The sequence below is a fragment of the Triticum urartu genome, chromosome 6 (assembly GCF_003073215.2).
Source record: "Triticum urartu cultivar G1812 chromosome 6, Tu2.1, whole genome shotgun sequence".
Classification (NCBI taxonomy): domain Eukaryota; kingdom Viridiplantae; phylum Streptophyta; class Magnoliopsida; order Poales; family Poaceae; genus Triticum; species Triticum urartu.
Genome location: NC_053027.1, coordinates 434,735,829 through 434,807,917, shown reverse-complemented (window position 1 = coordinate 434,807,917; position 72,089 = coordinate 434,735,829). Strand labels below are relative to the sequence as shown.

General features: G+C 48.5%; 1 protein-coding gene across 1 annotated transcript; it reads right to left on the bottom strand.

The window, feature by feature from the left end:
• Nucleotides 1-53,014: 53,014 nt before the first annotated feature.
• Nucleotides 53,015-54,290, bottom strand: LOC125512275. The gene has a single exon (XM_048677373.1). The coding sequence runs from the start codon at nt 54,063-54,065 to the stop codon at nt 53,232-53,234; it is 834 nt and encodes a 277-aa protein (XP_048533330.1). The 5' UTR covers nt 54,066-54,290; the 3' UTR covers nt 53,015-53,231.
• Between the last annotated feature and the right edge of the window lie 17,799 nt (nt 54,291-72,089).

Genomic DNA, 72,089 nt, shown 5'->3' with positions numbered 1-72,089 from the left:
GGTAAATTGTGTGTAACGGTTAGATTTTGTGTGGAGGCTATATATACCCCTCCACCCACTCTTCATTCATTGAGAGAGCCATCAGAATGTGCCTACACTTCCAACATACATTTTCTTAGAGAGAACCACCTACACTTGTGTTGAGGTCAAGATATTCCATTCCAACCACATAAATCTTGATCTCTGGCTTCCCCAAGTTGCTTTCCACTCAAATATTCTTTCCACCAAATCCAATCCTATGAGAGGGAGTTGAGTGTTGGGGAGACTATCATTTGAAGCACAGGAGCAAGTTCATCATAAACACACCATTTGTTACCTCTTGGAGAGTGGTGTCTCCTAGATTGGTTATGTGTCACTTGGGAGCCTCCGTCAAGATTGTGGAGTTGAACCAAGGAGTTTGTAAGGGCAAGGAGATCGCATACTTCATGAAGATCTACCCGAGTGAGGCAAGTCCTTCGTGGGAGACGGCCATGGTGGGATAGACAAGGTTGCTTCTTCATGGACCCTTCATGGGTGGAGCCCTCCGTGGACTCGCGCAACTATTACCCTTTGTGGGTTGAAGTCTCCATCAACATGGACGTACGATAGCACCACCTATCAGAACCACGGATAAAAAATCTTCGTGTCAACATTGTGTTTGCTCTCTCAAACTCCTCCCTTTACCTTCATATGCAATTGTTTTACTTTCCGCAGCTATACTCTTAGAATTGCATGTATAGGTTGATTGCTTGACTTGTGCAAAGTTGCTAAAATCTGCCAAGAACTCAAATTGGGAAAAGGCTAGATTTTTATTTGGTCAAGTAGTCTAATCACCCCCTCCCCTCCAGACATACTTTCGATCCTACAATATGCAGAGGCATTTAGTATGCAATATCAAATAATAATTTTAGTGATTTTCTACATTAGATAATGATAAGGTTTGCATGGATTTATACTAACCTATCTCACGAGTTCTTTTTGAGTTTTGTGTGGATGAAGTTTTTGAGATTTAGGGAAACCGCGATATGAAAGGAATTAAGGAGACACAAAAGCTCAAGCTTGGGATGCCCAAGGCATCCCTAATTAATATTTCAAGAAGTACCAAGCATCTAAGCTTGGGGATGCCCCAGTTGGCATCCCACCTTTTTTCATCAACGATTATCGGTTAGTATAGGTTGAGCCTAAGTTTTTGTTTCTTCACATGATATGTGCTATCCTTGCAATGTCATTTTATGTTGTTTTTCCTATTGTTTGAATAATATTCCAAGATCTAAATTTCTTAAATGTTAGAGAGTTTTCACATAGTTACATAATTATTCAACCGTCTACCATCCATATTGCACTTGTATCACCATCTCTTCGCCGAACTAGTGCACCTATACAATTTACCATTGTATTGGGTGTATTGGGGACACAAGAGACTCTTTGTTATTTGGTTGCAGAGTTGTTTGAGAGAGACCATCTTCATCCTACGCCTCCCATGGATTGATAAACCTTAGGTCATCTACTTGAGGGAAATTTGCTACTGTCCTACAAAACTTTGCACTTGGAGGCCCAACAACGCCTACAAGGATAAAGTTGCGTAGTAGACATCAGTGGCTATTACAACGGCTTAACAGTTCATGGAAAAGTGTGTCAAGTAACTTGATAGCTCAAGATTGGGACTCGCTCCTCCGACGATGGAGAGATATTCTCGGGCCCTCTCGGTGTTACGGTATCCATCATCATCTGGCCAGACACAGTGTGATTTGATCATAGGGATGTCGGAACACGGAAACAAGAAAAGAGAACAAAACCGGTAACGAGGTAACTAGCATGGTGGACAAGTTGTTGATCCACGGGGATGCAAGTAAATCTCACCTCGGGTATTTGTAACATATCGCGAAGCAACAGGAATAGAACACGACAACTGGAGGTTCACTTGAATATTCATTCGTGTGGGTATAGAGGTCAATATGGGTGTCCATGGCTCCGATGTTGATCATTGATCGGAAAGGGTTCCTGTCATGTCTATACTTCACCGAACCTATAGGGTCACACGCTTAAGGGTAATCTATCTGCTAAATAGTAGACAGGGAGTCTGAGAGAAATTCGTAGTAAAAGTTTTGGAGACAACGAAAGAGTTCCAGAGAGAGAATAGCGAAATAGTTTCATAAAACTGAAAACTTGTTTCAGGGTATACCATTAAGTCAAATTGGTTGGGACACGTCTGATAATTCTTGGAGGGTGCCAGAATTATTCTGGAAACTTCTGGGAATTTTTTGGGATAAAAAACGGAAACATTCCGGAGCTGCCGATGCTGGTTTGGTTGCTTTTCGCAGATGAAATCCACTAATCTGAAATTGTTTCGGAACGAATCCAAAGTCATTTTAGTGGGTAATTGAATTATTCTAAGACCCACAGAAATATTTTCAGATTTAATGGACACGAAAAATTGTCTTCCTGAATAGTGAAAATGCATTCTTGTTTGTTATTCGCAGATGAAAATCACTAATTCGGAATTGTTTCGGAACGCATAGAAAATTATTTGGTACTAGAAATGTTCTAGGCCCACATAAATATTTTCGGTTCGAACGGATGCTGAAAAATGTCGTCATGAATAGTGAAAGTGCTTTTTGCTTGGCTTCTTGGAGAAGCCACCTTGAGGGCCTTTTGGTATTTTTCCCCTTGGCTTCTTGGAGAAGCCACCCTTGGGCTTGGCCTATAAATAGGGGTGGAGGGGGCTGCCTAAAGACACACTCTTTCTCACATACAAGTGCCATTGCAATGATCTGGCTTCTCTCTCCCTCCCCGTGAAATAGTTTCGTAGAGCCGAAAGGCTGTCTGGGTTTCGGCAGGAACTAGTTCTGGACGGCGAAGCCTTGTCGGATAGATGACATCGTATGTGTGCAACACTGTAGAGAGGTCGTAGTTCCGATCTTTGTGCCCGAGGGGCTGTTTTGAGAGTGCCTCCCAAAGGGCTGTCCAAGTGACGGTCCGAGTTCTATGAGTCCTCCCAAAGGGCTGTCCGGGTGACCGTCCGAGTTTTGAGAGTGCCTCCCGAAGGGCTGTCTGCAACACCGTCCGAGGGACTGTCCAACCGCCTCCCATAGGGATGTTCGTGGGTTAGATGAGGGAGTACATCCTTGCAGTTGGGAGGCTGTAAATCCTAGCTGCGAGGATCTGCACCGCCGATCATCATCGACTCTACTTCTGCTGCGCTACGAGTCGGTAACAAAAAAGATCAAACCTTGTATGCAGTCTCCATAGTGGTCCTGGGCTGGTGCGTAGGTTGGATATTTTTGTTTTCTGCTGTGTTACCCTACTGTGGCATGATGAGCTATGCTACGTGTAGATGCAGGTTGCGATCTACAATACGTAGAGATGTATGGGTGTTGCACAATAAAATTAGGTAATAGATGAGTTCTATTACTGAAAATTATGTGTGCGGGTAGCAGATGAAATCTGTTACCCGATGTTCCTGTTGCTTCCTTTAAATTTGCATAATCCTGATCTTCACGGCATGGTGGAATCTCACTAAGTTCTGGAAATCCGCGATCCTTTCATGCTGCTCCTGAGTATGCTGATTGACAGATCAACGAAGTGCTAACAATTCTTTGGGTTCCACCATAGTTAAAGAAAGATGGATGTTTCGCAGACAAAAGGGCAATGCAGATATGATCTGCACGGGGGTCATGCGTATGACGAAGTTCAGTATGGGGCTCGAGATTTTATTATCTCGTGTTTCATACACCCTAAAAAGTTAATCTAGCGACTTGAATAAATCATACTTGATGATGGACGTAGGTAGCTTCGGTTTGTTTTGAAACCTTAGAAGACATGTAAAACCTTTTATGTATGAACCGATTAGAGGCGTCTAACTTGGTTTTGCAGGATGGTTTGCATGTGATGTGGTATAGAAGTGCTCATTAATTTGATTATGTATGAGATGACTATATGATGTAATTTGATTAACATGACCTGCGTGTCATGATTCGGCATGATGGCTGGAGCCATATGATTGCCACTTTAATGACTTGTGTGTCAACCTTAAGTAATGCACTTATTTTATTAGCTATAGATATAGCAATATTATCTGGTGCATCGACAATGTGGTGACAATCTTTGCGAAGGTGAACAACGACGCAAATACCGAAGACGAAGAAATACAAGACTTCTCCGTCGGAAAGGGCTATACCATATCATGCTATTATGAATTGCCTGAGATATTTATCCCTTATGATGCACCCTTTTTTATTGCATGGTAGTCGCTTTTATTAGGGTGATCTCTCACTTAGAATATCAAGTAGTTAGTGTTCTCCCAAGTGTAGCACCATCACAACACCTATCTCTTCGGGGTATCACATGATCTACATGCGTGCGAACGATTAGAGAAGTGTGAGGCAGGTGAGTTGAGACCTCGCAGCGAGATCACTTGGTAGTCTTGATGTTCAGGCAGGACAGTCCTGAGCTCGGAACACATGCATCAAAAGATGAACAAGAATCACATAGAGATGTGATCGGCAAGTTTGCCTATCGATTGAAGTTCGCGCCATTTGAGTTCATCTTGAACCGTGGCGTTGAATGGAAATGTGGGTGTTGAATCACTCACAGACAATTATGAGATATATTGATTTGAGTGGGAGCGCACTGTAGAATTAACATTTTTAATTCTCGCTGCAATTAATTATGAACACTTTATAAGTGTGATTTGCATAATAGTTATAGAATAATGGCTCGCGTTTTCACCCTCCCTATTAAAATTGAATAGCTGTTAAATATCTGGTTAAATCTTTACGGTTGGTAAGGTAATGTGAGGATTGTCCTCAAGAGTGCCGAGAAGGACTTTGTCCTATCGCATGCTTTCGGTATCCTCCCGCTAATGCTATGGATTATGTGACTCTCGTCCTTTCTTCCAAAAGCTAGAATACCGTTTCAGTCAAGTACAATAAGTTTGCTTCCATGAGACCCGAACTTCAAAAGTTTGTATAGCTATGTGATAGTCATGGAAACTGAAAATCATTTTCAGAGACCAACAAAGGCTAAAAGATATGAGATATCCAAAGCAATGTTTGTTTGCAAATTATTAGTAACGTGTTTACTATGCATTAGACTGATAAGAGAGGGATCCAAAAGAACGTCTGTCAGATGATGAAAGGTGAATAAAACAACAACTTAAAGAGAAAGAAAGTGGCCGAAGGGTGTTAGTGTGACTTACACACCTAGGAAGTCTGGGGCTAACGCCACTCTTAAGTTGGGTGCTTCTTCTGAGAGTAGGAGAAATACTAAAAGATAAACTGTTAGAAGTATAAAGGCAAAAAGAGTGAAGACTGGAATGTCCAGCTCATGTATGAAAGTCTGGATCTTTTGAAATCATCCAAAAGGTTATCAAAAATGAAGTAGAAGTTATTGTAACAAGAAAATTATGTTACAATGGAAATGTTCTAGGCCCACATAAATATTTTCGGTTCGAACGGACGCTGAAAAATGTCGTCATGAATAGTGAAAGTGCTTTTCTGCTTAGCTTCTTAGAGAGGCCACCTTGAGGGCCTTTTGGTATTTTCCCCTTGGCTTCTTCGAGAAGCCACCCTTGGGCTTGGCCTATAAATAGCGATGGTGGGGGCTGCCTAAAGACACACTCTTTCTCACATACAAGTGCCATTGCAATGCTCTGGCTTCTCTCTCCCTCCCCGCGAAATAGTTTCGTAGAGCCGAAAGGTTGTCTGGGTTTCGGCAGGAACTAGTTCTGGACGGCGAAGCCCTGCCGGATAGATGACACCGTATGTATGCAACCCTGTAGAGAGGTCGTAGTTTCGATCTTTGTGCCCGAGGGGCTATTTTGAGAGTGCCTCCCGAAGGGTTGTCCAAGTGACGGTCCGAGTTATATGAGTCCTCCCAAAGGGCTATCCGAGTGACCGTCCGACTTTTGAGAGTGCCTCCCAAAGCGCTGTCCGTGACACCATCCGAGGGACTGTCCAACCACCTCCCGCAGGGCTGTCCGTGGGGCAGACGAGGGAGTACATCCTCGCGGTTGGGAGGTTGTAAATCCTAGCTGCAGGGATCTGCATCGCCGATCGTCATCGACTCTACTTCCGCTGCGCTATGAGTCGGTAACGAAAAAGATCAAACCTTGTATGTAGTCTCCATAGTGGTCCTGGGCTAGTGCGTAGGTCGGATATTTTTGTTTTCTGTTGCGTTACCCTACAGGGTAAACATCACATGCAATCAAAATATGTGACATGATATGGCCATCATCATCTTGTGCTTTTGATCTCCATCTCCAAAGCATCATCATGATCTCCATCGTCACCGGCTCGACACCTTGATCTCCATCGTTGTGTCGGGGTCATCTCGCCAACTATTGCTTCTACAACTATTGCTAACGCATAGTGAAAGTGCAACTATCCCTGGGTGGTTTTGGTAATTCCTAACAACATATAGCTCATTGAGCTAACATTATTCCAAGATTAATATTTCAGGAAAAGCTCAATGAATGGCATGGCATGGATGAGGAAAGTGGATCCCTCAAAATTCTAAGGACAAAAAGTTTGGCTCAAGGTTGAAGCTCAAGACTCTACATTTTATATTTTAGTGATCCAAGATCACATTGAGTCTATAGGAAAAGCCAATACTATCAAGCAGGGATGAGGTGTTGCTTAATGGCTTGCTAGCTCAAAATGCTTAGTGATATGCTCCAAAATCCTCAACTACCTTCCCACATCCACATATGACCTAAACCAAAAGTCAAACTCGGCCCACCGATTCTTTCTATCCGGCGCCACCGAGTTTCAAATGTCATAGCCACTGCCACAAACCCTAGGCAAATCGGTCTCACCGATAGGGATCTCGGTCTCACCGAGATGGGATTGTAATCTCTCTGTTTCCCTTCGTAACGTTTCGGTCTTACCGAGATGAGCGATCAGTCCCACCGAGATTGCAATGTAAACTCTCTGTTTCCCTTTTGTAACATTTCGGTCTCACCGAGATGAGCGAATCGGTCCCACCGAGTTTACCTGACCAACTCTCTGGTTAGCTTATTACCAAAATCGGTCCCACCGAGTTTGTGTAATCGGTCACATCGAGATTATGTTATTCCCTAACCCTAACCATATCGGTCCTACCGAGTTGCATCTCAGTCCCACCGAAAATCCTAACGGTCACTAGGTTTGCTAAATCGGTCCGACCAAGTTTGACCATTCGGTCCCACCGAGTTTGGCAAATTATGTGTAACGGTTAGATTTTGTGTGGAGGCTATATATACCCCTCCGCCCACTCTTCACTCGTGGAGAGAGCCATTAGAACATACCTACACTTCCAATACACATTTTCTGAGAGAGAACCACCTACACTTGTGTTGAGGTCAAGATATTCCATTCCAACCATATGAATCTTGATCTCTAGCCTTCCTAAAGTTGCTTTCCACTCAAATCTTCTTTCCACCAAATCCAAATCCTGTGAGAGAGAGTTGAGTGTTGGGGAGACTATCATTTGAAGCACAAGAGCAAGGAGTTCATCATCAACACACCATTTGTTACTTCTTGGAGAGTGGTGTCTCCTAGATTGGCTAGGTGTCACTTGGGAGCCTTTGACAAGATTGTGGAGTTGAACCAAGGAGTTTGTAAGGGAAAGGAGATCGCCTACTTCGTGAAGATCTACCGCTAGTGAGGCAAGTCCTTCGTGGGTGACGGCCGTGATGGAATAGACAAGGTTGCTTCTTCGTGGACCCTTCGTGGGTGGAGCCCTCCGTGGACTCGCGCAACCGTTACCCTCCATGGGTTGAAGTCTCGATCAATGTGGATGTATGATAGCACCACCTATCGGAACCACGACAAAAACATATGTGTCTCCAATTGCGTTTGAATCCTCCAAACCCTTCCTACATTCTTGCAAGTTGCATGCTTTACTTTCCGCTGCTCATATACTCTTTTGCATGCTTGCTTGAATTGTGTGGAGATTGCTTGACTTGTGCTAAGATAGCTAAAATCTGCCAAGAACTAAAATTGGGAAAAGGCTAGATTTTTATTTGGTCAAGTAGTCTAATCACCCCCCTCTAGACATACTTTCGATCCTACAAGTGGTATCAGAGCTTTGGTCTCCATTTGCTTTGATTTCCATAGCTTTTGGTGGTCATAGCCTTGGTTTCACAACCTAGGAGAGTATGGCGTCTAGCGAGGGAAATTATCACCGTAGAGGTCCTTACTTTGATGGCACTAATTTTGCTAGTTGGAAGCATAAGATGAAAATGCATATTCTTGGACATAACCCCCATTTGGGCTATTGTGTGTATTGTCTTGCAAGGTGAATTCTTTGACGGGAAGGAACCGAACCGTGAAGCCACCGCGGAAGAGTTGAAAATGCTGCAATACAACGCTCAAGCTTGTGATATCCTCTTCAATGGATTGTGCCCCGAAGAATTCAACAAAATCAGCCGTCTTGAGAATGCAAAGGAAATTTGGGATACTTTGATTGATATGCACGAAGGTACCGACTCCGTCAAGGAATCCAAATTGGATGTGCTTCAAAGTCAACTTGACAAGTTCAAAATGAAGGATGGTGAAGGTGTCGCTGAAATGTACTCTAGGCTTGCTCTTATCACAAATGAGATTGTCGGCTTAGGGAGTGAAGAGATGACTGATAGATTCATTATCAAGAAGATCCTAAGAGCCTTGGATGGAAAATATGATACCGTGTGCACATTGATCCAAATGATGCCAAATTACAAAGATCTCAAGCCAACGGAAGTCATCGGAAGAATTGTTGCTCATGAGATGTCACTCAAGGATAAAGAGGAACTTCACAACAAATCAAGTGGTGCTTACAAAGCCTCATGTGAAGCCCCCACATCATCGAGTGAGAAACAAACCTTCAATGAAGAATTGAGCTTAATGGTGAAGAACTTCAAAAAGTTCTACAAGAGTAGAAGCAAAGAGAGAAGCTCCAAGTCAAGGTCCTACAATGACAAAAGATCTTCTAGTCGAGAGCGAAATTGCTACAATTGTGGAAGGCCCGGACACTATTCCAATGAGTGTACGGCCCCCTACAAGTGAAGAGAAGATTCTCCCAAGAGAAGAAGTATAAGAGAAGAATCACCATCTAGAGAAAGAAGGTGTAGAGATGATCGTTATGAACGAAGATCCTCACGGAGAAGCAAGGATTCGGAAAGAAAGGACAAGTCATCAAGGAGCTACACAAAACAAAGACATCAAGCTCATGTTGGTGAATGGGTATCCGGCTCCGACTCCGACAACCACTCCGAGAGAAGCTATCACTCCGACTCCGAATATACTCAAGATGAAGGTGTTGCCGGTCTAGCACTTGTGACAACCAACTCCTACGACATATTTGACTCACCAAATGAAGGAGTTGGAACATGCTTCATGGCTAAAGGCCCAAAGGTATCACACCCCGAGTATGTTGATTTCAATAGTGATGAAGATGACTTGTTAGGTGATGATGATTTACATGTTGACAACTCTAGTGATGAATACTATGATGAAACGTCAATTAATCATGATAATCAAGATAAAACGAATGACAATGATAAGGAGAAGATTGAGTCTCTAACTAAAGAAATAAACACTCTTAATTTAGCTCATGAAACTATCTTAGGAGATCATCGAGAACTTTTAAGGACACATGAGAAATTACGCTTTAAAAAGCTCAACCTTGAGCAAGAGCATGAGTTATTAAAAGAACTCAATGATGATCTTCGTAAGAAAAGTTCTTCTTACATTGCCAAGCGTTTACTCTTATCCACTTACATGCCTCAAGTCAAGTCTAGTAACAAGAACAAGAAAGATTCTTCCTCTAGTAGTAACAACAATCATGCTAAATCCAATATTGTTGCTTCTAGTAGTTCTCTTGATTCCACTAATGATTCTCTTAGCCAAGTTACACTTGAGAAAGAAAATAGCTTATTGAAGGGAATTATAGAGAAAGTGTTTACAAGAGCCTTGCCGGAAGTAAGCAATTCGAGGAAATTGTACGCAAGCAAGGAAGGCACCGGAAGAATCAAGGTGTTGGTTCTGAACGAAAGTTCAATGCCAATGGAGTTGAGTGGGAAGAAGATCAATACCCCAAGACGAAGTTTGTTCCTCAACAAGAGAAGTATGATCCTACTTCTCTCAAAGGGACACAAGCTCAAGATGATCTTCCACCACAAGACCACAAGCAAAAAGGCAAGGACAAGCTTCAAGAGGAAATTGATGCATTTGAAGAAGCTCCTAAGGCCTTGGTCAAGTGGGTTCCCAAGACTACTTCAAGTTCCACTTCATCAAGTACAACTACAACACCGAGGATTCCCATCAAGATGGTGTGGATCCCGAAGAAGAAGAACTAGAGAGTTCTTGAGGGTGACTCCGCCAACATACTTCACTCTTATCATCTTGGCAAGAACAAGTGCAATCAACTTCCACATCTTGCACTAGTTCAAGGAGTCACAAACCCTCTTGTTGGTAAGACAAGGGACAAGGTAACCTAAAAGCTTTCATAGACATCATCTTGTGTGTGCATCACTTTATGTCTATGGATATCCTTGTTTGTTCCTTGTGGGACTAAACCGTGTAGGTATTGAAAGTGCAACTCACTTCAATGGATAGCTTCAAATGATCTACATCAACATTGAGCATCCACATCTTCAACATCTACATGAAGTCATCATCGATAAAACCCAAGGTTAGTTCATCCCTCTTAGGGGGGGATCTCACATCTAGGGGGAGCTTTACTCTAAGAATTGAGCTAAAGCAACTCTAATGGTGTGAACACAACAAATGCTTTATGTAAAAGTGGTAACCCCACTTATGCTTAAACGATGAGTATGACATGTGATCAAATGTTCTCATTTGACTCCTAAGTCAATATACTCATATATAGATGACCTAGTCATCGCCAATTGTTTGATAGATGCTAGAATTGGTTGTGCATGCTCTGCCACATATTTCAATTGCCATTTTATTGTGTGAGCATGTTGGTTGCATATTTTACTCATTCGAGGACATCCACTTGTTGTTTTGATTGATTGGTTTTCTTTTCTTTTGCCAAGTGGATGGACAAGAATGCCTAAGAACCCTCTCTAGCTATCTATGCTTTTCTCGTCTCAAACTCTATTCATGCTACATCACAAAATTTGATCAAGTCAGATTTGAACCACTCAGTGTGAGGAGGACTCGGAGTCCCCGATTCGTCATAGACTTAAACTTCCAGAACTTCTTTGTGCTTTTCGGTCTGACCGATTCCTCCATTTCGGTCATACCGAGATCACTAAGTCGATCTAGGTTTTCAATCTCGGTGCAACCGATTTGAACCTTTCGGTCACATCGAGTTTCAGTAACTGCTTGTAGTTATGAATCTCGGTGCCACCGAGTTGTTCCACTCGGTCACACCGACAAGGTCGGGCTATATATACTCACGGGCAAAATTTTGGAAATTCTCCGAAACCCCTTCGCCCGCGCATAGCTCGCTTTGCCTCCTGGGTCTCCGGATCGTCCTCCTCGTCGCCAGCCGCCTCCTGTCGCTGGTCTCCGTCGCCGTCAACTGAATTCTTCCCTGTCGTTGCCGCCGTAGCGAGTTCATCGCCGAACTAGGGTATGGACTCAATCACAGTGCTATCCCTGTCCGATTCCTAGCACATTGTGTTCATTATGATTCTTACCACGATTGAAATGCTTCTATCCAGTCAAAACACTCCATAGATTAGAGTTGAATTGAAAATTTAGGGTTAGGTTTCCGCCAAAACCATCTCGGACCATCCGAGTTGTGGAACTCGGTACCACCGATTCGGCTCAGGCCATTGCACATGTAATTTTCGGTCTGACCGAGAATTGCAAATCGGTGTGACCGAGTTCAGGACTTTGTGAAACCCTAGCAGTCTCGGTACCACCGAACTGTGACTCGGTCTGACCGAATTCACTGGTTTAGGTTCCAACAGCTGCTTTGGTATCACCGAGTTTGCAAATCGGTTGATCCGAAATGCTTTCTGTCGAAAACTAAAACTAAGTTTTTGACTCATTCCATTGCAAAAACCTCTGCATTTTGTGATGCTCATCCACTCTATCTCATCTATATCTATTCACAGGGTCTGCTGTCAGTGTTTGCAATATGTCTGATCAGAGTGACAGCCAGAACAGGTCAGAGGAGCAGGTTCACCTGAGTGAGGGCACTAGTCCCTCTAGCAGTTCAGATGATGGTAGCAGAAGCACTCCCAGCAACTTGCCCAAAGCTGCCACCAGAACAAGGAAGAAGAAAACATCAGAGTCTAAGGATGAAGACTATGTGGCAGTTGAGGATGAGGCCACTTCCAAGAAGAAAGTGGTTAAGAAGGAATATAGCACTGCTGCTGCCACCAAGCCAGGCATGAAGCAAAAGGTTACTGCAAAGGGAATTCCAATTTCTAAGGCCAGAGCATCTACTCAAGTCCCTTTGGGATCTGAACCCAAAGAGGCTGCTGCAGAAGGGAAGAAGAGGAAGGAGAGAATCAAAAAGACCACTGCTAGAGTGCTTGGGAGATCCTCAATCATGAGAGATTCTGAAGAGGAAGAGGAAGAAGAGGTTGCTGCACCAGCACCTAAGGCCCAGAAGCTTATGGGTGATGCTATCAGGACAGGGGCCGCTTTATCAAAGCCCAAAGAAGCACCCAAAGCAGCCTCCAAACCCAAGAGTGCACCTAAGAGGAATACTAGGAGTATACCAGCTGCTGAGAAGAACAAGGCCCCAGTGCCTGAAGTTGCTACTGATGAAGATGATGAAGGACAAGTCCTAAGAAAGCTCAAACCCAAGATTCCAGACCACAGTGATGCTCATTGTCGGGTGGTAGGTGCGACATATGCCAACGGGTGGCTTATCATTGTGGGAGCCAGTAAAACATCGCCGGTGCCTGGAAACGGGATGAGGCGAAGACATGCACGCCGGCGAATCTTACCCAGCTTCGGGGCTCTCCGTGGAGATAACACCCCTACTGCTGCTCTGTGGGGTCTCCGCATGATCACTAGATGAACGAGTAGCTACACGATGCTCCTTGAGCTGTTTGGCGAGAGGAGGAAAAAGGGCTCTGCTTGCTCTCTTCTCCTCCCTACGTGGTGTCTAAAACTAGCAGGGATCCATCATCTTTGCATGGGTGTCCCGGGGGGTTTATATAGGCCTACCCCTCGGGGGTACAATGGTAATCCAGCTGGGCGTGGGGCCCAGCCATCTGTGTCTTTGCTCTCTGGCTTCTGCGCCGGCTGCTGGGGCCCGCCGGCTGGTGGGTCCCGCCGGCTACCGGCTCCTTGGTCGACAGGTAGGCCCCACTGTCCAGGTCCTTGTCGGTGGCTGGTTACTGTTGCTCAATCTTGGTGATGAGGGCTTCGCCGAGGTAAGCATGGCTACAGTGCTGCCGTCCGGCGGGTGACCACTGTAGCCTCACCGCGTCTTGTCTCCTTAATGGGGCGTCTCCTTCGAGGGGGTGGCAAGACGGCTGGAGAGAGCCGGCTCCGTCTTGGGCCGACTAGGGGAGGCCAGGCCGCCTTCGGGTGCCTCTCTGCCCGAAGGGGCCCACCGCCCGTGGGCCGTACTGGTAGCCCATCGTGGATGACATCAGGGTCAACGTGGCAATAGTGCTGCGCCGGACGGGTCATGGCCACCCGTACGGCGCACTGTGCCAGGCGCGCTCCAGGATTCGGGGGTGGCAGGCTTCACTGTAGCCACGCCCCGTCACATCGCCGTTATGTGGATGCAGACTTCGAGGGTACGGTCTTGACCGCTTTATGGGAGCCGGCTCCTTGGAGTCGGCCTTCTCGCAGCCGGCTCATCGGAGCCGGCCCTCCCGCGGCTTTCTTCATGAGGGCTGAAGTCGGGCCGCCTTCCAATAGCCGGCCTGGGAGACAGCCAGCCAGGGGAAGGCGGCCCCATGTCTTGGATTCTTGAGAGCCGGATTGGCTCGTAATTTTTTCAGAAAGGCCAGGGGGAGCCGGCTAGGCTACCCGTGGTCACTTACTCCGACAGTAGTCCCCGAAGCTGAGTGAGCTTCGAGGCTGATAAAGGGACGAGAAGCTTGGTCAGCTTCCTATCCTGAGGGGCCGGCTTTGCTTGTGCGCGCCGACTTCGGAGAGCTCCGTTTCTCGTAGGCGGGAACGCGGTCGACCTGCGAGCTGTCCGCGGGCCATCCCGCGGGCCACGTGGCAAGGAAACCCTGCCAGTGCACGCGCGCGACGGGACGCCGCCGCAGGCCCGGGCCCGCCACTACTAGGCCTTGGCCCGAGCGTGGATCTTCTGCGGCCCACATGGACCGCTCGCCTTCTCGCGGCGGTTTTATTCTGCCATCAAGGCGTAATAATCACGGGACGTGGGGGAGTGGGCGCAGTTGATCCCCATGTTCCCCCACGCCGCGCCTCCTCGGCTCCGCCGCGCGGTCTATAAGTAGGAGGAGGAGGGGGAGCGGCAGAGGCTCGCGCGCTCTCCCTCACTCCGCCCTTTCTCGTCTTCCTTCTTCTCCTTCCCGCCGCCACAGTAACTCTTTGCCGCGCCGCTCCGCCGCCGCATCGTCTTGCTTCTCACCGCGCTGCCCCATGGCGCTGTCAAGCTCGTGGGATGGCTCCAACGTCCATGAGGACCACGTCGAGTTCCTCCGCCAGACGCGACGCCTGCCCGGCGAGGACTTCGTTCGGGTTCGTCTAGCGCCGGAGAAGGAGATTTCGCCGGCACCGGAGGAGGGCGAGCGGGTGATCTTCCGCTCGCACTGCCTGCGCGGCTTCGGCCTTCCAGCGAGCGGGTTCCTCCGAGCCTTCCTCGAATTCTACAACCTCCAGCCGCATCACCTCACACCCAACGCGGTGATGCTGCTGCCGGCCTTCGTCACGCTGTGCGAAGGCTTCCTTGGGGTCCTCCCCACACTCGAGCTCTGGGCGGAATTCTTCCAAAGCAAGCTCGGCACCGTCGTTGCAGGCATGCCCGCCCCTTGCGGAGCCTTCATTGCCATGAGGCGGGCGAGCGAGAACAACCCGTTCCCGCCCATCCCGCTGATCCAGTCGGTGAAGCTCTGGCAGAAGTCATACTTTTACGTGAAGAATGTCGTGCAGCAAGGCGACTACGTCAACCTGCCGGCTTATGAAGTCGGCCCACCGGCTGGGAGGCGACCTTCGTGGAGCTACCGGGCCAGGTCGTTGTCTCAGGCCGGGAACACTGCCGTCTCCCGGCATCGAGTGATGATCCAGTCGGAGGGCCTGACCGGAGCCGACTTGGTGGCCGCCTTCGTGGAGCACCGGGTTCTTCCCCTCCAAAGCCGGCCTCACATGGTTTGTCAGATGAGCGGCCGCTTCGACCCAAGCCGGCTGAGCACCAGGGAGATGCCTCATGCGGAGGTCTCCTACATGGTGAACTATATTTCCAACTGTAAGCTCGCCGAGGACTGGCGGTACGGCAAGGGGCCGTACTCTCGCGCCAACCCTCCGCCCGTCGTAAGTTCTTTCTTCTTTTCTTCCTTTGGTAGCCGGCCTCATGATAGCCGACTCTTTGATCAGTCGGTTTGCCCCTAGCAGAACCCTCTCCTTCCGCCGACGACCGGGGCCGCAGGGGTAGAGCGCCAGCTCGTCCCTGACCGCACGGTGGACGATGCCGACGACCCGGACTTGGGAGCGGCCACCATGGAAGACGCCATTGTGGGGAAAGCGACGAGGCCGGAGGTGCGGGGCTCACGGCCGGCTTCGAGGACTGGCCGGGTGATGCCGAGGTCAAAGTCGCCCCGCGCCGCCAGCCGGCGCCTGATCATCAAGGTGTGAACTCGTCCGCCGCGCCGGCTGCTGGCGGCGGTGCTCAGAAGCGCCGAGCCGTGTCGATCCTCTTCGGCAGCCGGCCGAAGAAGTCCAAGGCTTCCACGGCGGCGACCAAGCGAGATGAGGCGGCCGCGAAGGCGGCCCGCTTCCGCAAGGCGGTGAAGCAACCGCAGGCGATCTCAGCGTAAGTCGTCGAATGCTTGGATACATATTTTTTGTTGTTCTTTTCGATTGAAAACTCTTCTAAACCTTTCTTTGCTCGTCGGACAGGGGGCCGCTTTCCCTTGAGCGGGGTCCGGGCGGCTCCGTAGTCGGGCCGACTGGAGGGTCTTCAGGCTCTCGCCGCGTGGATCCCCGCGCCGACCTCAGGGAGGCCACGGAGCGGAACGCACGAGAGGTGCGGGAGGAGCGGGAGGTGGCGGAGCGAAGGGCCGCCCAGGCGATGAAGGAGCAGGCCGATGCAGCAGCCAAGGCCCGGGCGGAGGCGGAGACGGAGGCGGAGGCTTCGCACAACCAACCTCCGCTGCTAGCCATTCCCCTCCGCGCCGTGGCCCCCAACATTCTTGTGCCTCCGCTGGAGGAGGTCGACCAAGAACCGCCGGTGATGGAGCGGAGGGAGGACTCCGTGATCTTCGTGGAGGGGGCGCCGCCGGTAGCGCCAATCGGAGCGGGCCAAGGCGGCCAGTCGGCTGCGGCGCCAGAGCAGCCGGCCGGGGGTGAGCCGGAAGCAGGAGCCGGCCTCAAGGTGCAGCCGGCAATGCGCCGGCGCGCAGGGGGAGGCACCGCTGCGCCGGAGCCGCACCGAGCTACGGGTGCCAGCCAGACGGCGGAGGCCTTGGAGGCGGCCAGCACCGGCACGTCCGAGTGGACTCCCAGCGGCAGGACGGGCGAGTTGAATGTGGCGGCCCAAGAGGTTCAGAACCGGCTTCAGGCCCAAGCCGCCTCGCTGCAGCAATACACCCAGGAGTTCCTTGCGACACGGGCCGTCATCCGGGTGAGTCTTCTATCTTTGGTTGTTTTGTTCTCTTGATTTCTTCCGTGGGGGCGCGTCAGTGCACCCACTGGGTGTAGTCCCCGAGATTCGGGCCGACTGCTGAGCAGTCGGGTCGGATCTTCCTTGACGACTACCTTATTCTCGCCTCCTGTCTAATCTTCCAGGAGTATCATAACCTCCGCGCTACCGCCTTCAACTCCCAGGCTCAAGAGCTGGGTCGGAGGACCGAAGACCTGATCAGCAGCCGGAGTACGTACTTGGTTTCGTTCATCTCCTGTGGGGGCGCGTCAGCGCACCCACTGGGTGTAGTCCCCAAGATTCGGGCCGACTGCTGAGCAGTCGGGTCGGATCTTTCCTGACGACTTCACCTTACTGGTTTTTCTTTTGTCTTTCGTGCTCGCAGAAGCCAATGCCAACTTAAGGAGGCAGCTCAGCGAGGCGCAGGCCGCCCTTCGCACCAAGGAAACCGAGTACGACGCCTTGGTCCTGGAGCGTGACCGCCTGGCCAAGAAGCTGTCTGACCAGGAGGAGAGCCACAAGGCGGCTCTGAAGAAGGCGCAGGATAACGAAGACGCCCTGAAGGCCGAGTTCGAGACTGAAGCGGCGGGCTGGGCTGAGACCAGGCAAGCGCTGAATGAAGGCTTCGGCCGTATTGAGGATTTGATCGACGGTAAGCCGCTTTCCTCGCTCCTTGCCTGCCCCTTGCCGCCTGACTTGTGTTCTGACTTGAGCTGCTTTTTATTCTTTGTGCAGACTACTTTCCTGGCTACTCCGTCTTCGCCGCCCAAACCATCGAGGCACATCGCGAAGCGCGCCGGCAGGCGAGGGCTGAAGTCGCGCCGGACGCGAGTCGGTCGCTCGAAGAGCAACTCTTGGCGGTCCAAGCGCGGCTGCAGCCGGCTCATCGTATGCTCCGCCGCCTCCAGCGCGCCTGAGCGCAGGTGTTGGCCGCCCTCTGGCCAAGCGAGACGATTCCCCGCACCTCGAGTCGGACTGCCGACTGGCTAGAGGTTACGGTTGGCCGCTTCGAGGCCTGGAAGGCGTCGGCGGCCCGGCTTGGAGCTGGGCGAGCCCTGGAGTTCATCCGAGCTTGGTATCCAGGGCTGAACCTGGACCAGCTGCGCACTTGGCGGCTGGAGGCCGACGAAGAGCTACCGGAGGTGCGGCCGGCTATCGCTCAGCGCGCATCGACAATCGCCGAGTGTACTGACATCAGCGTCTTCGCTCCCGAGATTAATGATGACGGTGTTGCCCAGCCGGAGGAGTGGTTCGGGCTGGACCCGGCGGCGGGTGAAGACTCGGCAGAAGAGATCGCCTCCAGCGATGAAGGCGAAGACGACGAAGGAGAGGAAAGCGAAGACGTTGAACCGGCCGGTGGAATAGCCAGCCAGCCTCAGCCTGACCGTGCCTCCAGCAACGAGGCGCGCGCAAGCGCGCCTTCTGCGGGAGGCGGTGATCATGCCAAGGTTCGCCAGCCGGCCACTCCTCGAGCTGGCACTGCCGTCTCCACCGACCTGCCCGGCTCGTCAGTCGCTCCGCCGGCTTAATCTGCCGTCCTTGTTTTTTCCTGCTTGCTGCCTTCTGAACAATTTTATTAAGCTTCCGCAGTTCCACCCACTGGGGGTGTATCCAAACTATGTTGAATGCTGGCCCTTTGAAGGTCTTTTATGTAAATATTATCGTGTGCATGTTTGGTTTCCATTCACGTATGCTTTTTATCCTTAGGCTGTTTCCTTTGCCGCCTTCCCCTTCTGGGAAGGCAAGTACTCGAGCCTTCTTAGATTGGAGCGAGGTGAATGGAAGCCGGTCGGCGGTGGGAGAAAAACCGGCTTTTGTTATATTAGTCCATTAGTCCCTAGCCGTTTTTCGTGTGGGCACCCGTTCCTGTCCTTAACTCTTGCCAGTCGGACAGCGGGTTCTTCGAACTGCGACTTTTGGCAAGAGAAGGCTTGGGAGCCGGCACACTACTTGTCTGACTGCGGGTAGGACTTCTAATATAACTCCAGGCGGCCAGTCCCCGGGCCGACTAGTCGAACCCGGTGCCGGACGGAAAAAAGTGAATGCAATGACAAGGCGATAAGCATGATACTTTTCATTTATAGACAAAAGATGGTAGTCCCCGAGCTCTCCACGGGGGCCCTATTGTCTCGTACTTAGTACAAAAGTTAGCGTGATACATACTGCATTTCAGCTGTAAAACCTTCGGAGGAGGTTGGCGTTCCATGGTCGTTCCGACTCCTTGCCGGAGTCGTCTCTCTTTCGTGCCTTCGGCTTCTGCGCGTCGATCAGGTAGTAGGAGTCGTTGCCTAAGGCTCTGTTGATGACGAAGGGGCCCTCCCAAGGGGCCGAGAGCTTGTGCTGGCCGGTTGTTCGCTGGATCAGCCGGAGCACAAGATCACCCTCTTGGAAGGATCTTGGCTTGACCTTCCGGCTGTGGTAGCGGCGCAGGCCCTGCTCATAGATGGCGGACCGGCTGAGGGCTAACAGCCGGCTTTCTTCCAGCAGGTCGACGTTGTCTTCTCGTGCTTCCTTGGCCTCCGCTTCCGTGTACATGGTTACTCGAGGCGAGTCGAACTCGATGTCAGTTGGGATGACCGCCTCGGCACCATACACGAGGAAGAAAGGGGTGAAGCCGGTTGACTTGTTTGGTGTGGTGCACAGACTCCAGAGGACAGCCGGCAGCTCATCGAGCCAACAGCCAGCTGAACGCTCCAGTGGTACGATCAGTCGGGGCTTGATGCCGGAAAGGATGAGGCCGTTGGCTCGCTCGACCTGGCCGTTTGACTGCGGGTGGGCGACGGATGCTAGATCCAACCGGATGCCTTGCGTCGCGCAGAAACGTGCCAAGGCTCCCTTGGCGAAATTTGTGCCATCGTTGGTGATGATGTTGTGTGGCACGCCGTACCGAGTTGTTATATCTGCGATAAATGTGACGGCAGTCGGCCCATTCAGCTTCTTGATCGGCTTTGCTTCAATCCATTTGGTGAATTTGTCCACGGCGACAAGCAGATGTGTCATGCCGCTGCGCGCCGTCTTGAATGAGCCCACCATGTCCAGTCCCCAAACGGTGAAGGGCCAAGTGAGGGGAATGGTCTTGAGTGCTGAAGCCGGCATGTGTTGCTTGGAGCTGAAGAGTTGGCACCCTTTGCAATGTTTAACTAACTCCTTGGCGTCATCCAAAGCAGTCGGCCAAAAGAAACCATGGCGAAAGGCTTTGGCGATGAGTGATCTTGAGGCCGCATGGTGGCCGCATTCTCCTTGGTGGATGTCTCTGAGGATTGCAATGCCCTTCTCTTGCTCGACGCATCGCTGGAGGACTCTAGTGACACTGCGCTTGACGAGCTCTCTGTTGACGATTGTGTATGCTCCGGCTTGGCGTTGGACTTGTCTTGCCTCTACTTCGTCAGCCGGCAGATCTTGGTTTATTAGGAAGTTGAGGATGGATTGAGCCCATGACGGAGCTGCGACTTCTTCTATTGCCAAAACGGCTACTGCGACCAGGGCGGGCGGGCTGGGCGGTGAAATGCTGGAGTCGGCTGCCGCCTGTTGTGTTGGTGTAGTCTCCGGGCTGACTACCGCAGTCCCCGAGCCGGGTGAGGTAGTCCCCGGGTCGGGCGTAACTACGGAGGTCCCCGAGCCGCCTGCTGATACCCCCTGGCCGACTATCGAAGTCCCCGGGCCACCTGCTTGGTTCTTCGAGCCGGACCCAGCCACGTCGGGGTCAGGCGGCACGAAGATGGAATTGGACTCTGGAGACGGCTTGATAGACGGCTTGAGGAGGCGTTGTAGAGAGACGCCGGTTGGTATTGCTTGCCGAGTGGAGCCTATTCGAGCCAGAGCATCAGCTGGCTCGTTGTCGGCTCGCGGTACGTGGAGGAACTCGCATCCTTCAAAATACCCACTGATCTGCTGAACGAGGAAGCAGTAGCTTGCCATATTTGCGTCCTTGGCGTCCCAGTCGTCGGATGATTGCTGGACCACCAAGTCTGAGTCGCCATAACATAGGATCCGGCGAATGCCGAGCTCTTTGGCAAGCCGGAGCCCGTGTATGAGCGCCTCATACTCGGCTACATTGTTGGAGGTGGCAAAGTGGATTTGCAGCGTGTATCTGAGCTTGTCGCCTTTGGGAGAGGTGAGGACGATGCCGGCTCCCAAGCCGGTGCGCATCTTGGACCCATCGAAGTGCATGCGCCAATGAGTGGAGTCGGGAGCCGGCGGCAAGTACTGGGTCTCGACCCAGTCGACGAGGAAGTCGGCCAATGCTTGGGATTTGATGGCGGTGCGAGGCTGGTAGAAGATCGCGTAAGGGGCCAGCTCGATGGCCCATTTCGCCACCCGGCCGGATGCATCCCGGCTGCCTATGATCTCGGCCAGCGGGGCGGTGCATACAACCGTGATGGGATGCTCTTGGAAGTAGGGCTTCAGCTTCTTGGCGGCGAAGTACACGCCGTAGCACATCTTCTGGTAGTGCGGGTAGTTCTGCTTCGAGGTAGACAGCACCTCGCTCAAATAGTACACCGGCCTCTGGACCGGCTGGGCTCGGCCTTCTTCTGGGTGTTGGACTACGATGACAGTGCTGACCACCCGGCTGGTTGCGGCAATGTAGAGGAGTATGGGCTCTTTCTCAGTCGGCGCTGCCAGGACTGGCGGTGTGCCCAGCATCTTCTTCAGCTCGTGGAAAGCTTGGTCAGCTTGGTCATTCCACTCGAAGTGAGTGGTCTTCTTCATGAGGCGGTAGAGGGGGAGAGCTTTCTCTCCGAGCCGGCTGATGAAGCGGTTTAGGAAGGCCAAGCACCCGGTGAACTTCTGGATGTCTCAAAGCTTGGTGGGAATCGCCATTCTCTCAATGGCCTTGATCTTCACCGGGTTGCATTCGATGCCGCGTTCGGAGACCAGGAAGCCTAGGAGCTGGCCGGCTGGCACTCCGAACACGCATTTCTTGGGGTTAAGCTTGATTTGGAACCGGCATAGGTTCTCAAATGTTTCCTTGAGGTCTTCCAGCAAGGTGCCGCGCTTCTCTGTCTTCACCACAATGTCGTCTACGTAGACGTGAGCATTTCTGCTGAGCTGCTTGAGGAGGCACTTCTGCATGCAACGCTGAAAAGTGGCACCGGCATTTCTCAAGCCGAATGTCATAGTCAGGTAGCAGAAGGCTCCGAATGGCGTGATGAAGGCGGTCTGCCGGATTTAACTTTATCTGGTGATACCCTGAGTAAGCATCCAAGAAACTCAACAGCTCGCATCCGGCCGTGGAGTCTATCACTTGGTCAATCCTTGGCAGGGCAAAGGGATCTTTGGGGCAGGCCTTATTGAGGCTCGTGTAGTCTATACATAGCGCCACTTGTTGTTCTTCTTTAACACGAGGACCGGGTTGGCGAGCCACTCTGGAAAGAAAACTTCCATAATGAAGCCGGCTGCCAGAAGCCGGGCTATCTCCTCTCCCACAATCCTGCATTTCTCCTCCGATAGTCGGCGGAGGGGTTGTTTGACTGGCTTTGCGTCTTCTCGGACGTGTAGTTTGTGCTCGGCGAATTCCTTCGGAACACCCAGCATGTCCTTGCGGGACCATGCAAAGATGTCCCGATTCTCACGGAGGAAATCGGCGAGCTCGCCTTCCTATTTGCTGTTTAGGTTTGCCCCGATGATGGCAAACCTCTCTGGGTGCTCGGGGTCAAGAGGTATCTTCTTCGTCTCCTTGGCCGGCTGGAAAGATCCTTGAGCATCATGCTCCTTGGGATCGAGGGACAAGGCCGACTGCTTGCCGGCTATGGCCACGACTCGGTCCAACATCTTCTTTTCTTCGGCAATCACAAGGGACTCGGCCAGCCGGCTGCTGGCTGCTGCGCACTCAGAGGACTTCTTGTAGTCGCTGGCTACGGTGATGACGCCTTTGGTGCTTGGTATCTTCATCTTGAGGTATGCATAGTGGGGAACTGCCATGAATTTGGCCAAGGCATGTCGGCCAAGCAATGCATGGTAAGGGCTCTCCAGGTCCACCACTTCAAACCAGATCGCTTCCCGGCGGAAATGCTCCTTGTCCCCAAAAAGTACGTCAATCTTGATCTTGCCAATGGGGGCGCAGGACAGGCCGGGTACGATGCCATGGAACACTGTCCGAGTAGGCATGAGTTGCTTTGTCTTGACATTCAGCTTCTCCAGGGTGTCGCGGTACAAGATGTTGATGCTACTCCTGCCGTCTATCAACACACGGGAGAAGCGGGCGGCGCGTCTGTCCATTGCAAGGGTGGCATCCAGAACCAACGCATAAGAGCCGGGAGATGGCATCACCTCTGGGTGGTCGGCCCGGCTCCAGCTGATAGGTTTTTCTGACCAGTGCATGCGCTCGGCGGGGTTGGCAGCAACCATGTTGACTTCCTGGTTCTCTCGGCGTTTGCTGCGCCGGTCTTCGGGCCGGCTTGTAAAGACGATATAGGCGGCATGCTCGTCGGGGAACTCATCATGCACGGCTCCGACTGCGGGCCGAGAGGCCGGCGGCGGCGGAACCGGAGGCGGCGAGCCGGCAGGAGGAGGCGGCGCGAGCCCTTCGCCTTTGGAGATTCGGGTGAGCCAATGGCACTTCCCGGTTGTGTGGTTGGACGGCTTCGCGCCGCTGTGGAACTTGCACAGGGCGTCGAGAGTTTGCTCGTAGGAGAAGGCCGGCTACCAAGCCGGCCTGCCGCCCTTGGGTTTCTTGGGCGCGGGCCGCCCTTCGGGCGGCACGTCTTCGACTGTGGCCACCTGCCGACTGGCGGGAGGCGGCGCGGGGCCCTTGCGCTTGTGGTCGTTCGAGTGTGGGCGTCGGCCGGAATCCCCAGCCGGCGTCTTGGGCGCCGGGTTGAGTACTTTTCCGGACGCGTCTACCCGGAGCTCGGTCTTCATTGAGGAGTCGGCGGTGGCGTACTTGTCCGCTATGTCCAGAAGCTCGTCGAGGGTACTCGGCTCGTCGCAGAGAAGCTTGTGCTTGAGGAGGGTGCCTTCTCGGCACCCGGAAGTGAAGTATTCTATGGCTTGCACCTCGTGCACCCCTTCGCAAGAGTTGCGGAGCTCGGCCCAACGCGTGAGGTAGTCGCGAGTTGACTCGGCGGGGCCTTGTATGCACAAGGAGAGCTGTCTGGGCTTGGGAGCCCGCTTGTAGGTGCTGGTGAAGTTGCGGACGAAAGCTTCTGTGAAATCTAGCCAGCTATTGATGCTGTGTGGCTTGAGGCTGTTGAGCCGGGTCCGCGCCGTGCCCTGCAGCATGAGGGGCACGTACTTCACAGCAACGCGCCTGTTGCCGTTGGCTATGCTAACCGCCGTGGAGTAGTCGATCAACCAATCTTCCAGCTTCACGGAGCCATTGTACTTGGGCGTGTCTCTTGGGAGCGAGAACCCTTTGGGGAAGGGCTCGTCGCGGATGCGGGGGCCGAAGCAAGGCGGACCGACATCGTCTTCTTCTTCCAGCGCCAGGGATCGCGCCAGGCGGTCGATCCGATGGCGGGCGTCGTTTTCACCGACTCCTTCGCGGCGACCTAGTCAGCCGCTGAGAGTCGGATGCGCCACAGGCGCAGGGGTGGGATATCTCTCTCCACGGGGCCGAGGCGGAGGCGGGTTGCCCCGCCACTCCACGGCCCGAGGGTGGCCTTCTGCGTCTCGCTCGATGGAGATCCGGGTTTGGCTTCGGCTGGCAGCCGGCTCTTTCTCGCGCCGCGCGCGGTCTCTACCCGCAGTCGGCGTCCGAGACGTCGCGCCGTGATCTCGGCGCGGGGGAGGCCTTTCTGCGCGGGCGTCGGCTTCGTGCAGCTGCGCGGCTGCATCGATCAGCTGCTGGATGCGTCGGGTCATGTGGGGGAGTTCTTCGGCCCCAGTCCGTCTAGCTCGTCTACAGCCGCCTGGGCGGCGCGCAGATTCTCGAGTGGAGTAGCGTAGACTGGGCGGTCGACTCCTAGCATATCGGCGACGACAGCGCCGTGCTGTCTGACAACGCCGGCCCGGCTAGGCCCGCCTGGGGGCGGCGTGCCAAAGGCGGCGCGGTCGGCCTCGCGTCGGTGGGCCTCAGCAAGGCGTCTCATGGAAACCGGCTTCTGGCCCTCCGCGAGGAGGGCGAGGTGGCGGGCTTCCAATGCTTCAGCATCGGCATTGGCCGGGAGGGGGATGGACAAGTCGTGGACCGCCGCGTGCGGGGCGTCGTGGGCGCTCTCGTCAGAAGCGCCGCCGTGGCCGATGACCATCACCTCGGTGGTGACAGCGTCGCAGCCTTCGGCCCGGGGAAGCAGGTCGTTGCAGATCGTGACGTTGGTGGGGAAGGTGTCGAATGAGGCCGTGTGGAGTCGACAGGCATCGGATCGGTGGAGCCAACCGACTCCAAGTCCACAGCAAGCTCGCCGGAGACATGGAGCTGGCCGAGGAGGTTGACGAGGTGGTCGGTGCCCGTGTCGGAGGCGAGCTCGTCGGAGATGAGGGTCTTGTCGAGGAGATCAGCGAGGCTGCTCGCTGCGCAGGCGTTGGTGATGCCTTGCAGCGCGTCGTGGCAAGCGCCATCGGGCGTGCCGGGCTGGCTACGCTCGCGGGGGAGGAAGAGGGTTCCCGTCCAGAACAGGTCTCCGGACGACGGTGCACCTGGCCCCATGGTGGGCGCCAAATGTCGGGTGGTAGGTGCGACATATGCCAACGGGTGGCTTATCATTGTGGGAGCCAGTAAAACATCGCCGGTGCCTGGAAACGGGATGAGGCGAAGACATGCACGCCGGCGAATCTTACCCAGCTTTGGGGCTCTCCGTGGAGATAACACCCCTACTGCTGCTCTGCGGGGTCTCCGCATGATCACTAGATGAACAAGTAGCTACACGATGCTCCTTGAGCTGTTTGGCGAGAGGAGGAAGAAGGGCTCTGCTTGCTCTCTTCTCCTCCCTACGTGGTGTCTAAAACTAGCAGGGATCCATCATCTTTGCATGGGTGTCCCGGGGGGTTTATATAGGCCTACCCCCCGGGGTACAATGGTAATCCGGCTGGGCATGGGGCCCAGCCGTTTGTGTCTTCGCTCTCCGGCTTCTGCGCCGGCTGCTGGGGCCCGCCGGCTGGTGGGTCCCGCCGGCTACCGGCTCCTTGGTCGACAGGCAGGCCCCACTGTCCAGGGCCTTGTCGGTGGCTGGTTACTATTGCTCAATCTTGGTGACGAGGGCATCGCCGAGGTAAGCATGGCTACAGTGCTACCGTCCGGCGGGTGACCACTGTAGCCTCACCGCGTCTTGTCTCCTTAATGGGGCGTCTCCTTCGAGGGGGTGGCAAGCCGGCTGGAGAGAGCCGGCTCCGTCTTGGGCCGACTGGGGGAGGCCAGGCCGCCTTCGGGTGCCTCTCTGCCCGAATGGGCCCACCGCCCGTGGGCCGTACTGGTAGCCCGTCGTGGATGACATCAGGGTCAACGTGGCAACAGTGCTGCGCCGGACGGGTCGTGGCCACCCGTACGGCGCACTGTGCCAGGCGCGCTCCGGGATTCGGGGGTGGCAGGCTTCACTGTAGCCACGCCCCGTCACATCGCCGTTATGTGGATGCAGACTTCGAGGGTACGGTCTTGACCGCTTTATGGGAGCCGGCTCCTTGGAGTCGGCCTTCTCGCAGCCGGCTCATCGGAGCCGGCCCTCCCGCGGCTTTCTTCATGAGGGCTAAAGTCAGGCCGCCTTCCAATAGCCGGCCTGGGAGACAGCCGGCCAGGGGAAGGCGGCCCCATGTCTTGGATTCTTGAGAGCCGGATCGGCTCGTAATTTTTTCAGAAAGGCCAGGGGGAGCCGGCTAGGCTACCCGTGGTCACTTACTCCGACACTCATCCTGTGGCTGAGAACATGAAGATCAGGAGAGACTCAGGGTTGAGGCTATGGAGAGAGACAGATCCATATGCTACCAGGAGAAGGACTGCTGTTGATTACAGGTTCCACACAAAGGAACAACAGGACTTCTATGAGACAGTGTTGTTGGACAAGAAGCCTATAGTATGTGAAATGAGGTGGGTCGACTGGAAGTATATCAAGGAAAATGAAGAACATTATCCTGGTGTGTTTGACAGCTTCAGTGCTTGTGGAGTTGCAGACTTTGTTGGGCAGAAGCTCACAAAGTGGAATGAGGAGCTCATAATGCAATTCTACTCCACAGCACACTTCTATCCAGATGGCAGGATAGTATGGATGTCTGAAGGTACAAGGTACCACTCAACTATTGAGGAATGGGAAAATCTGATTGATGCTCCTAAGGAAGAAGAAGATGACTTGGATGTCTATGCCAAGAAAAAGATGGATCACAACTCTATGGCAAACATGTACAAGGAGATTCCTGAAGATGATCTTAAGACTCACCAGTTTGGGTCAGTAAAACACTTGCTGTCAGGGCTGCCTACAATCAATTGGATCCTTAAGCACACTCTCTTGCCCAAGTCTGGTGATCACAGAATGATCAGAGGCCATGCAATTAACTTGCTACATATATTTGATGTGCCACAGAAGTTCAAGGTCATGAGCCTTATAGTTGAGACTATCAAGAGGACTGCAACTGACCAGAAAAGAAGTTGTGGATATGCCCCATAGATCCAGGAGTTGATAAACTCAAAGATGGGCACAGGCACATACTTGTTGGATAAGGAACACATGTCTATCTATCCTGACTTTGAGGACAATCAAGTTGTGATGAATGAGAATGAACCATCATCAGTACAAGCTCAAGAGAAGAAGGAGAAAGCAAAGAAAGAGAAGGCTGCCAAGATGCCAACTCAAGAGGAGGCATCTGAGTACTTTTTGAAAAGCAAGCAAGATTAGCTTGGCTACCTGATTGCATCCACTCTGAGGATTGAGAAGGGACTGGCCACCCTAACTCAAAACTAGGAGAGCTTGGAAAGAATCGTGGAGCAAAAATTCTATGACTTGGATGTGAAGGTAACTGAGATTCAGTCTTTTGTGGAGCAACTTCAAGATGATATGCAGGAGAGGAAGGGCAAGACAACCACCGATGCATTTGCCAGAGTGCCTAGAGCTCAAAGGTCTGCTGCAGTCCCTGTTCCAGACACTAGAGTCACTTTATCTGCACCAGCTACACCTCCAGCGCAACCAGCTCCAGCACCAACTCCTTCAGCTCCATCCACATCAACTGAAGCCTTCGTCCTTGGCGTTCTCCGGACACCACCACCTGAAGACCAAGCTTGAGAGACGTTCTAGTGCTATGCATTTTCTATGAACTTTTTGGTAACTTGTTGCCAAAGGGGGAGAAAAATGTATAGATCATAGGCTTCGAGAGAGAACGTTGCTTTTTATTCTCTCTTGCTTTGGTGGTTGAACTTTGTCTGTCTTTTGATTGCCTGAGATACTATGCTATTATCTGTGAGACATCGATGATCATGTGGTTGATCATAAGCTACACTTATGCTTGTTAGATGATATTATCTTACTTATCCTTATATGATCATTCACTTTGCTTGGTGATGAGTGCATTTATTTAATTCTTATCATTTTGAGCGCTCCACCAAGATGTATGTGACATGGAAGAGTAACCCATGATCCTAACTCATTGTGCATTTGCAGTCCAAAGCAAATCTTAAGATATGCACAAATTTAGGGGGAGCTCTTGCTTTTCACATACTTCTCAAAGCGACAATATCTTTCACTCTTATTATCATTTGTCAAAGCTTTGATCTATATGTTGTCATCAATTACCAAAAAGGGGGAGATTGAAAGTGCAACTATCCCTGGGTGGTTTTGGTAATTCCTAACAACATATAGCTCATTGAGCTAACATTATTCCAAGATTAATATTTCAGAAAAAGCTCAATGAATGGCATGGCATGGATGAGGAAAGTGGATCCCTCAAAATTCTAAGGACAAAAAGTTTGGCTCAAGCTTGAAGCTCAAAACTCTACATTTTATATTTTAGTGATCCAAGATCACATTGAGTCTATAGGAAAAGCCAATACTATCAAGGAGGGATGAGGTGTTGCTTAATGGCTTGCTTGCTCAAAATGCTTAGTGATATGCTCCAAAATCCTCAACTACCTTCCCACATCCACATATGACCTAAACCAAAAGTCAAACTCGGCCCCACCGATTCTTTCTATCCGGCGCCACCGAGTTTCAAATGTCATAGCCACTGCCACAAACCCTAGGCAAATCGGTCTCACGATAGGGATCTCGGTCTCACCGAGATGGGATTGTAATCTCTCTATTTCCCTTCGTAACGTTTCGGTCTTACCGAGATGAGCGATTGGTCCCACCGAGATTGCAATGTAAACTCTCTGTTTCCCTTTTGTAACATTTCGGTCTCACCGAGATGAGCGAATCGGTCCCACCGAGTTTACCTGACCAACTCTCTGGTTAGCTTATTACCAAAATCGGTCCCACCGAGTTTGTGTAATTGGTCACATCGAGATTATGTTATGCCCTAACCCTAACCATATCGGTCCTACCAAGTTGCATCTCAGTCCCACCGAAAATCCTAACGGTCACTAGGTTTGCTAAATCGGTCCGACCGAGTTTAACCATTCGGTCCCACCAAGTTTGGCAAATTATGTGTAACGGTTAGATTTTGTGTGGAGGCTATATATACCCCTCCACCCACTCTTCACTCGTGGAGAGAGCCATTAGAACATACCTACACTTCCAATACACATTTTCTGAGAGAGAACCACCTACACTTGTGTTGAGGTCAAGATATTCCATTCCAACCATATGAATCTTGATCTCTAGCCTTCCTCAAGTTGCTTTCCACTCAAATCTTCTTTCCACCAAATCCAAATCCTGTGAGAGAGAGTTGAGTGTTGGGGAGACTATCATTTGAAGCACAAGAGCAAGGAGTTCATCATCAACACACCATTTGTTACTTCTTGGAGAGTGGTGTCTCCTAGATTGGCTAGGTGTCACTTGGGAGCCTTTGACAAGATTGTGGAGTTGAACCAAGGAGTTTGTAAGGGCAAGGAGATCGCCTACTTCGTGAAGATCTACCGCTAGTGAGGCAAGTCCTTCGTGGGTGACGGCCGTGATGGAATAGACAAGGTTGCTTCTTCGTGGACCCTTCGTGGGTGGAGCCCTCCGTGGACTCGCGCAACCGTTACCCTCCATGGGTTGAAGTCTCGATCAATGTGGATGTATGATAGCACCACCTATCGGAACCACGACAAAAACATCTGTGTCTCCAATTGCGTTTGAATCCTCCAAACCCTTCCCTTTACATTCTTGCAAGTTGCATGCTTTACTTTCCGCTGCTCATATACTCTTTTGCATGCTTGCTTGAATTGTGTGGAGATTGCTTGACTTGTGCTAAGATAGCTAAAATCTGCCAAGAACTAAAATTGGGAAAAGGCTAGATTTTTATTTGGTCAAGTAGCTTAATCACCCCCCTCTAGACATACTTTCGATCCTACACATAGCGATAAAGTAAATCAATTACATGACGCTTGCATTTCATACAATAATTAAGAGACAACCCTAAGGCTCCTGTCGGTTGTCGATATTACAAAACATGATCATCTCATACAACAACGTACATCACATCATGTCTTGACCATATCATATCACAACATTCCCTACAAAAGCAAGTTAGACATCCTCTAGTTTGTTGTTGCAATTTTTACGTGGCTGCTATGGGATTCTAGCAAGAACCGTTCTTACCTACACAAAAACCATAACGGTGGTTTATCAACTTTGTTGTTTTAACCTTCTTCAAGGACCGGTCGTAGTCAAATTCGATTCAACTATGGTAGGAGAAACTGACACCCGCCAGCCACCTTTATGCAAAAGAAGTTGCATGTCAGTCAGTGGAACCGGTCTCATGTGCGTGGACATGTAAGGTTGGTCCGGGCCGCTTCATCCCATAATATTGCCGAATCAAAATAAGACGTTGGTTGTAAGCATCATGAACATCACCGCCCACAACTCCTTTGTGTTATACTCATGCATATATCATCTACGCATAGACCTCGCTTGGATGCCACTATTGGGGAACGTTGCATGGAAAACAAAAAAAACTCTACGCACACGCAAGATCTATCCATGGAGATGCATAGCTACGAGATGTGGGAGCATCTTCATACCCGTGAAGATCGCTAAGAGGAAGCAATTATCAACGCGGTTGATGTAGTCATACACATTCACGATCCGTCCTGATCAAGTACCGAACGTACGGCACCTCCGCGTTCAGCACACGTTCATCTCGATGACGTCCTCACTTCTTGATCCAGCAAGATGGGCAAAGTAGTAGATGTGTTCCGATAGCACGACGGCGTGGTGACGGTGGTGGTGAGGAACCATCTCTGCAGGGCTTCGCCAAGCACAACAGAAACTATGACGAAGGATAAACTAGAGGGGACGGGGTTGCTGGCACACGGCTTGGTGATTCTTCATGTGTTCCGGGTGCTAGCCCTGCCCCTCTATTTATATGTTGAGCCCTGGGGTCGAAACTTGGAGAAAGAGCATCCTCAAAGTCGGTTTTACCCGCAAGGAAGAGTCCCTCTCGGACTTCCAGGACCAGACGTCGCACTCCTCGGCGTCTGGCCTTGGGCCAGATGCCAGGGTCTCCGGCGTTTGGTCCCTGACCTATGCAAAACATCCTTTTGCACTGACCTAAAGCCCCGTGGGGATTACCCCTTGGCCTAACCATATCATCCTATATATCAATCTTTACCTCTGGACCATTTCGGAGCTCCTCGTCATGTCCGGGATCTCATCCGGGACTCCGAACAACATTCGGTCACCAACATACATAACTCCTATAATACTATATCGTCAACGAACGTTAAGCTTGTGGACTCTACGGGTTCGAGAATAATGTAGACATGACCGAGACGCTTCTCCGGTCAATAACAAATAACGGGACCTGGATGTCCATATTGGTTCCTACATATTCCACGAATACCTTTACCGGTCGAACCTTTATGACAATATACGTAGTTCCCTTTGCCTGTCGGTATGTTACTTGCCCGAGATTCGATCGTCGGTATCTTCATACCTAGTTCAATCTCATTACTGACAAGTCTCTTTACTTGGTCCGTAATACATCATACTGTAACTAACTCCTTATTTACTTTGCTTGGAAGCTTCTTGTGATGTTGTATTACCGAGAGGGCCCTGAGATACCTCTCTGATACACGGTGTGACAAATCCCAATCTCGATTCACGCCAACTCAATAGACACCTTCGGAGATACTTGTAGAGCATCTTTATGATCACCTAGTTACGTTGTGACGTTTGATAGCACACAAGGTATTCCTCCGGTATCCGGTAGTTGCATGATCTCATGGTCGAAGGAACATGTATTTTACATTAAGAAAGAAGTAGCAATAAACTGAACGATCGTATGCTAAGCTAACTGATGGGTCTTGTCCATCACATCATTCTCCTAATGATGTGATTCCGTTATCAAATGACAATGCATGTCTATGGTTAGGAAACCTTAACCATCTTTGATCAACGAGCTAGTCTAGTAGAGGCTCACTAGGGACACGGTATTTGTTTATGTATCCACACATGTATTTAAGTTTCCGCTCAATACAATTCTAGCATGAATAAGAAACCTTTATCATGATTTAGGAAATATAATAATAACCATTTTATTGTTGCCTCTAGGGCATATTTCCATCACCTTCATGTTGTTCTCAATTCCATGCTATCTCAAACATACTTGTATAGCAATCTTTCAACATCCATTAACTCTTTTGAGTTAATTCCTTCACCTACCACGTTATAACACCGACACATGCTATATAATAAGACTATTTATGTTGTTGACTTTTGCACTATGCCATACTTTGATCTTGAGTTTATTTATATTTTTATATGGCATGGTTGTTGAGTTGAATTCTTTCGTTTACGATAGATTATTCGGAGTATGATGAGTAGAATTATCAAGAATTATGAGTGCGAATAGCTTCATCAACCAGGCAAGTTACATCTTGATCATACTCCTTTTATACATATGGTTTCTATGCATTGTAGAGCAAATGAATACATGCATGAGTAGGACTATGAATATGGTATGCAATATATTCCCAGTAGTTCATTGAGGTAGGTTTGAGCCAATGATGCTAAAGTAGACGGGGATTGGGAAGTGATTCATTATGTGGTATGAGAGGAAATGTAGTAGAGAACCAATTAAATGATAATAACTTTATGTTAACAAATTATCTGGCATGGTGAGGGCACCTTGGAGTAACTATGGATTTTCCCGAGTGTCCTAGAGTAACCAGGGGATCACTATTTTATGGAGACGCACCTAGGTTCAAAGGGATGAAACAATATTTCATGACTAGAAGCTTACGTGTGCAGCCACAAGCTATTATGGGCCTTGGCTTGGTTGATCAGTTGAGATGACTCTTACTTGGTACTGCTACGAGAAATAATACAAGTAGGTGGGATGAGCAATACTGGAGTTAAGGGAAACTCTTTTGAAAGACCATTTCTCTGTCTTCCAGTTCACATACCACAGGTGTATGAGCTACAAAGAAGGTGATCGAGTCTTGTGGGGAAAATTGCACAAACCTCATAGTGTATAAAACTAATTGATTAGCCGTGTCCCTGGTTACGGTCAATTTGAGCATCTAGAAGTGGGAATGTTGAGTGATCTCATCAAATTTAATTAATTGGCAAGGTTTAAATCAACTTGGGTATAGATTGAGTGGAGGAACCATCTCAATCATATGATAAGCTTTGTAGTAATAAATTGATGATCATGAAAAAAAGACAAAACTTGCTTTGCAAAAAATTTAAACCAGAGCCTTCCACCAGCCAAATTGCATGTATAAGTAGGACTTTCATACTCTCCTATGGTGTTACTTGTCAGTACATTCCATGTGCTGACCTACATGGCAGAAACATGTCATGTTGCGGGAACTATACGACAAGTAAGTTATGTGTTAGGGGTTACGATGTCTACACTCAACTTTGCCATTGGCGTTCATGGTACTCCACAATCTTTGTTGTTATTTCTGTTGTGTGGGCTATAACATAATAGTATTTATGTTACTTTTTAACATGTGATTTTCTGCTATTTCATCGAGTACTATGTCTGCTAGCTACTGATCCAGGGATAGCACAGTAAGCATACAAAAAGAGTGAATGCAATTGAAGAAAACAATGCGGAGTTGAAAACCAAGCTTGATGAACTAAATCTCCGTCATGAAAGTTAAAGAAGAGGTAAACGTGAATGCCAACACTAATGAAGAAATTAATGATGTGATCTTCATTGCTCGTAATAGTACATTCCAAACTAGAAAAATAATGTGTATGCTCCTAGATTACCATACCCTAATAATAATTTAACACCTAATAATTTAATGGAGCTAGTGATAGCAATAGAAATAGAAATAGAAATACTCTTAAGGATACTTTCAATTTTTTTATTGCTAGTCATACTAAGCAGAATGATAACTACAAAAATATTTTGAAGAACCATGGCAATTTACTTGTTCAGTTGACTAGTAAGATCCGAGCCAAGTTTGCAGGTATACCAGAACCTAACCCGGTTAAAGATATCAAGATGATGAGAAGGAATGAAGAGAAGGAAGAAGAGCTTCATAAAAGCCATGTGCCAGAATATACCTGCCCATTGCAGACTTCATAAAATGATAGCAATGAAGCACCCACTACCTAAGATATCCAATGATGAGGCATATAATGTCTTTGTTGATCACGTTGCAGCCAAGGTATGTGAGCTAGGTTATGAAAGAAAGAGGTTGTACATTAAGTTACCAGCTAAGCAAGAATATGATTTTGAGCCTATTATAGAAATTGGGATTCATTTCAATAAGTTCAATGCTTTATGTTATCTAGGTGCTAGTGTTTCCACTATCCCTAAATCTGTTTATAATAGTCTCAATATAATCTTGGTCCTTTTTTTACTACTGAGATTAGGTTGAATATGGCTAACTCCTCTTTTACTCAAGCAGTAGGGATTAAGCATGGAGTTATAGTTCAAATAAATGATTGCCCCGACATGACTGATCTTGTGATAGTTGATATGCCTGAAGATCCAATTGCTCCTATAACTCTCGGTAGTCCTTTTCTAAGGACTATCAAAGTTGTGATAAATGTGTTCGAGCGAAATTTTAGATTTGACTTACCTGCTAAATATCATTTTGTGAGACATTTCCCCAGGAAAAAGAAAATGAATACCTACACTGGAGGGCATTGTCGTCAATGGCAGACGCTATGGTCTCGGTGTGTTTGCACCTACATGATCTTCACTATGGTCAAGCTAACTGAACGAAAACAAGCGCTTCGTGGGTGGCAACCCACACAATTAAAGTAAAAAAGTAAGTTTTATATTTTTATAATAAAAAGAGTGTGGAAGTTCTAAATAAAGAAATTGAGTTTGGAAGAGTCGCTCTAATCAAGGCTTTGTTATGTGCAAAAATGATTATGTGTTGTATTGACGTTTGAAGGGCTGGATATATGCATATGTATTGTGTTGGAGCTAACCCTGCAAGAATTTGAAGAAAAAGAGAAGTTTCAGAAGAAACGGAAGAAAAGGTGGCGTAGCATGCAAGCATCAAGGTCGTCTGGGTAGTCGTATGACTCCCTTTCGGTTCCAGCAAAAAACAACAAGAGGCGACATTGTGACCGACGGCGTATCATGCGAGCGCTCCCGCTCATATACGCCATCGTATGAAATCTTTGAAGAAACAGAGGGAATGTCGAATGCATTTGACGACGTTTCATGCGAGCGCTCTCGTTCACATAAGCGATTGTATGGAACCCTCGACCAAAAGAGAAAGAAGAACAAAGTGAATGACTGATACGTTTCCAACGTATCTATAATTTTTTTATTGTTCCATGCTTTTATAGTATCAATCTTCGATGTTTTATATACACTTACAAGCAATTATATATTATTTTTTGGGACTAACGTATATTAACTTAGTGTCCAGTGCTAGTTGCTATTTTTTGCCTGTTTTTGGTTTTTCAGAATATCAGTACCAAACGAAGTACAAATGCCATGAAATTTTTTGGAGATTTTTTTCTGGACATAAGAGACCCTGGAAGTTTCGGGGGAGGACCAGAAGATGGAGCAGTGGCCTACGAAGCACCAGAGTGCGCCGAGGGGGGTAGGTGCGCCCTAGTGGCTCATGAGGCCCATATGCCTCCTTTTGACCTAACTCTGCCTCTACGAATTCTCTAAAATTGGGAAACCACCAGGGGACACCACGAAATACTTTTTCCGCTGCCGCAAGTTCCTATTCTCGAGAGATCTCATCTGGAGGCCTTTTCTGGCACTCTGCTGGAGGGGGAATCAATCACGGAGGGGTTTTACATCAACCATGTTGCCCTTCCGATGATGTGTGAGTAGTTTCCCACAGACCTATGGGTCCATAGTTAATAGCCAGATGACTTCTTCTCTCTCTTTGATCTACAATACAATGTTCTCCTCGATGTTCTTGGAGTTCTATTCGATGTAATCACTTTTTGCGGTGCGTTTTTTGGGATCCGATGAATTGTGAGTTTATGATCATATTATCCATGAATATTATTTGAGTCTTCTTTGAATTCTTTTATGCATGACTATTATAAGTTTGTATTTCTCTCCGATCTACTGATTTGGTTTGGCCAACTATATTGATTTTTCTTACTATGGGAGAGGTGCTTTATGATGGGTTTGATCTTGCGGTGCTCAATCCCAATGACAGAAGGGGACATGACACGTATTTGTATCATTGCCATTAAGGATAAAAAGATGGGGTTTATTCATGCGTGGTTTACTTTGTCTACATCATGTCATCTTTCTTATGGCGTTACTCTATTCTTTATAAACTTAATACTCTAGATTCATGCTGGATAGCGGTCCATGTGTGGAGTAATAGTAGTAGATGCAGGCAGGAGTCGGTCTACTTGTTTCGGACATGATGCATATATATATGATCATTGCCTTGGATATTGTCATGATTTTGCTTTTCTATGAATTACCCAACAATAATTTTTTACCCACTATATGCTATCTTCAAGAGAAAAGCCTCTAGTGAAAACTATGGCCCTCGGGTCCTCTTTTATCATATTTTAAAACCCCAAAAAATGATGCACTTTTTATTTATTTATTTATTTATTTTGTATTTTTATTTATCTATTTATCATTACGAGATTTAATCCTTGCAATTTACTGCCAAGGGATTGACAACCCCCCTTGTAGCTATATCTATCCTCTTTAGTTTGGCTTTCCCCATCCTAGAGTCCAAAGCCAAAAAATCCAAGCCTTGTTGGTGCTAAGATCATGTTGTTGTGTTCCTTGCATGTTCTTCATCTTTTAGATCTGCAACAAGTTCATCATTGTAGTTACTTTCAAATTGGATTGTTGTGTTGGAAAAAGAGAGAGCAAAAAAAGTGGCAAAATATATCAAAGAGAAAGAAAAGAGTGGCTAAAAAGTCAAGAGAGAAAGAAAGTGTTGTGTAAGCTCCAAAAATTTCAGCTTGGTAGAAAATTTTCAGAAGCTTGTGTGTTATGTATTTTTCAATCTTGGTGCAAAGGTCCAGAAAATCTATCCGCATATTTTGTTGGTCAACTTGATTTCAACACAAACCCCTTCTTTGTTTACCCCACCAAGCTCCACAAAAAGCTGAAGCTGGTTCTTTGATCCCTGTCTTTCAATTGCTTTAATACATCTGAGAGAACTGTAATATGATGTGAACCCATAAGAACTTTGGTGAGTAAGAGGCGAGGTTGTGTGATTCCACTAAAATTATCATGTTCCATTTTTTAGCCCCACTAACATGGCAGGACCTACACCAAGGGTGCGTCCAAAGAAACATGGAGAAGAAAATCGCATGGCCACCTGCGCTGATGTGCAACATCTATGTGTTGATGTTCTTCAAGCATTTAAGAGGATGCTTGATGAGTGTCTTCCCATTGGTGCAAATGTTGTCTCACGCCGACAATACCCTGCTGCTCATGAACTACAACAAACAAGACTTGCTCAAGGGCATGATGCTACTACTCGTGGGAGTGTCACGACTACTCATCCAATGCAACAAGGAGGACATGCTAGAGGGCATGTTGTCACTGCTGCTTGTGGGCATGATGATGTTGCTCCTGAATTGCAAAAAGTATGTCATGCTCAAGGGCGAAGTTGTGGCACCCGCCGGCACAACGATGACCCGCCGCAAAGCATGACCGTGGTTGATGGACTAACTCCGGTGATTCATAACCCATGTTCACATGAGAAGCTCATTCCTAATTAATGTTGCGATCTCGACCACCACTACCATACCAACATCCATGAAATATCTACTACAAATTCCATGTGAGGAAGAGAATCCACTATACAAAATCCTACAACTTGAGAGTTATAAAAATAGCAAGCTGAGTGACTCCACCAAAAGTGAGGAAGAGTGTCCACTTCCAAAAATCCCACAACTTGAGAGTGAAAAAGAAAAGTGAGTTGAGAGACTACACCAAATATGAGGGAGAACGTCCACTTCCCAAAATTCCACATATTGAGAGTGATAAGAAAAGTGAGGTGAGTGAGTCCGCAAAGTGCAAGGATCAGATTATTCAACATGAGATTAGAGAGTGAAATATCTCCACCCAAATATACCACACAATCAGCGAGAGAGGACTAATGAGTTGTGTGAGTCCACCAAATGTGAGGTTGATATCATTCCACGCCATATTAGAGAGCTAAGAGATCCGCAATCCTACATACCATACAATAAGAGTGAGAGGATAAGTGAGTTGTGTGAGTCCACTAAATTGGAGGTTGAGATTCTTCAACACGAGAGTAAGGAGATGAGTGATCCGCCACCAAAAGAAAATGTGTGATCCACCATATGAAAATAGAGATGATTATTCAATTACTAACTAACCTTTGAAAAAAATATCTTTATTTGCAATATGTACAGATGCAAAAGTCATACCTAACAGCCATCTTGCAATGATGGGAGGACCAGATCCAGGAATAGTTGTGGTGCACGTGGAACACCACTACACAAGGTGCATGTTTGCAGATTGATTTTCACCAAGGAATTGAAGTAATCAATGAGGTAACACAAAAGATATCATCCATTTTGATGAGCCTAGAGGTATGCACATATGAACTCTCGAAACACTGGCGAAATGAAATCAGAGAAAAAATGTTGGGTACATCCTTTAGCACACCATCAATCTCTTAGCATATTTTTTTCAACCTTGAAGACAAAAGAAAGGAGTTGAAAAATTTAAAACTAATGCAGAATTGTTCAACTTTTTCTTTGCCTAGTTATTCTGTACTATCCTCGTATAATTTTTTTGTGGACGAGATAAGTCAAGGACGATTTTACTCCAAGAGAGGGAGGATGATATGGACATGGTCATGGTTGGTTACAAATTTGTACTCCCTGTAAATGTTAGTTGGAAGGAGTTGTTGAGTTGAACAAAACATCATGTGGACGTTCATAAACATTTGAAGAAGTTCGCCAAGGTGAAAGCTAAACTCATACATTCGATAAGATATTTGCATTGTTTCTTTGTACTGGCCTATTTTGTTTTGTATGATGACTAGCTAGAGTTGAGGACAACTCCATTCCAAGAGGGGAGGATGATGAGGACATGACAACCATTTGTACACCCACGGTCATGAAAGGAGAAATCATAATAATTTGTGTCAAAGAAATACATGACCAGGTGAACGCTAACTTAAGTTCATACTACAATCATGAACACATGCCTACACCTTCATCTTTCTTGTTATTGATTGAACTCGGCTGCAACGTCGAAGAAGCTTCCTGCACACCTATCCATGGGTGTTGTCCCTAGTTATAAACTCAATCCCCCCCCCTCCCCCACCCACCCAATTCTCTAGAGAGAAAAAAACTTTCAGCCAAAAACCACCTTAGCTACAAGCTTGTAGACTACTAAGATCCGTGAGGTCTTGCTAATATTTCTCCTGTGGATTCACCATATTCGTAAGAAGGAGCCTCTGGTTCCTCCTAATTTGTGCTCTATGGTTCCGGCCGTTTTGTGTGGGTTCGTCCCTGTTTGTGGCTCTGCGATTGTTCGGACAGCGAGCTGGAGTTCTTGTAGCTCCGGTCAGCCATCCCAAACGTACGACTTGCATCTAACTTTGGCCGGTATAAAGCTAGTTATCCCGACTGCTTCCAGCTATTTATCCTTCCCAATTCAATCATGCACCTCTCACCAAGAGGACGACGCGGGGTGGGGGGGGGGGGGGGGTGTTCCCAATTATGTAAAGTATTAATGAGCATTGGACACTAAATATGCAAGGCATCAGCAATTAGCCAGCATTTAAGACTTCGCCTGGTATACCTTTGACCCAACAAGACCGGTAATTTCTTTTCTGAATTTTCTACTCCCTCTGTTTCTAAATATAAGTCTTTTTAGATATTTTAATATAAACTACATACAGACGTATATAGACATAGTTTATAGTGTAGATTCATTCATTTTGCTCCGTATGTAGTTTATATTGGAATCCCTAAAAAAACTTATATTTAGGAACGGAGGAATATGAACTTATATTAGTAACGGAGGAATATGAACCAGGTATATTTACCCCCACGCAGTTCTAGTCAGACTGCTAATTTGGTGCCGAATGTTGCAGTGACTAATTTGTTTTACTTTCTACACTTTCAGATAGAGTGGAGGAAACAAAACAGTTGTGCCATTAACCAGGGAGTACAGAGCAGCTGGGTCATAAAAATTTAGGACAGGGTCTGCTCCTCTGAACGTGCAGTGCAGAACAATATGCCATCATAGTGTTCATATACCATTGGCCCATTCAGAGCATGATCTTGTTTAGGAGAGAGCACAGACCAGAGGGGCTTCTGAAGCGACCGTAGAGAACATGAAAATGCGATATTGTGGCACTACACAGGGACATTCCTTCTTCCTTTGATCTTCGCTGGGATGGGAGCAGAGAGCAGTGATAGGACGGCAGCCGCCCAACTCAAGCAATCATGCTTGTTCCTTGCTTAAAGGAGAGCCCTTGCTTTCCTTTACAAGTCTTGATCCTTTCCTGTTCCTCAATTGCCAAGCAAAAGTTAATGGCTTGCCCAGCACTTTTAACTTTTAAGACTTTGGATGTGTTACTAAACTAGGAACGATGAAATTATACCTACTGGTACGTGAAGTGCCATCACTTTACTTTATGGGAAACAAGTGAGGCTGCTCGTCAGTGAGAATTTCCAGAATGAAATCTGCAGTTTGACAGTGTGTTGTTTAGTCAGTTTTAGGCCTTGATCCCATGTGTTCTACTAACATAGACTGTCCATGGTGTTCGTCGACCATGACCCTGTCAGTAGACAAACAAGTAGATCACAATTATGGCTCCCAATAAATGTGGTCGCTTCTGGTTTGGTTTCCTGAGTAGGGAGAGACCATTCAATTCTGGAAATCATTTTCTTGTCAGTAGCCAGCTACTGTACTAATTAGTTTGCAGGATAAAAGAGTGCACATCAAGACGAGGAGTTACTATAACCATGTGATGGACTGATGAATTTACGACCCTCACGTGTTCTCCTTTTCTAGGTCAGAAATAGACTGGACTTCCAGATGCTGCAGCTTGGACTTGATGGCCGCTCATGTGCTGAACTACTGGTGCCTGCCTGAGATGTATTCTCCCTTACCTTCAGTGTTAAACAAATCACAACCTGTTCCAGTGCAGCTGCGTTTATTTTAACCCAGTTGTGCTCTCCTTCCCATTAATTAATTGGCCCATGATTCTGTAAGTCTCCTCTGCATATCATAAGTACAATATTGCTAATGCGCATTCCAGCATCAACACCAGTGATATGGAGGTGACCGTAGGAGTACACGTCCCATGTGTGCATCCACATCTGCCACGTACTGTGCATTTGAATTTACCTCGACATGTTGAATAAGACTGGGCATTTCAAATGCCTCCTTCTTTCCATGGACTCTCCAACCCAGAAAGAAGATGTGGCCCCCCACAGCACTGCCAAAACTGATCGAGTATTTGAATGTACCTTCGAGATGAGCTGATTCAAACTTGAGTCATGCATGGCACCTTGAGTTTTGCAACTGCTACTCATTCGGGTTGCCTTCCTTTTAAGGCCTTTAGAAGTTTGAGCTTTCCAAGTAACTTGTGCAGGAGAGGAGCGCTTTATACATTGATTTCCTTTATTTGGGCTGATTCAGTTGGACTAGAAAAGTGATCAAAAACTATGCCCGAAAGCCGAAAGTGCATTATTTTTTTAACGGTGGATTCAAACATTAGAATAGAGATCCTAGTCACGCAGGCAAAAATGGCTTTGATCTGTTAGGGAACAGGCTGAGTTGTGAGCTGGTGTGTTTAGCTCATTTTACGACACAATTTGCACACGGAATATCAAAGTTCATTGAGGGCAATCGAGATAAATCCTGGTGCTCCGAACGGGCGTTCAAACATTTTCGGGGAAGCAAAAAGCTATTTGTGCATGGGCACGGCCGCAAGTTTGCGAGAAAGCTACATTGGTGATGATGTCGAAAGTACAGCACCAGCGGCTGGGATAAGATGTAATCAGTAGCATGCATGAAGCAAGAACCAGACGCGCGCAGAACTGTCATATTGTATGTTTTCCAGATCGTGGAAAAACGAGAAGTTGGTAGTGAAAGAATGGCGCCAAAGGTACGTAGTTGAGTAATAAGCATGCGGAGCATACGCACACTCATTGTTCCCTCAAACAGAAAAAAATCCCTCAAACAGAAAAAAAAGAGGAAATTTTGTACTCTCTTCGTAAAAAAATATAAGAGCGTTTAGATCTAAACACTCTTATATTTCTTTACAGAAGGAGTAGTAATCATTGTTCAATCGCCTAGGCGCAGTATTTAGATCGGACGAAGAAGATGTGTTGTGTTCCATACCATCGTTATGAAGATGATTGATTTTGGCAGAATACGGGTCTGAGGCATTCCAATGGCGACTAGCAAATGTCCTTCCGCATCCGTCCGCGGACGGGGGACTATGTGCATTTTGAACATAGTCTTAACTAAAAAGGTAAAACTATGTGTACGTACGGTCGTGAGGAGCTTCACTCCCACTACACGGATACACTACACCAGTTTACGACTAGTCGCGGCGGATCCTTTTGTCTTCCCCATGTTCGGCGGACTGCCAGGAGCCCCTAAGGTATATTCTTTCCACGTATCTTCCCTATGTTCGGCTGCACCGCTCATCAGAGTGGCAAAGATGGTGCGCCTCCGCTTCTTGGAGCCCAGGCGAGGGTCGACGATGGTCTGAGATAAAGAACCGGACAGGTCACTGGTTGTACAAGCCGATGACGCGCCGGCGGTGGCCTTCCTGGTACCCAAGCGGTGGCGGCCTCCCATGTTATACTTTGCCTCGATGTTGGCGGCAGACGCGGTGGCCACTGACTCGTCGATCTCCACGCAGCCGACTTCTTTCCCTGCCGGCAGGGCGAGGTTACACGTGTGTTGACGGCGGATGGCGCGGCCGCAGGCACAGGAGTTCGATGCGGCGGCGTCCATGGTAGGGACGATGCACGTGCTGCCATGCTCCCCCTCCCCCGTGTCGGCCTGGAGCAACTCACCACTCTTCCGCGAGCTGGCTTGGAGGGCGAGTTGCTGAACCACGCGACGGCTTGGAGAGGTGAAAGGACATGCGGTGCCCCCATGTGTGGTTTTGGTAATTGATGACATTCTCTATGGACTAATGGTTGCATTGAGTTATATTTGAAGGATTTTTCCATAGGCATTTCTTGAAGTCCATGTGTTGGTTTCAAGGAGTTTATGGGTTGATCAAGGTGCTATTAAGGAATTATCCAAAGATTGGTCATGTGAGTGTTGAGCTTATTGCAAGCATGTCTTGAAGAAGAAGATTGTGTGATCATTCATATTTACCTTCAAGACATCATCCAAACGAAAAGAGTTGGAAAGATTCAAGGTTGATCAAGACTAAGTCAAGAGTGAATCAAGTTGATCAACTCACATAGAGTAGAAGATGTACCGAGAGGGGTCAAGTGATCCCGTGGTATGATAAGCATTGTCCGTTGCACTTTGTGTACTAACCCATGGTCTATCTGAGAGTCTATGTGGGGTTAGTTACATGTCCATGGGCTTGCGTCAAGAGGATGATATCATACAACCCATGGGAAGGATGACATCAAGTGGTGATCGTCATCAAGATTGCCGTGTGCAAGTTCAAGTGGAGAATCACGAAGAGATCAAGTGCTTGAATCTTGCCATCCATTGTGGTGTCAATGGACTTGTGAAGATGTGGCGAAGAGTGGCTCACCCATAGTGGAGTATGGGGGAGCAATCATCTAGTCTCCATCGACCCAACGCAATCAAGAAAGGTGGTCCATCTTGAGGAGGACAAGATCGTCATCATCTAGCTCAAATGGATCATGTGCAAGGCAAAGGTTTGCCCTTGATAGGTTTTCTATTTTACCGGTCTCATGGTGATAGTTGGGAGACCGGGTTAGAGGATCGATAGCCGTACTATCAAGGGGGGCTCTCAAGTGAGTAGCTTGATCGTATCGTTCGTCAAGATCTCAAACCATTACATCCTTGCATCATGTTTCTTGGTTCTTGTTTGGTTCTCTTTGTGAGTCTTAGAGCTTATGGTCATCTTGATGACAAGCTTGAGTTCATCGAAAACGGAGTTTGCATGCGTCTTCTATGATGTTTTCGGTGTTGGAGGTTTTACCGGTCTTATCCGACAAAGGGTTCTCACCATTTTATTTTGGGCATTTTCTTATTTGCTTCTTATTAGTATTTATATAAAGATTGTGTTAGCCCTTGTCGCTAGCTTTCCAACAAACTTTGTTTCATCGAATTCGGAGTCCGTTTGCAGAAGTTATGGCTGTTTTTGTAAAGGCTGCAGCGGTACTATCGTGGCTAGAGCGGATGTAATTTTTTACTACCGCGGCTCCTGAGCGGTAGTACCGCTCCAGAGCAGTACTACCGCGGCTCCTAACCGATAGTACCGCTCCATACCAAAATCTCATGTTTTGCTCAGCGGAAGTAGGCACGGAAGTATTTTTTTTGTACCGCTCGCAAGCAGTAGTACCGCTACCATTTGCGGTAGTACCGTGAGGTCGAGCGGTAGTACCGTGAGGACGAGCGTAGTACTGCTCCGGAGGTTCTACTGGCCTTTTGCCTCCTCACTGTTATTTTTCAAAGAGGTAGTACCGCTCTGTGCGGGTTGTGAGCATAACGGTTGGATTTTTTTTCTCACCTATAAAAGGGGGTCTTCTTCCCCAATGAACCTTATCCTTTGAGCTCGTGTTCTTCCCCCATTGTTGACCTTCTTCGAGCTTGCTAACTCTCAATCCCTCCAATGATTCTTGCTAGTTCTTGAGGGAAAAGAGAGAGGAGATCTAGATCCACGTTTCCACCAATCACTTTCTCCTCTATGTGAGGGGAACCCCTTGGATCTAGATCTTGGAGTTCTTCATGTTCTCTTCTTCGTTTTTCCTCTCATTTTCCTCCCTAGCATTTGTTGCTTTGGTGGGATTTGGGAGAGAAGGACTTGGGCACTCCGTGTGCCCTTGCCATTGCATTTAGTGTATCGGTTTGAGTTCTCCACGGTGATACGTGGAAGTGAAGTTTGAGAAGCTTATTACTCTTGGGTGTTTGGGCACCCTAGAGCTTGTTCCTCTTGGGTGCCTTGGCGCCCTAGACGGTTGTTGGTGTTTGGAGCTCAATCATTGTGGTGTAAAGCTCCGGGCAAGCGTCGGGGTCTCCAATTAGGTTGTGGAGATCGCCCCGAGCAATTTGACGGGTACCGGTGACCGCCCCCAAGGGTTGCCAAAGTGTACGGGTTCGGTGACCGCCCCCGAGGGTTGCCATTTGTACGGGTTCGGTGACCGCCCTCAAGGGTCCCTTAGTAGAATCACAGCATCTTGCATTGTGCGAGGGCGTGAGGAGATTATGGTGGCCCTAGTGGCTTGTTGGGGAGCATTGTGCCTCCACACCGCTCCAAACGGAGATTAGCATCCGCAAGGGTGTGAACTTCGGGATACATCTTCGTCTCTGCGTGCCTCGGTTATCTCTTACCCGAGCTCTTTACTTATGCACTTTACCTTGTGATAGCCATATTGGTTCTTGTCATATATCTTGCTATCACCTAATAGTTTATCTTGCTTAGCATAAGTTGTTGGTGCACATAGGTGAGCCTAGTTGTTGTAGGTTTTGTGCTTGACAAATTAACCGTTAGGTTTATTCCGCATTTGTTCAAGCCTAAATCGTAATTATTTTAAAAGCGACTATTCACCCCCCCCCCCCTCTAGGCGACATCCATGATCTTTCAAGCGGCAACTTTCTTAGTCGGGCTAGGCGAGGTAGGTGAGCAGCGAGTTGCCTCACTCGTATCCAGTGGGCTCGGCGAGCCACCTAGCCGGCTTTTATGCCGGAGAACAGCTCTTTCTACTCGTCGGATGCCATCGAAGGGGTGGAAAAATGGTGGAAGGAGGAGATGGGGAGCGACGGTGTGGTGCGATTCTTGCCTGCCGTCTGACCTCCTTTCAATAGCGGGCGGACGGGAGGAGCTTGCCCAGTGTTGTGTTTAATGCTGGCCCGCTCGTGAACGAACGTGTGGCCGTAGTAGGTTTCTAGGCTTCCACGTGGGTTTAGTGGAGGCGTTTGAATGCGACGACGAGGCTTGTTATGCCAAGCATGCAACGGGTGGCACCCTCGGCCAGCACGCCACTTTAATGGCGGAGGCGATGAGAGGTCGCGTCCGTCCTGAGCCATCTTCAATGTGGAGTGTCTGCTCTACAAAGGCATGAATGCGGGAAGCTGGCGCCGGGCTAAAACGCGCGCGGGCAAGGGAAAAGGGGGTTTGGATGGGTCAGTGTGGTCAGAAACGGGTGTGGGTGTTGTTCGAACACCCACAAGCCCCCCCCCCCCCCCCGGGAGAAAGTATGTCCAGACTGTCCGCTGGACCGATACAGGCCCACGTTGGATGGCGCAACACGTCCGATCACGTCCGGACAGAGGCGGGTGATTTGAGGATCGGTGTTGAAGATGCCCTGACAGGTCTGTTCTTATTCAAAGATCGTTTATATATTGGTATAGTGCAGATATGCAGTACAAAACCTTGAGAAAATGTGCTTTCATGTTTGTCTCTGATTCCTCTGGAGTGAAAAGTAACATATATGTGGTGTTATGCAATAATTTATTTATTAGATTGTAGACTCATTTTCTCTTGGTTTGTGTGATATTATTCGAAGTGTGAGTAATTAACTACGTTACTCAACTTGTCTCTCTTCTCATTAATTAACTGTCACATCATATTTTTTACTTAGGTATCATCTATGTTAGGATTGTCATAATGGAGCTAACTTATACTAGTGTCATGCATGGACGCTAGGCTAAGTTAGTACCTCTATAGTGCAAAGTAACACAATAATAGTATCACAGATGGGATGCAGAGTTTCTGCACCCGAGCTCAAATGAGCTCGGGTGAACAGTAAAATCAAAACTAAATCAAAAAAATTTAGAAAAATCCAAATTTTTTTTGGAAGAAACATTGACAAAAGTTTTAAGTGCTTGCAAAAATTCACCATGAAATCACATTTCTAGAAGGCGTGGCAAAAAAAAAACAAAATCAGTACTTTGAAAAAGCTACTTTCAAAAGTATTTTGGAGCACTGAATTTGTTTTTTTGCCACGCTTTACAGGAATGTGATTTCATGATGAATTTTTTCAAGCACTTAAAACTTTTGTCAATATTTCTCCCAAAAAAATTTGGAATTTTTTAAATTTTTTTTGATTTTTTTTATTTTACTATTCACCGAGCTCAAATGAGCTCGGGAGCAGAAAGGCACTTTCGTCACAGATGGCTTTACTTATTAGCTTATAGCCATCTTTTCTCAAAAAGCTCTATGTTACAGTAACATATTATGTTACTCTAAACATCTCTCTCCTCATTTACTACATGACACAATCAAATTTGTCTTAGAATGCGCAATGTTACTAGCTAAGGGCATGGTTAATAATATAGCCGACCGGTGGCTATAACATGTTGACATGTCATTTATAGCCAATATAATAGCCAACATGTGTAGTAGTGAGCTACAAGGAAGTATTACTTTTTTACCACATGGCCTACCATACACTCTCACATAGCTTTTTGAAGCCCGTGCTACAGCCGGTTGTAAATCTACAACCCACTTATCTTTTCTCTCTTCTCTTTCATCCAACTCAGCAAAGATATAGTATTTTAAGTCTTACAGCCCGTCTACATCACCTTACTTGCTCTAAGTTACTCCCATAGCTAAATTACTCCCACTATGGGTAATCTTACGGCATCCAAGCGTTGTGCAAATCCGGTTCCTCCTTGTTTCTAGTAATTAATATTTCTTGTGACATTTAGTACAGAGGGCCCCATAGAAAGATAATCATATTCAGTGTAATCCTGCAGATCAAACAATCGGCATGGAAGATGTTTATAAGAGCAACTCTAACAGATCCTTTATAACACGGACCCTTATAACACGTTTACAGTTCGTGAAAAACACATTTTAAAGGGCGCTTTTAGCTGTGGCCAAACAGACCCCTTAAACTTAAATTGTAAAATGGAATATTCGTTTATATTTTTTTCCCACGTCTTTTTCTTCCTCTCGTCTGCGTCCATGGTCAGCTAGCATGCTCCCGCGAAACCGACTACAGCGCATGAAATGGTCAAATACGAAGCCACCGGCGACCAAATACGAAGCGCACGAAAGCAGCCAATCCAGAAGCTAGTTAGCTCCTCCGTCGGCTCAGCTCGAATCGATTTAGAGCTAGCGAGCAAGCTAGCTAACTAGCTCCTCCGTCGCCGTAGCGAGAGACGCGGCCAAGGCAGGCGGCCGGTGGCCGGGGCACCAGGGCGGCGCGGAGGGCGGACGCGGACGGGCTGCCGACGTTCAGGTACGGGCGGGGCGGGGCGGACAGCGGATGCGGACGGCACGCAAAAGTTTCCGTGGTAGTTGGGCTCCTGCCCAATGCTTTCTCCTGATACAGGACACTGTAGAAGCGGACGCGAAAACTGTATTTTTATGGATCGGGAGAAGTTTTTACCGCACCCCTTAAAATTCTTTAAAGATCGAAGGTGTATAAGAGGTCTGTTCGATCTACTTTTTCCAACAAAAACTAAAAACTCACGGTTATTTTACAGTTCGGTGGGATATAAGGGGTCAGTTAGAGTTGCTCTAAGCATTGCAGCTCTCCAAATCTACAATCCAAATAAAGATTGTAATCAAAATGAAATTATCGTCACAAAAAATATTTGTAAGATTGCAATTCTCAATGTTTTTATAGAGAAAAAGGCCATTAAATTTACATGCGTTTGACCCATATTCTGCACACAAAAAATGCAGATACGAGGGTTGCTCCTCAAAGTGACACAAGGCCTTTTTAGATCATCTACGGTCGGACTCCTCAAACGTCCCTTACATGACCGAATGGACAGCTTGACCAGTGAATAGTCACAAAAATGCGACCAATCCGCCCTTCACACCCCTCATACTGACACTATACGTGCAGGCTGACCGGCACCCTCATATCCAGCTCATATCTGGGAGCAGAGGCGAAGCTTGCAACCAATTGTTGGGCGGGCGGAATGGAAGAAAATAGCCTGCAGGCTGGTGTTCCAAGTTCCAGAGTGAACACTGCACAAAGTCTATAATGTTAGGCGGGCCATGGCCCATTTGGCCTTGCCATAGCTCCGCCAGTGCTGGAGGGGATATGGGGAGGCCCGAACACGTTCGAGCGCATGCACCACATTGGATCGCTCACATTGGCCCATCCTAGCCCCACATATATTCGTCTATATCCGCATCCCAGACTAAACCTTAGCCACTCCACTTCAGTCTGTCCCCAAGCTCTGTTCCGGTTATCTCCAGCCTTTTCCGGTATGGCGAGAAGCGGATCCAACTCCGAGATCTCCCAATACATTGATTGGGAACTTGTCCTATGCAGGGATAAGGAGGGGATGAACGTCAGCATGGCTCTTCGCCGGTCAAGGGAGGAGTGCGCCCATCACGGTCGGAGCGGATCCAATAGGATCCGTTGTGTCATTGCAAATGGCATTCGGATCCATCGGGGCTGATGGCTCGAGGAGCATGCCCGCGGCATCACCGGACATGTATGATGTAGTTGAGTATATTAATTTTGATAGCCCAATGACATGTATAATGTAGTAGAGCATGCTTAAAAATTTATAGTCCGATGACATGCATAATGAAGCCGGGCGCCATGTGTAGAACCGTGATATATTTCTTTGAGTTAAGTTTATGTTACACGTGATTGTATATAAATTTAAAGATTTGCTAATGAGGTATCGTTTGTATAAGCGGATATATGAAGGGTCAGAGCAACTTTAATGGGCCGACTCAAATGGACGGCGATTTTGTTCGTTTTTTGTCCATTTGGGTCGGCCAGACGGACACGAACGTTCGCTTTCGTGTTTGGGTCAGCGCGTGCGCCCAACGCTGGCTCGACCCATTTTTTGACGACGCGAGAGAAAAAAGAACATGCAATAATTATACATTAAAGCCAGCCACGAAGGTCGGCGAGAGTCCATGCGTCCACGTTAACATTAACGAAAACTAAAAATAAACTAAACTATGAGGCGGCGCGCTGCCCTAGTCGTCGTCGTCGTTGTCCTCGGGGTCCATGAGATCGATGAGCGTCGGCGCAGGGCCGGCCCAGGAGAACGCCGAGTTCCAGAGGGCGTTCATGTCTGGCGTGGGCTGTGCCGTCGCTGGCGCGGGCTGTGCAGCCGCCTATGCCGCCGCGGCCTGGCGCGCATCCTCCTCGGCCTCGGCGTCGCGCTCGAGCATCTCGAGGTACTCGCCGTCGCGGTGCTCCTAGGCCAGCCGGACGTCACGCCAGTGCTCGAGGTACGCCGCCTCCTGCGCCGGCGTCGCCCCCACCCAGACCGGCGGCGCGCTGACCCACTCGCGCACTACTCCCGTCCAGGAGTAGCGCTCGATGGGCTCCGGCTCGGCTTTCATAGGGGGCGGCGGCAGGACGCAGTCGCCTGCCGCGGAGAGGGTCATGGCCTGCGCCATGGCCGCCTCGTATGCCGCCTCCTCTTCCTCTGCCGCCGCCGCCCTGCGCCGCTCGTCCTCCTCGCTCTCCCGGTAGACCACCGCAAGGGCAACCTGGTAGGCGGTCTCCGCCGCCTGGTCCTCCTCGCGGACGACGAGCGGGGGCGGTGGCACGGTGCGGTCGACCTCGCGGACGTCGCGTCGCCTCGCCTCCTCGTGCTCGAAGGCGATCCAGCGCGCCTAAGTTGGGCGAGTCGGAGGCGTAGGCGGAGTCGCGGCGCAGCTCCGGCGTCAGGAGCACCCGCCAGCGCTGCACCTTCTCCTCGTGCGCCATGGCCGACCGCGGGGCCGCCTGCACCGGGATCTTCTCCGGATCTAGGTGCCAGTTGTGCGGCAGGATGGCATCAGGGTACGGGAAAGGCACGCGGTGATACCAGTGCCACTCCGCCTTGTGCACCGGCACATTGATGCGATGCCTCGGCCGGCGAGCTGGCGCCGGCGGAGGCGGGAGAAACTCCGGGGGAAAGGGGATGGCGGGCGACTTGCCCTTGGCCTTACTGTTGCTGCCGGCGCCGGAGAAGAGCCCCATTTGGCACGGCTGGGGTGGCTAGGGTTGGCTAGGGTTTGCCGGCGACGGGGGAGCGAGCGTGGCTAGATGGGGACGGGGGCTAGATGGATGACGACGGCCCTGCCGCACGATCGGCTTAAAAAAGGACGACTGTCGTCGCTGACGTGTGGGCCCAGGGTAATAAATTAAGCTGACCAGGCAGGTGGCGGGCGGTTGGACGACCGCCGGGTGGGGCCGCGGCGGACACCGAGAAGGCGCGCGCGGCGTCCGTTCTGTGTCCGCGCCGACGTATTTGGGGCTCAAATTTAGGCCGCAAATGCGTCGGCGCGGACGCGAAGTGAACTCCATTTGAATTTGGGTCGCCGTGTTGGGCCTTCTCTTTTATCCGTGCCAACCCAAACGGACGGCGGCGGACGAAATAGGTCGCCTCATTGGAGTTGCTCTCACCAATCGTGTTCGCGGACGTTTAGGCCGGATTAGCAAGGTCCGGATGTGTGTGCCAGAATTTTTTTTTGGAAAAAAACTAATGCCCACACGTGTGGCATTTTGCACATCGTCTACACGCCTTCTTTACCACTCATTTTGCCACACGTGATCAGATGACATCAGTAGGAATCTTTTTGGTTTCGGCTTAAAAATGTTTTATCTGTTAATTAAAAAATTAAATTAAAGATCCGCTTTCATCATTAAATCCGTTTCGACGAGATCTTCAAAACTAGACCCCTTATTGATATGTTTCGACGATTTTTTTCCTAAAAGTTATCATGATGTTTACACTGTAGTTGCCATGGTGCTTAAACTAAAGTTGTCATGTGGCAATTTCAGTTTGTAGAGCATGACAATTTTAGTATTTTGATGATGGCAACTCCAGTGCTTCGACTATAAAAATTATTTTTTGTATAAATCATGGCAATTTTAAGTACATGTATCATGACAATTTTAGTTTATGATTCATTGTAAGTCTAGTTTAACAATTCCCGGTTTTATAAATGTCAGAATTTACTTCTAAACATAGAAGAAAATAGCTGAAACATACTATGGCAACTTCTGTATATACACCATGGCAATTCATATGCAATAGACATAGCAAGTTTTAATAATAAAAAATTCGTTAAAATATATTGATAGGAGATTTAGTTTCGAAGATCTTGTCACGAGGAAAAACGGATCTTCAATCAGATTTTTCATTTAAAAGATAAAATATTTAAAAATTCAAAAATATTCTCACATGTATATATGCGGTGACATGACACAGTCTGTGTTATAAAACGTGTGGGCGGATATCGCTCTCACCACATGTATGGGCATTAGCGTTGTTCAATTTTTTTTTAGTCACACGGGGCCGGAATAGCTAGGTCGGCTAGATGCTCTTACCGTGACCAAGGCATGAAAAGCCGTTCTCGTAGTAGGCCGCTGCTCCATCCGTGCATTCACGCATGTAGCTGCAGGCAGGAGCGAGTAGAGACATCACGTGGCCAACAGAGACGCCTGAATTGAAGACAAGACGAGCAGTGCCAAACGCAAACGCCTCCTCCTCTTTAACGCGCCTGCCCCGGCTCACACTCACAGGCCGATCAGCCGTGCATCGGTCCATCCCCTTCCCCGTTCAGCGGCACGGCGTCCCATTCCCAGTCCCAGACACGCGCTCCCTTCTGATGACACTTATACGATGCGACGCCGGCCGTTCCATTCCCTTTGTCTTGCCTCAAGACGAAAGCCTCAAAAGCCTCCCCCTCCCCATCGAACACGACAACTCCCGGGAATAAACCAACCACAGTGCCACTGCCACAGTGGCCCGCTGCACGTACCCGCGCCCGGACGCAACGCGAGCATACACACACTTGCACAGTACAGCACTACAGGTGCACCAAGTGCAGGGTGGTACATCAACTGTACATGCCTTAAACCGCTAACGGCTCCAACTCGGTGTGTGATCGGATCGACGGGGATTTACCAAGAACTATATGCATGCAGAGCTAATCGTTAACACGGGAGTGAGTGCCAAAATCAATATTAGCGGCAGAGGTTACTGGAGTGGGCATTGTTTATTTACAGCTTGTAGATGATGAGGAAGCATGGGAGCACGGCCCGCCGGTCGAACACCACCAGCTCGCCCTTGCCGCCGCGGACGGAGTCGTACTCCTTGGCGGCGGCCTCGGAGCATGGCCCCTCCGCCACCCGCCCGGCGATCACCCTGCACAGGAACATGGCCCGCCGGCCGGTCTCCGGCCCGCGCCCGCTGGCGTGCGCGCCGCCGCTGCCGTCGAAGGTCCGGACGACGCGCAGGGACGCGCTGTCCGAGGAGGAGGAGCACCCGTGCGGCGGGGCCGGGGAGAAGCGCATCATCTCGTTGCCGTCGGCGGCGCTGCGGGAGGCGCCGCCGGCCCGCGCGCGCACGGCGGCGCGGTAGTCCTCGAAGCGCGCCACGGCGCGCGCCTGGTTGTGGACGCGGAACAGCATCTCCACCTCCCCCGCGAACGCGCCGCCCGCAGCGCCGGCCGGCGCCGGCGGGAGAGGAGACCACGACGAGAGAAAGATGATCTCGACCACCTGCCGCGAGGAGTGCCCCGCCGGGAGCTCCGTCAGCGCCGGCAGCGGGCCGAGCGGGCCGGGAGGAGGCGACGGCGGCACGGACGTCGGCTTCGCCGCCTTGGGCTTCTTGGTCGCCGAACTAGTCTTCGAGCTCGACTTGAGCTTGGGCTTGCACGAGGAGACGTCCCTTTGGGCGTCGCCGGAGCTGGCGCAGCTCGACCGGAGCAGGAGGTGCGACTTCTTTGGCAGTGCCGCGACGTCGTCAGCCGCCATGGACTTGCAGTGGAGGGACCGGACCCAGCTCGCCGCGGCCGTCGGACGGCGCCCGAGCGGCGGAGGCTTCTCCGGCATGAGTCGGCCGGCAGCTAGCTGACGTTGTGTTTTGTAGTGCTGCTGTCTCGTCTCGGCGCTCGCTCGGCAGACTGAGAGTGAGTGAGGGTGGTGGCGTGGTAAAGTAGGAGGCGAATGCTTATTGTGGTAGTAGTGTTCCTGTCGCTCGGCAATTTGTATGCTCCAAACTTTGCTGCCGAGGTAATGGCAGCGCAGGTGGAGATGCTGCTGCCAACTGGCCTTGTAGCGCCGCAGTCAGTACTGAGCAGTACTAGTACTAATATAAGAAGAAGAATTACTATGCCAATTTACTGGCACTACTCCACTGGAGGTGCAATTTGTGGTGGACCGGCCGGCAAGGCTTTTCTGGCCGATCGATCCTGGTGACCAGTGTTGACTGTTCAAACTGTTATTTTAGACCGCTGTTGACAACAGTTAAAACTGAAGGACTAAGCGAGGCAGCCATGCATGTTGGTGAACTCAGGCCTGTGGAGTTATGGTGTTGTTTGTGAACTCTTTGATCGTGTTGGTCCTTCAGCTGTTCAGCCAGCATGTTGTACTGTACAATTTGGTGGCGCTCGATCCATATTGTCCTTTGGAAAACCGAAATGGGGCACGTACATACATCTTGCCTTTAAATGCGACGCAAGTCAATAATAAAGTTTACCTAACGGCAACGTACCACCATGTACTACTCACACGGAAGTCCACCCATGCATCTTTTGAAATACTCCGCGAAAACGGACGGAACGACATGTTGGCATCGAGCAAGAAGAGCATTATTGGTCGTTACAGAGAAGCGTCATATGCTATCGAATGTACTAGGGTGTAGGCAGGCTCTCGTAAAGATTCCACGGGCCCCGTGCCATGCTCTTGCTATGCACGCATGGACGCTGTACGTAGGACGGCAAATCGGACAAGTCAAAAAAGCGAGGCCACGGAGGAGGCGTGTGAGGCGGACGGACGTATGTCCAACTGCGCTACTGTTGTGCGTGTCATCGGTCACGGCATTCACGCAATATCAGATGAGACCGATCCAGACGCCCCTCGATCGCGCGTACCGTGCGTTCAACGGCGACGCGGCCCCGTCTTCTTCGATCGATCTCCCGTGACATCACCGGTTTCAAGGTTAGGTTCCGTAGGACCAATTTTTCTTGTCGCCGATATCCATCACAAATTTGGTTTCTTATATTTTTAGAACGCCGATAACTGTCACACGTGTGGGCGTTAAGAAATCTGCCCACACGTTCTGTGTGGTGCCTAAGAGGATCAGCTCACACGTCTGTGTGTGAGCAAAAACAATTAGCGCCCACACTTCTTTTTTTTCCCTCTCGGTCCCTCTTACACGCGTGCATGTCGGCGAAATAGATAACGCTCACACGCCCGGTACGTCAGGCCTCGTACCTCATGGTCCCGCACGTCCCACGTGACACTTTACCGCGTGCCCCGCAGTTGCCATGGGCCGGACCCTCGTCCATATTCGTCCATATTCGTTTAAGTGCAGTTGCCATGTCGCTGAACTACGGTTGCCGTGTCGGACAACTACAGTTGCCATGTTTGCTCAACTGCAGTTGCCATCTCAGGTCAAAGTTCCAGATTGCCATTTTTTGGACAACTACAGCTGTTGCCATGTGTGGTCTGGTCTACTGCAGTTGCCATGATTTCAAAACTTTAGGAGTTGCCACCTACTAACACTAGGCAGTTGCCATGTAGCGCTACAAAAAAAAGCATGGCAAAAAACATGTTCGGGTAAAAGAGAGAGTTGCCATGTGCTCACAAGCACGCTAGGGCAGTTGCCATTTAAAAAAAAAGTTGTCATCTGCTTACGTGCACGCTAGGGCAGTTTGCCATGTACCATGCAAAACATATGGCAACTGACATGTTCGGGTAAAAAAAGAGAGAGTTGCCATCTGCTTGCAATCATACTAGGGCAGTTGCCATGTACACTGCAAAAGGCATGGCAACTGGCAGCTTGGATGTGAGAGAGGAGGCGGGTGTGCGGGCGAGATGGCAAACGCCCACACACCAGCCCTTGTGCGTGACTGAAAAACTGGTGTGTGGGCGAACTGCTAAACGCCCCCACACCGGCCCCTCCGTGTGGTAAAACGGATGTGTGGGCGACCTCTCTCACACACCACACACGCGAGTTGTCCTACGTGGCATACAAAATCAGCTAATTTGTGTCAAGATTCGTGCAGAAGTTACTGGATGATGATGGAGGCGTGTGGACGAGTTGGTTAACGCCCACACGTGTGGGTGTTAACATTTTCGTTTTTTTAACGGTCTTGTTAAATTTCAATTGACTGAGATTTGGTTATGTCTCAGTGATGCTACATTTATGAGATCTTACATTAAGAATCATGTAAAAAATTCAATTTGTTTTACATGTTATAGGCCTGTTCGGCATCCCTCCAACTCCATGCTCTCACTCCGGAAGTTGATGGAGTTGAAGGTAAAAAGTAGGAAGCGGGGGAATAGGTGCTCTGCAGATTCTAGAATTTCAGGAAGCGGTGAATTGCCGAACAGCCCCTATGTCTACATAGCCACTCTTTTTTTAAATCTAAATGATAGTCAAAACTAAACCGGATTATGACAAGGTGGACCCACCTGGCCACGTGCGCACGGGGCGGCGGAAAAGACCCTAATGATCGTCATCTGGTCCACTCGGTCCGATTGGACCAAGTCAAAACGACACGAGTCTACCCACTCTCTCAGTCCGTTCATAGTCACTCGTTCGCTCTCCCTCTCTCTGTCAGTTGAGTTCGACGCCGGCTGCGACCCCACTACTCTTCATCGCTGAGCCACCCCGCGGTTGTGAATAAAACCCCACCCCTTCGAGCAAGTACAACCACTTCCCTATTTACCCAAGCCGCTACCCCATTGTGTAAAACCCTAACATGATGGATCCAGGGCTCGCTGAGTGGACGGAGGAAGAAGAGGAGGTGGTGGAGGCGAGGACGGTCAAAGTGCGAGCACAGAGAGTACCGACACAAAGGGTGCAAAGGGAACTGGCATAAGGCGGCTACCCCTTGGAGTACATGTGCCGACTGTCAGACGGGATCCTGGAGCACTACGCCGACGATGAGTTTGAGTGTGTGTGATCCCTAGTGGATCTAGTCGAACATACAAGCAAATCATCCATTGAGTGAGGAGGGAGGCTCGTTGCTCTCCCGATCTAGCTATGAGGGCGTGCCGGCTCTGTTTCTTGTACCCATGATCATGTAACTCTCATTTAGCACATGTTAGTCTCTTTGTAATGAGTCAATGTATGAATCTTTGTGGTGAACATATGTATGAATGTTCATGATCAAATGAATGTTTGTGACCAACCTATGTGTGAAGTTATGTACCAGTGACATAGCATCACAATGTCAGTTTTAATCTTCTTGTGATCTGACATGTGTATTTTTTTCACATGTAACATTTGTACTGCGTATATCAAATTGAAAAAACTACCATAATTGGGCATAGTCTATCAAATAACTACCAACATGATCCCAGTCTATAGAAATATACCAACAAGATATTACCATAGTTGGACAAAAGCTATCAAATAACCAATTAATGTTAATCTATCCTCAAACTATTTCAAACTATAGAAAACTACATAAATCTATCAAATAACAAGTTCTTCATGTCCATAGAGGCATAATTCAAGAACACAGACCACACCATATGTCATTAGATCATTACAAACATGCTCAAGTTGCAAACACACACACACACACACACACACCTTAGTTCAGTACATCATAACTAACAAGCTCGAGTTCAACATCACACATAAATTGTTTCAAATAATTCAACATCACAGACAAGATAGTATAGTAATTTCCACTTGTAGTGAAATACTCTATCATCCTGCTATTTGGCATACTCTTCCTCTTTGACACAACCTGCACATCAAATAAAGAAGAAGGTATGGGTGAATTGAAGGCTCTATATGCATCTCTTGCCACGCTTGTATCCCTGGTATTTTTTTGACTGAAGTGGTAGTAGAAGAACTTGTGCTTTTGGAAACCTTCTGTGAACCCTATCCTTGATGAAAATCAACTCAAGAGATTTCTTCAAGTTCATCGACAGACTGAAGACCGCTTGTGCCATGAACAACTTCCTGACGACCTTGTCGAGCACTTGTGGGAGCTACATGCGCGTTCAACTTATGCATGTTTACTTTGAATGCATTTGGTTTAATTTGAATTCAAATTTAAATTTCATAAGTTGTGTATTTCAAACTATGATGAATGACATGTGTTTGAGACAAAAATATTTGAGGCATTTTGATGCTAAAATGATTTTGTCTATGTATGTATACACCAGTGTAGAGAGAAACAGAAAAATAACACATTATATGAAAAAAAATTATAAGGGAACTGCTACAATGTCACACCTATCAAACCCAATAAAATCACCGAGATAACCCTAATAAGCATTTATAGGGGAATAAATTTTGGGGAAGCTATTGGAGATGCTCTAACCTTCTCCTCCTCCTCATGTTTAGGAGAACTGAAACCGCACCTCATATACTAAGTTTTAGTTTTACCAAGTCTAAAACTAAAGTGCCATCTCATAGTGTATATTCTTTGCGGATGATGCGGTGCTAGGCGACAATAGTTGAAGGAGGGTTAGTAGATAGTTAAAATTTCAACACATAGCAACAAACGAAATTGTGTGAGGAAGTAAGGGCATCTCCAACGCTGACCCTCAAACCGGACACCACATCCGTCCGCGGACATGTGTGCGGGAGGCGGCCATCCAAAGCTACTTGCATCTGTGGTTGCATTTCAAATGAAATTTAATTAAGTTGATCAAATTTGATGTAAACTCAAACAAACCAGACGATATTCATTTAAACTGTGATAATTCTTACATAGAACATCGTCTGGCGAATGAAAAACGTTAAAAAACCTAACCCTATACTTCATGATGACCTCGTTGACCATGTTGGCCTAGCCGGCGGCTCCTTCGTCATCATCGCCGTCGTTGGGCTTCGGGCGGCGGAAGGGCGCGACGTCGCCGCAGGGCTTCCCAGCAGCCACCTGAAGCTCGTGGATTATCCTCTTAGCTTGCTTTCGCGTCATGCATAGTGCAACTACGACCACCGACAATGTGGTCGGGGAAGAGGACGACCGGCCTTGAAGGAGGCGGTGATGGCGGTGGACTCTTGGAGTGACTACTCCTGGCCGTACTTGGCTATTTCCTTGTCGAGGCAGCGGAGACGACGCTTGCTGGTCTCCGCCGCCATCTTGGAGCGGTCGAGGGCCCAGGCCGTGGCCAGTTCCAAATCTGCCATGATGTGTGGCAGCGATACGTCGGAGTCCGCGAACTCCGAACGACGCGCCGTGTTGCGCCTGTCCCACTGGCGCAGCTTCACCTTGAAGGGCCAGGGAGACGGCGAGCACTGCTCCTCCATCACACGTCGGGGCGGCGACGGCGACAAGAGCCGCTCATCCTTGATGCGTTGCCAGATTTGGATGTTGTGGTTGCGCGGGGGAGAGTGGCAAGGGGACGCGGGCTCCGGCTTGACGTGCAGGAGCGTCTTTGATGGCGCCGACAGGTTGTCGTCGTGGATGAGGGAGCGACGGAGCATTACCTCCATCTATTGCTCGTACTCCTTGACAATCACGGCGTACACCGCGTCCTGCGTCGCCGGTTGCTGCTACGGCAGTTGGTCCTCCTCGTTGCCAGAGGAGATGACGATCTCCTCCTTTGCCGAGGTATCGATCGCCGATGAGGATGACGACCCTGGAGTGCGAGGGCGATGTTACCACGAACCACCGGAGGCCGTTCTGGAGCCGACGTCTCCCGGCGCAGGTGCCCATGACTTGCCCATCGCCGGGGTTGTAGATGAAGAGCAAAGGTGAGGTTGGAGGTGCGGAGCGATGCGGTGAGTACGATGTGGATGGCACCGGAGCACGGCTTATATCATCGGTCAGGCCATGTGAACGAACAAGCCGCTTCAATGCGGCGCATCGGCCGAAGTTCGTTTCTCGGGAAGTCGCGTCCGTATTGAAGTTGTGGTTCCTGAGAGATCAAGTCGGTCACCCCTCCCCCCCTCTCCTGCCTCCGGTCACATGGTGCGGCATCAATGTCGGCCACTACATGCTCTAAGCCGACATTGATGCGGCACGAGAAGTGGCATGTGCACGAAAAAGTGCGAGAGAGGCGGGTTGGATTGTTTGGTTGGCAAGGTTAGTCAGATGCGGGCGTGGCAACGGTCATGATGCCCGCAAAGCCCCCCTCCACGTTTGTGTCCGGTTTGTGGGGAAAAGTGCGTCTGGACTGCCGAATAGACGGATACAAGACCATGTTGGATGGCAAAACGCGTCCGGACCGCTCGATCCGGACGGTTGCAGGTGGTTTGAGGGTCGGCTTTTGAGATTCCCTAAGAAAAGACTTCTTTCTTTTCTATTTTTGGCGAGAAAACCTCCAATCTATTCATCAACTGTCAAGGTACTAAGGTAGTACAAAGAACACCAGAAGTAAAAAATACATTTAGGTCCGTGGACCACCTAGCGACGACTACAAACACTGGAGCGAGCCGAAGACGCGCCGACCTATTCGCCCCTCACTCATCGGAGCCGGGCAAACCTTGTTGCAGTAGACAATCGGAAAGTCATCATGATAAGGCCTCATAGGACCAGCACACCAAAACAGCAACCATCGCTGATGAAGAGAAGCGTAGATCGGAAGGATCCAACCTGTAGACACACGAACATGCACGAGCGAAAACAGGATCCACCGAAGACAAGCGATGACCGAATCCTCCGAGATCCTCTGGAGACAAACCTCCATACGGCCTCCGATCGATGATGTTAGGAACACCACCGGGACGGGGACTAGGCGGGAAGAACTTTATTCCATCTTCAGAGTGCCCTCGCCGCCTCGCCTCTCTGAGCAGGACACAAACCTTAACAGAACTCAAAAAAGCATGAAAACGAAGCCTTCCTGCTGGCAAGGGTCCGGATCCACCGCATCCATGACCCTAAGACCACTGAAGACGAGGTAGACCGGCGGCAGCACCGGCGGGAAGCACGAGAAACCCTAGTCAAAGGGTCCTGTTTCTTCCGCGGGAAGGAAGAAAACGATTGCTATTTATTTTGTTTACGAAGGAATTATTTCTCCTGGATGGAAAAAACTTTATTTTTGCAAAAGAAAAACTTCTTTATTAATATGGAGTTAATTAGCATGTTGTACGTAACATAAAATAAGCCTCAAAGGGTGCTTTCAGTGGGTTATCTCAAATTCAGTTTCCAGTATTCAAAATCAATAAACACGAATATATGTACTCGGAGTATATATATATATATATATATATAATAAACTCCTACTCCGATCCATAATCGGTCCGACAAGGCAACCGTCGTCACGAATAAGCAATGTTGTACGCGAAGTAAGCAAATATGTCGTACACTCAGTCATATCTGCATTTTAGAGGCACTTGGTATCTGAAGTTTTGAACCGAAGCGACCTAATCCAATGTTTATGCGTGCGTGCGTGCGTGCGTGCATGCGCTCTGGCGTCTCGACCCCACGGAGCGAAAGTACTCGTGGCTTCGTAAATCGTAACACGCTCCATGCCGTTATTTTGAATCTTTGTGGTGGTGTAACCATGAGACTTTGGGACGCGCGAGAATATTCACTAATGCAAAGTGTGGTCACACACCGAGCACGTACTCTACGTACTACTGTACGTAGTACCACCCCAGTGTACAGTACTGGTAATCTCGAAGTTCAAATTAATTCAAACAGAGACGGATAAAGAAGAGACGGTTGACAACAAGAGCGAAGATCGAAGGCAAGCGCATAGCATCGGAATCCGGAAGTCTGCCGCGGTAAAGATACTCCACTAGGGCCAAGCCGAGATCGAGGGGGTGATTTGAACGGAGGCCCGGCCTTTGCTTGATCACGCGTGCGCTCCTACGGACGTACCTACGCGCGGTGCATCCGCGATCGACCGTGCCCAGGAGGCCAGGAGCCCAGGACCGAGGCCGGTAGGCCACGCCGAGGAGCGAGAGATGTTTGAGGCTCCATGGCATCCGGTGACCATACATACTGTAGCACAGCCTGGTCCTGAACCGGTGAACTTTGGCTCGTCAAGTCTGCTTGGTGTTCTGGAGTGTTGGCCGTTTCTTGCAGACGGGGCGGTGCTATATCCTCCTGCTGTGCTGTATCTCCACTTTGCCCCCCACCCCCGTCGTTGGTGTTACCTAGCGAACGACAAAGGAGCGTGTAGTAACTGATAAATGTTGTCGTCCCGCTTTTTATTACTGTGGTAGAACTGCGAGGCTGGTAAAAAAACTAATGAGAACATTGGGGATATTTGAGATAAGAAGCCTAGAAAAACTGAGGACATTTAGTACTTCCTCCGTTCGAAAATACTTGTCATCAAAATGAATGAAAAATGGTGTATCTAGAACTAAAATACATTTAGATACATCTTTTTTTATTCTTTTCGATGACAAATATTTTCGGACGGAGGAAGTACCATCTATGCACTAGACGTGCAGATTCGCTGAATACAATTAACAAGTACTACTACTAACTCCATTCCATATTAGTCGACGCTCACATAGACCGTTTTACTTATGCATATAACGGTTGCACCGCTACTGCACACTAGATTAGATGTGACTTAGTTAATTCTCGTCTAAATGAGAGCTAGCCACACCTTAGTTAATTCCTCAATATATAGTACGCCTCCCTTCGTTCATAAATATAAGATTCTTTTGGATATTTTAACATGAGGCTCTTTTCACTATTTTGACCCTTTTAGAAAACTTTCGCATAAAATGAACTTTACACAAAACTATTTCACAATTTGACCCTTTTGACAACGCCACAAGCCATGGCGTTTCTTCTCTATCTGGAAACGCCGAGCTAACCAGCGTTGCTGGCCTGGTCGGGACGCTACGTGGCAGGACTGAAACGCTAAAGTATCTCGCGTTGCTGGAAACGCCAAACATGGCTAGCGTTGGTGCCCATGCATGAAACGCCATGGGTGTTGGCGTTGCAAGTAGCTTGATCATATTTCTGTTTACTTATAAAGTGGAGCAACGCTAGCTAGTTCGGCGTTTTTAAATAGAGAAGAAACATCACGGTTTGTGGCGTTACAAAAAAGGTCAGATCATGAATATTTTTGTGTGAAGTTCATTTTATGCGAAAGTTTTCTAAAAGGGTCAAAATAGTGAAAAAGGCCTTAATATGAATTATGTATGGACTGAAATAAGTGAACAAACACTCTAAAATATGTCTATACATTTGATTCAAAAAAATTAAAACATCTTATATTTTTGAATGGAGGGAGTAACTAAGCTTAACAACGTCCCTAAATACTACTCCTTCTGTACCGAAATACTTGTAGTTGGGGGAACTTGTACTAATTTCCCTCAACTACAAGTATTTTGGTATAGAGAGAGTAGGCTATAATCTACTTCATGCCCTCTCTTGATTTGTTTATTTTATTGACTTTCCAGTCAGTGTTGATAGCAAATAAGCATAGTACTGTAACGCGAAACTCTGTGGTTTGTGATGGACAGCAAATATGAGTGCCAACAAGTTACGAGTGTGGGATGGTGTAAAAGTTAGGTCATTTTGTATACTTGTGATAATTTGAACCCCTGAGGAAATTTTTTGCTACACGTATTATGTATCATAAGAAAGAGCCGCGGGCTATCTTCAAAGTGCTTGAAGGTGCAACTCTCTATATTTTCTTAAATATAATCCGCACTTTTGGGACGAAACAAGGTGATGTGTGAGTCTCAAAGCGTGTGCATTCATCGTGGATGCACACGCTTTGAGATGCTAACAAGTGACATGCTGCATGCGCCTCGTCACTTGTAGCAACATGAGAGTTTTCCTTTTTCCGGTAGATTTATTTAAAACATTTTATCTTTGGAACCGTGTGAACAAAACCCGAACAGTTTTACTGTTGGATTTTTTGTTTCGAGATCTTCAAAACTATATCACATATCAATAGGTTTCTATGAACTTTTTTCCACAAAAAAATCCGAAAAATTGGAGACCTATAAAAGGAAACTAAAAAAATACAAAAATAGAAAGAGGAAAAACCGGCAACCAAAAAAAGAATGCAAAAAGAGGAAGAAAAAAAACAGAGCCTGGAAGCACGGTTGTGGTTGTTTATTTGTTTCCCTTTTTTTAAGAAGCACGGTTGTGCTTCTCGCGGAAACAAATATATACTTTCACGAGAAGCAAATCTCTACTTCTTGTGAAAGAACATCCCTTTTTGCGGAAGCAAATGTGTGCTTCTCATGAAAGCACATTTTTTCCTATTTTTGAGAATCACAGTTCGCCAAAGCAAAGTTTTGTTTCCACGTGCTTCTCGTGAACGCATAGATTTTTTTTTCGAGAAGCACAATTATGCTTATGGCGGAAGGACATCTTTGTTACTCGTGGAAGCATAGATTTATTTTTTTCTTTTCAGAATCAAATATGTGCTTCTCGCGCAAACAAAATTATGCTTTCACTAAAATCAAATTTGTGCTTCTCATGAAAGCACATATTTTCACCTATTTTTCAAGAAGCAGGGTTGTGCTTGGCAAACAAAATCTCGAAAACCTAGGGAACACCAAGTTAAAACCCAGAAGATGGAAAGAATCCTAAAAAATCATATATATGCAGAAAACAAGTATAGAAAAATAGAAAAACTGAAAACTAGAGGGAGCATCCAACACACAACACTGGCAGCGGTTGGATGAACCACTTAATGCGCTCTTGGACCACAAAGAGCCTCCTGCAAGGAGTAACTCGGAGTTAGTTGCTCTCACTAAATCCTATTCCCACATTTCTGGCTGCTAGGGTTTCTCGTGCCGCCGTCGCCGCCACCCACCGCCATCTTGGATCTTAGATCCAAATCAGTGTACCTGTAATTGTTATGAGTGTCAATAAAGTTACAGGTATTTCTAAAATTAAATCATATTCCCCGCACAACGTTGGAGCTATGTCTCCTTGTTGCGATACCTGAAGGAAATATGCCCTACAGGCAATAATAAAATTGTTATTTTATATTTCCTTATTCATGATAAATATTTATTATTCATGCTAGAATTGTATTGATCGGAAACTTAAATACATGTGTGAATACATAAACAAATACCATGTCCCTAGTAAGCCTCTACTAGACTAGCTCGTTGATCAAACATGGTTAAGATTTTCTAACCATAGACATGTGTTGTCATTTGATAACGGGATCACATCATTAGGAGAATGATGTGATGGACAAAACCCATCTGTTTGCTTAGCATATTGATCATTTAGTGTATTGCTGTTGCTTTCTTAATCACAAATATATATTCCTTCGACTATGAGATTATGCAACTCCCGGATACCGGAGGAATACTTTGTGTGCTATCAAACGTCACAACGTAATTGGGTGATCATAAAGATGCTCTTCAGGTATCTTCGAAGGTGTTTATTGAGTTGGCATAGATCGAGATTAGGATTTGTCACTCCGAGTATCGGAGAGGTATCTCTGGGCCCTCTCGGTAATACACATCATAAGAAGCTTTGCAAGCAAAGTGACTAAGGTGTTAGTTGCAAGATGATGTATTACGGAACGAGTAAAGAGACTTGCCGGTAACGAGATTGAACTAGGTACGAAGATACCGACAATCGATCTCGGCCATGTAACATACCGATGGACAAAGGGAATTAAGTATGTTGTGATAAGGTTCGACTGATAAAGATCTTTGTATAATATGCTGGAACCAATATGGGCATCTAGGTTCCATTATTGGTTATTGATCGGAGAGGTGCCTCGGTCATGTCTACATAGTTCTCGAACCCGTAGGGTCCGCACGCTTAACGTTCATTGACGATATAGTGTTATATGAGTTATATAATTTGGTGATCCAATGTTGTTCGGAGTCCTGGATGAGATCAAGGACATGACGAGGAGTCTCGAAATGGCCGAGAGGTAAATATTGATATATATGATGAAGTATTCGGACACCGGAAGAGTTTCAGAGTGCACCAGGTATTCATCGGGTCACCGGAAGGGGTTCCGGACACCCCCGATAAGTGTATGGGCGTAATGGGCCAAAGGGGGGACAGACCAGCCAACTAGGGGACTGGTGCGCCCCTCTACATAGCCGGCCGGCCCTAGGGGAAGGAAAGGGGAGGGATGGCCCCTCCTACCTTTCCCTGCTCAGGAGAGAAAGGAAAGGGGGCGCCACCTCCTCCTTCCTTCCTCCCGCACTCCAACAAGGAAAGGAGGGGGGGGGCACTTGGGGCGGAACCCAAGTAGGATTCGACCTACTTGGGGGCGTCTCATGGCTGCTCCCTCCTCCCCCACCTATATATATGTGGGAGGGGTGCCTAGCACAACCATAATAATTGCTTAGCCATGTGCGGCGCCCCCCTCCATCGTTTACACCATCGGTCATATTTTCGTAGTGCTTAGGCGAAGCCCTGCGGAGATCACTTCACCATCATCGTCACCACGTCGTCGTGCTGCCGGAGCTGATCCACTACCTCACCGTCTTTCTAGATCAAGAAGGCAGAGGATGTCACCAAGCTGAACGTGTGCTGAACACGGAGGTGCCGTACGTTCAGTACTCGATCGGTTGGAGCGCGAAGAAGTTCAACTACATAAACCACGTTAACAACGCTTCCGCTTATGGTCTAGAGGGTACATAGACACACTCTCCCCTCTCATTGCTATGCATCTCCATGGATAGATCTACCATGTGCGTATAATTTTTTTTGTTTTCCATGCAATGTTTCCCAATAGTGGCATCCGAGCCAAGCCTATGCGTAGATGATATGCACGAGTAGAACACAAAGAGTTGTGGGCGGTGATAGTCATACTGCTTACCACCAACATCTTATTTTGATTCGACGGTATTGTGGGATGAAGCGACCCGGACTAACCTTACATGTCCACTCACATGAGACCGGTTCCACCGACAGATATGCAACTAGTTTTGCATAAAGCTGGCTGGCGGGTGTCTGTGTTTCCTACTTTAGTTGAATCGAATTTGACTATGGCCGGTCCTTGAAGAAGGTTAAAATAGCAAACTTGATGAATCACCGTTGTGGTTTTTGCGTAGGTAAGAACGGTTCTTGCTAGAAGCCCGTAGCAGCCACGTAAAACTTGCAACAACAAAGTAGAGGACGTCTAACTTGTTTTTGCAGGGCATGTTGTGATATGATATGGTCAAGATATGATGTGATATATGTTGATGTATGAGATGATCATGTTTTGTAATATCGACAACCGGCAGGAGCCTTAGGGTTGTCTCTTTATTTTATGAAATGCAAGCTCCATGTAATTGCTTTACTTTATCGCTATGTGTTGGGGATATGACTATTGGGTATGACCCGCCCAGGAGGGGCCAGGTTATACCGATGACGGTTCATCAAGACAAGGCCTGTAAAGATGTTAAAGATGGCGGTTCAGATAGGAGGTTTACTAAGGACCTAAAGCCCAAAGGTGGCTTAGGGCCCATAGGTATAAACCGCCATATGTGTATGACTTGTATTGAAAGGCAGGCGTAGTTAGTCACCGAGCCGGACACGTTGTGTATGAGCCGGCCGGGACTCCGTGAGCCGTGGGGCGTCAACCTGTGTATATAAAGAGACAACCCAACGGCGGTTTAAAAAAAAGAAACAAGAGAGATCGAAAGCTAGGTTAAGCGTATTCGCTCCCTGGTAATCAAAACCCAAGCAATAACACCTCCACTGGAGTAGGCTTTTACCTTCATAGCAAGGGGCCGAACCAGTATAAACTCATGTGTCCTTTGTCCCGTTTAACCCCTTTAAGCTAACCTAGTTGCATGGCTCCACGACTAAGTCCTTTCGCTAGGTCATCTGCCGTGACAATTCCACGACAGTTGGCGCCCACCATGGGGCCAGCGCACGGTGGTTTCGAGTTCTTACAGGGCAGCTTCGAAGGGATCAAGGGATACGCTGTGGGCCAGATGACCAAGAGTCGTAAGCTCTACATCGATGATGCAGGCTGGGGTCCCGAAGCCGGCTCAATCGAGTACGGGTACCGGGTCCCCTTCGACGGAATCCACATCTTCATTGGCAAGATTGGCGAACCGGGCCCTGAGCCGGGCATCTGCACCGACATCATCGAGACGGCTCAGTGTGCATGACCCGCCCCGTTTCAACCCGCCGTGAAGCGCGCCTTCGTTGGATTTATCCATGGGGCAGAATTTGAAGGATCTGTGTCTCGCGGCGAGATGCCCGTCTACTCCGACGATGAATCGTCCACAGGCGAGACTAACTCAATGTATCAGCTGCAAGACGGTCGGCTTGGGGGCTGTTTCGTTGGCGATAGTATTCCGGACCCCTATGAGCCGCTGAACCGGGTCGTGATTTTCATGGCCGGTATGCAGCCAGGGCAAAATTCTACGAATACAGTAGCAATGATTTCCGGGTCAGCAACGGCAACGGAGGCCGGGGCAGGAGGCCCTGTGCGCCCGCCGGCTCAGGTCTTGTCCGGCTTGTTGGACACTCTGACAACATTGTTAACAACAGAGGTTAACCCGACAAATCAAGTTCAGCATAACGCGGAAGTTGCAAAGCTGCGGGATGAGATAGCTAAAGCCAAGGAAGTTCTGGCACCTGAGAACGCTACGATGACTGCGGAATGGGCTGCTCTGGATGTTCAGGCACAATGAATTCAGGCAGAGTCCTTCCGGCTCACATTGGATCAGAACGCTTAGAATGAAGTCATGAGGAGGAGGCATCAGACTCGTCTACCTTCGGTTTATGAGGCGAGAAACCTCTTTAACACGCGTGGAGCGGGGGCCAGCAACCCAACGGTGGTGAGCCGGGCGGTAGAAGCACCTAGAACTGGAGCGCCGGTCCAGCCACGGGTAGTAGACCCACCACGTTTGAATAATACTCCACATCAGTATGTTTCGACAACTCCGGGTCATTATTCTAACCCGTTGGATAATATGATTGCTGTGGCAACACGACTGTCGGCTCTACTAGTTGACGGTGAATCCCCAACGGCAATAGAGACGCGGAGGGCCAGAGAGCTTCTTCAGACGGCGTTGGAGCAACAAGCAGCTTATTCTTACAGTCGCAAGCGGGTTCATTCAACTCCTCGTCCAAGCCGTAGTTATAGCAGACACATTGACTCCTCGACGGTCTCAAGCAGTGAACAACACCGTAACCCGCCCCATGGCATGACCCGGCACGCGGTGGTGCTAATGCTCAGACTTTAGTGGATCAAGGTCGAGTGCGTCGGGAGGCTGAGCTAGCTTCTCGGTACGCGGCTCATCAACATGCTCCGGCTTATCCAATGACTTCAGTAGAGGCAGGTGTAACCTCCAGAACCTTGGGTGTGCCATGTTTAGTGCTGGCTCTGTGGAATGAGCGTTTGCCCAAGGATTTCAAGGGTCCTCGTAAGGTGCCTAACTACACAACCGACTTGCCCCCTGAAGCGTGGGTTGAGAGTTATGAGATGGCCATGGAACTATTGGATGTTAGTGATGCTGCTTGTGCTAAATATTTCACCATGATGCTGGATGGAATGGCCCGTACCTGGTTAAAAGGGCTGCCTACCAACTCCATTGGATCATGGGCTGAGTTAAAAGCCCGGTTTATCCAGAATTTTAAAGATACATGCAAGCAGCCTATGTCAATTGTAGATTTGGACTCCTGTGTCCAAGAAGAGGGCGAGTCAACAACCCATTGGGTGTGCTGGGTCTCAACTATCCTACACTCATCGGATCATATCAATGTCGGCTCAGCAGTTTTGATGTTAGAAAAGAATTGTCGTTTCATGCCCCTTAAGCAGAAGCTAGGGAGGCTCAAGCGCCACTGTAGTGACATGGGGGAGCTAATGGCGGCTCTGGTTAAGTATGCTAACTCTGATGGTACCAAGGACCCCGAGTCTCATGATGAAAGGCCGGGAAAGGGAAAGAAGAGTAGCAACACCAAAGGACAACAGTATAACCCAGTGAGTCATGGAGGCAACGGTAAGCGTAAGGCTGATAATAGTTTGGATTTTGTGGCTAACACCAATACGCAGAATAATGTCAGCGTCGTAAGGGAAAGCCGCCTCCTCGGTTTGGAGGGCCAAGTTTCAATCTTGAGCAGCTGCTGAATCAGCCCTGCTCGAAGCATAACACACAGGAAAGGCAAGCCGCTCACCTCTGGAGGGATTGCTTCATTATGAAGGAGTACAAAACTTCCAATCTTTTTCAAAACAATCATGGGCCGGGCGGCGGCTCAGGTTCCAGCTCTCACGGTCCGGGTTATGGCGGTGGCGGCTCTAATTCCGATTTCCAAGGTCAAGGCAATCAAGGCGGCTTTAATCAACAGCCCGGTCAGGGGAATCAGCAGCAACAGTCTGGTTATCAGAGCAACCCGAAGCAGTTGAATAGTGGGAATATCACGTTTTCACCACGAGTTTGTGCAAGCGGGATCGGAAGCTCCATAAAAGGGCAGTGAACACCGTTGAGCCGGCGGTTCCCCGTTACTTGTGATGGTCTGAGCAGCCCATTGTGTGGAGTCATGAGGATCACCCGCCCCGGGTTGATAATCCGGGTCACTTGGCGCTGGTGGTGGCACCTCAAGTCGGAGGGTACAAGTTTGCTAAGGTACTCATGGATGGAGGCAGTAGCATCAATATCCTTTACTATGATACTTTCCGTCGCATGGGATTAACCGACAAAAATCTTAAACCGTCCAATACTGTTTTCCATAGAGTGGTGCCTGGTAAGTCGGCATATCTGGTTGGTAAAATATCTCTGGAGGTTGCTTTTGGAGATGAGTATGATTCTAGATCTGAGACGTTGACCTTTGAAGTGGTGAAAATCAAGAGCCCTTATTGATACGTCTCCAACGTATCTATAATTTTTGATTGCTCCATGCTATATTATCTACTGTTTTGGACATTATTGGGCTTTATTTTCCACTTTTATACTATTTTTGGGACTAACCTATTAACCGGAGGCCCGGCCCAAAATTGCTGTTTTTTTGCCTGTTTTAGGGTTTCGAAGAAAAGGAATATCAAACGGAGTCCAAACGGAATGAAACCTTTGGGAACGTAATTTTCTCAACGAACAAGACCCAGGAGACTTGGACCCTACGTCAAGACACAAAAGAGGAGGCCACGAGGTAGGGGGCGCGCCTACCCCCCAGGCGCGCCTTCCACCCTCGTGGGTCCCCTGTTGCTCCACCGACGTACTCCTTCCTCCTATATATACCTACGTACCCCCAAACGATCAGACACGGAGCCAAAAACCTAATTCCACCGCCGCAACTTTCTGTATCCATGAGATCCCATCTTGGGGCCTATTCCGGAGCTCCGCCAGAGGGGGTATCGATCACGGAGGGCTTCTACATCAACACCATAGCCCCTCCGGTGAAGTGTGAGTAGTTTACCTCAGACCTACGGGTCCATAGTTATTAGCTAGATGGCTTCTTCTCTCTTTTTGGATCTCAATACAATGTTCCCCCCCCCTCTCTTGTGGAGAACTATTCGATGTAATCTTCTTTTTGCGGTGTGTTTGTTGAGATCGATGAATTGTGGGTTTATGATCAAGTCTATCTATGAACAATATTTGAATCTTCTCTGAATTCTTTTATGTATGATTGGTTATCTTTGCAAGTCTCTTCGAATTATCAGTTTGGTTTGGCCTACTAGATTGATCTTTCTTGCAATGGGAGAAGTGCTTAGCTTTGGGTTCAATCTTGTGGTATCCTTTCCCAGTGACAGTAGGGGCAGCAAGGCACGTATTGTATTGTTGCCATCGAGGATAACAAGATGGGGTTTTCATCATATTGCATGAGTTTATCCCTCTACATCATGTCGTCTTGCTTAAGGCGTTACTCTGTTTTCATTAACTTAATACTCTAGATGCATGCTGGATAGCGGTCAATGAGTGGAGTAATAGTAGTAGATGCAGGCAGGAGTCGGTCTACTTGTCTCGGACGTGATGCCTATATACATGATCATACCTAGATATTCTCATAACTATGCTCAATTCTGTCAATTTCTCAACAGTAATTTGTTCACCCACCATAGAATACTTATGCTCTCGAGAGAAGCCACTAGTGA

Excerpts from the sequence above, each read along its gene's own strand:
- LOC125512275 (XM_048677373.1), bottom strand. The coding sequence starts at position 54,065 with ATGCCGGAGAAGCCTCCGCCGCTCGGGCGCCGTCCGACGGCCGCGGCG.